We start from the raw sequence: 72,089 nt of genomic DNA, 5'->3' as shown, positions 1-72,089 counted from the left end.
TCCAGAAATCACAAGTTCTTATCATTTGCGATTCTATGCATTTCATGGTTGTTTCAGAATGCCTTCTTTTGGCAGTGACCCTTTCTCTCTTATACATATTTCTAACATCTAGAAATCATTGCCTATTAATATAACAAAATGCGATACTAGTGCAGAATTTGACCCAAACTTAATCGCTCGCTAGGCTTTGCACGAAACATGACGTCATGTGCTCGAGTTTGACTGTAATTTGACGTAAGCCGACGATCTTTGCGGAAAATATTGGAAGTGAAAAAATAAATTAAGCAAATAGCACATCCTCAAACGGCTGTTTCTAACACCTTTATACAAGATGAATATCTCCGTATTGGATTAACAGTTGCTGATGCTGGACGATGTTTCATATTGCCAAACAAAACTTGCGCAGCTTTTGTTGAGATATGTACTATCGCCAAAAGAGGATACGTTAAGGATTAATATGGCTGCAGGTGTACCAGGACGATATTGCGGCAATGGACGTTGGTTAAAACTAGCACGTTTTTCCAATATTCAAAACTAAAAATCTCATCCTGGCTGTTTTAAATTAACTTAATTAAAAAAACAACGGTTAACTAGACCCACCTCACAGAAATAATCATTCATGAAAAGAAGAAAATAACAAAAAAGTTTTCTTTAAAATACAAAAAAAAAATACGTGAAAAACACAAAACGTGCCTTATTTAAACTTTTGTTTAAAAATATATGAAAAACACAAAATGTGCATTTTTTACAAGAATAAAACAGGAATTGTTACAGTTCTCTCTTTCGATATATATTTTTCTTATTTTATTATATTAAAATGTTTTCTCTGCTATTTTCCTGGAGTAGCGTTGTTACAATTTGATAATCGGCGACAGCCGGCGAGTGACGTTGTGTTCTCAGTAAGTTGAACGGCTAGTTAGTTATGTCTGGTTCAAATTCTGCGCAAGGACCCAAAATGCAAATGAAAAAAAGTGGTATATTTCGAATATAACCACTCTCCTTTGCCTCTTTGTCTGTAAGTTGTCCGAAAATCTTCTTCTAACAGTTTTGTTAGATTTCAACACTCAGACGTACACGTCGTATTCAGAAGCAGTTGCAAAAGAACAAAAAAAAAGAAATTCGACTCACATTTTTCTAGTTGAAATAAAAGACATTTATTAACTGTACTTTCGAACAGCACATGTTATTTTGTGTTTAATGTCTCTTAGTTTTCCATATATATATATATATATATATATATATATATATATATATATATATATATATATATATATGAAAATGGGATTCTGGATTTTGTAGTCATGCCTAAATGCAATTTATTTTCTTTTAATGGAATGATAGTTGCTCTTTCTTCTAAGAAGTTAAAGGTGGAATCGATTCATTGATTGATATGATAATTAAATGAATAATTTAGCATCGCGGAACAGTTGCTGTAAAGAATTGTGAATGCCAACGTATTTAAGAAATACATTGTAAGATGGTCAACATTATGAAATTTGGTATATAGATTTTGGCTGTTTTATTGTTATATATATATATATATATATATATATATATATATATATATAATTCCTTATTTTTGTTTAAATTTTATATCACATTGAAAAATTCTATAAAAAACAACTTTTCATACTTAGACATAATTTCCCTCTTATAAAAATCCTATCCAAGTATACAATCAAACTTCTCTTCTGTGAAAAAGATTTTACAAGGAAAAGAAAGGGATATCAGATACTAGGTTTCTAAGCCGGTTTTAGACTCTATCAAAGCAAGATAGGGAACGCTGAGCTACTCCTGTTCAGATGTGATAACAGTACTCCATTTTAGGACTTAATTCTCTCTTATATAGATAGAGGATGTTACATTTTAGGTCAATCCGCATTCCACGATTCAACAAAACAAATGCTTTCGGGGGCCATTTCTGTTTTGTCATGTGACATCTGCTCTAAATACATGAGAAATTGCTTACATTTAAATTTTTTACATAAAATGCGTGCATTTGGGATATTTTCAGCACTTCGGCCTGGCAAAAGCAATATCCACTGGAATTGAGAACATGGACATAAGAATCATACATTTTGCCTATCATGGTTTCCTTGTGTTCAGCCACAGCAACGCGTGGTCGGGTACAGATGATATATAAAATAAAACATGCATATCGTATATTTTGGTATGTAAGGCACACGCATATGGCAAGCTGTAGATTAGAACTATAATCTCAATCTTAACATCATTTTACACTTGGTGTATTCATTTTTGTTTTGAAGATATTAATATTGCTGGAGGTCGTTTTCTCAGAGAGTTAGGCATTTGTGTTGATCTTGTTTCGATAGCTTAAGATAACGTGTCAGATCGGTGTTAGATAGTCTGTTTGAGATTTCGAGTCGTTGTGATCTGGTTTCTAATTGTTAGCCAAATGGGGCAGCAAACAATGAGGAAACAATAATTGATGAATAACTCGTAAGATAAATTTGAACGAAGATTTTCATGTTTATTTACATGACCAGTAACTAGCTCGATTTGTTAATTGTGCACATGATAATTGCCGCCTTTACAAGCTTCTATAAACTGTAGAATATTTTAGAAAATGTTCATATCATATTATTTACAGTTTTTTATTTATGCCATGTTCTAGATGGAACGACTTATTAAACATTAGGTCTTCAATTTAAAAGCCAATATTGAGGACCCGGAGAAAGTTAATCATAAGCTGAATAAACTAAATCGTAGAGAAGCTTAATTTACACGCATCCTTGTGATTACAATCTTTCAATTGGTTTAATATCGTTTAGCGGTATTCGCAATGTTGGCTTATGATTGGGCATTTATCCTAGAATTGACTGTCTGTACCCAAAATCGGTAAACTGATATTTTAACGTCCATTTAAACACATAAAATCCGCACCAACCTTACCAGTCACAAATGCATTCAATTCGTTTATTCGTCTATGAAATAAATGATAATATTACGCACGCAGCAAGATCCGCACAAAGGAGTCTAAATTAAGTTATAATACGCACAACCGATGAAATATATAACATAAAAGCATGCGTATTATTTACCTGGTTGAATGCTCTCACACGGTTATTAACAGATTATGACTCTTACCTCTAACGGAAATACTTGATAACGTTTTTATTGAGTTTTGCTAAGCAAGTAACATTTAGCATGATAATCAATAACTTTCAAATACTGACAATCCTTTTAATCACTAAGTAGAGAAAAGTATATTTCGTTTTATGTTTTCTCTAATCATTAAGATGTTTGTTAATGTAACTTCGATATAGTCAGTTATAAAGATCAGTGTCACTAAGTTTCAGCTAACAGCTGATTCCTTTTCGTTACCAAAATGTTACAGGTGTAAATGAAGAACAGGAACACGCAACGAACTAATTAGTTAATGAGTTGGTCGTTTCACGCGAAAAGTTTACCCCCATAATTAATTCGTCCACAAAGAAGCTGGATTATTTAATTGTTTAATATATATATTTTTGCCTCAAAAGGTTTCACTGAGCTATGGAAGTTTTAAAACTGTTTAGATCTAATTATTAAGTTTTTTTTTTTTACTTTTATGAAATAATTTGTTTCATACATCTTGAACTACTTAAATTTAGGCCGGAATAATGAAAGCGTCGAGTAAGTTAACATAGCATATAACAAGATAGATTGGATTTTTGAAATACGCTGAATTTATCCTCTTAGTTTTTTTGTTCGTGCCTTAATTTAGTCCTAAATTGGCCCTTAGCATGAATCGGGAAGCAATCATCAGATAGTTTACTCGTCCTAGAATCACTAGTTTGTACTCCTCCACATCAGCTTGACATTCTTACACATGGAAACCGCGTCAGACTCATCTGTCACAAGGGCATTCTATATTGTACACGAATAAACACTTTTTTCTCATATTCAAATGGTACAGTTATTCAGCTTTGCGGCACCATATTTTAAAGAATACGTATTCCAACAATATCTTATTACTTTAATTGCAGTACAATAATTGGACTATCGACATTATCTTACGTTTCTGAATTTTTTAGATGATGATTGGTTATTCGTATTATTATGATAGTTCGGACTATTGTTCTCAACTTGATTGCCATTTACACAGCGATGAGGACACTAGTCTGAAGAATCAAAATAATATGAGTCGACATAATTTATTTTGTTATTTTGTTATTTTGTTAAGTTAAATACAACAAATCAGTATGTTTTTCACTAAGCGATGCTTTTCTTTTTACTAAAATGAACTAAAATAATGAGAAAACGAATAAAATCTAACAATGCTATAATACGAGTTGTTTGTTTAAAGAAATATACTTATTAGTTACCCTTTTTGAAGTCACTAGTAGATTGATGACTTAGTATGTAATGAAGTCGTTTTCATTTTTAAAATAGAAAGTGGGATTTTAATATCAAAGTCATTGCTACAAATATCTAAACATTACATATGTATAAATAGATTGATGTATGCATAATAAAGAGTAAAATCTCCCTTTCACTGTAAATTATTTGTATAAATAAAACAACGTATGCATGTGTATAAATATTTGAACGATAAACTCTTAATCTACTGGTCATATCACACTGAAATTAACGGAAGATAGTAGTTACACCACGGATGGTTTACAATTTTACTATTTGAACTGATAAATATTGTGTACAGAAATATGTCAGCGAATTGAAATGCAAATATTTATTTGGATGATGTTTTTTTTTTCTAAAAAAAATCGAAATTCATGCTCCTATATATTTGCTTTTTTTTAATAGTATTGATATTTATATTTCGAATACTTTCTTGCTATTTATCTAAAAAGAAAATACACTTTTATTATATATGGGTCGTGGAGTTACATTCATCTGCAAAGGTCTAGCTAATTTACGTATTTTTTAACATTCATTTGAATTAATTCGCTTTTAGTTTTTTTTCGGTTTTCTTATGGGATGATCAACTTTACTTAACTATTACGTGTAACTATATTCATACAGATATTCTACAATGATTATACTTGCGTACAAAAATTATAGTAAACACAAATGTATTTCTTTATATATTTATGTATGCGAATATGCATGTAATTAAGAAAAGTTGCCTAAACACACGAAACTCAACATATAAGGTATTCGAACCCATGCGAAACTTTATATTTGAGCTTTAGTCGGGTAGATCGGTGCAAAAGTGTGAAATTTGCAAAAAGTGCCAACTGAAGGTCGAACAACGTCATTACCAATATGCATGCGTAATGTAATAGCCATTGGTTCATGTTTTAATTTTTAGCCATGCCGCAAACATGTCTTCATAGGTCAGGCATTAACGTCAAATGATAAAATAAATCATAAGCTAAACGTTTTATTTTCGATTCTCGGTGGCACGAGCCATTTTTTTTTCTTTTTACATTATTATTATATATTGGGTCCAATATAATAAATGATAAATACGAAATCTGCAATAATCAAAATATCGTATTTAACCGTATTTTACGACAGGACAATGACTGGCAGCCTGCTAGTATTGTATAAATTTAATTAAAAACATACAGAAAGTCACGTAAGGATGTATGCGAACCTTGTGTGTAAAATGGTTGAAGACATTCCGACGAGAGAGAGATTACAGAATAAGGCAGTAAACCTTAGAAGTAAACAAGATTTCTCGCGATTCTTTTGTTGGTTTCGGTTTCGTGAACCTGAATGAATAGATCCAAATATATTGATTTTAAATTGAAATCAGAAAAGCGATTCGTAAAATCGTATGTGTTTATTTAAATGTATGCTGGATTGTAGTATTTCGTATAAAAGGCCAAGTATACAAAAAGAGTAAAAAGATGCGGTGTTTTAAAGGAGCCTAATCAGTATGTGGTAAAATAGAGCTTAAAGAAAGATTGGAATAGTATAAAGGTAAGATTGAAAAGCTGTGGCAAATATATCAAAAAAGGAGAATGACAGATCGTAAAAAAGAGAGTAAAGTGTGTGGGGTCAGATGAAGTAAAGGTACAACTATTGGAATGCGGGTCGAAGACAAAGAAAGAATGGAGAAAGAGTTGAGAGGACGTGTAAAGAGAAAGAGATTGCCAAGAAGGAAGATAATGAAAGAGAATGACTACTTAAAAGAGAATGTAATGAAAGAGAGTGGAAAGTGGAAAAGGAAATGTAAAACGCTTTAATGGATGAGCGTGTAAAGACAGCGGCGATGAGGGATTTGAAGATGATAGGATTGTAGTAAAAACGGTGAAATAGGAGGAAACATAAAGAATGCTGTAAAGGAGTACAAAGTTGGTATTTACTCCTGTACTACTAGCGGAAGATGTGACACAATGCCAGGAATATAGGAAAAGTCATGTCAGCACTCTTAACGGAGAAGCACGCTGGTCCAGCAAAAATTGTCTGGATATCCTTGTCGGCATTCTCTTGTAAGGGCGTCTTAGACAGTAAACAATAGACTTACTATCTCCATAATCTCGGAGGTAAAACCTTGGAGGGTTCAGCTCACTAGGACTACACAGGATGTTGCTGCATTGATCCGTCAACAAGCAAAATGTCATTTAAAAATGGCCTATACTCTGTTGACTTTCGAAGCTAGCGAATCGCAGCCTTGGTAAAAAGGAGTATGAAGTTAGAATGAGAAAGGAGTCAATAGTAAGAAGTTTAAGAAAGAAAATATGGAATCTAAACGAGAAATTTTACTGTAATTAAATAAGCTTATCTCCCGATTTCAGACTTATATGGACAATAAACATAGTTACATTTTACGGTTGCAGTAGTTATTGAACAGTTATGGCCCCATAATGATGGCATGTACTTCTTATTGAGGTTAATACACGAATATTGCTTATATAACACGTGTGCAACTTCACATCCACATCGAAGTCGACTTTAAAGAGTATTCTTTACTAATAATATTGTTTATTTGAATAGTAATCTACTATATACACTTCATCTGTTTAAATGTATGTATGTATGTACGTATGTATGTGTTACTTAAACTTTCGATAGAGGCTACGGATTTTAACAAGATTGGTATTGTTTTGAAGCTCGACCCTTCGGGCGGTAAATATCGGCCAAAAACATTTATTCTTTCACCCTTAACTGGGCATATTTCTACATGGAGAGATCACTTTTTTCGATGACATTTTCGAAAATCATCCCTCTTTTCCATTGACTAGCCTTAATTAAAGCCTTCGCCACTTCCCGCTTGGCGATAGACACAACGGTAAAGATGCCAGGTTTTTTCCTTGATTTTTTTCAAGTTCTTTTCCTTCGTCGCAGTACGGGTTGGAACCTGCCTGCCTACTACCACATTTTTTTTTTTTTTTTGCTCAACACACACCTCAAAATACCCGCGCAACACCGGGCAACGAGGCTAGTCTAATATATAAAAGGCAAAATGGTCGCACGCGTTTGTGTATGTCCACGAAAGGCTTTTTGTGTCAGAGTTCTCGCATTGGTTAGATTCCAAAAGAAGTTCTCTTATACTTCCTAGATCGTAGTATCTCAGATTCATAAACTGATCTTTTTTTTAATCAAGTTTTAAGAAATCCCATCGTCCCGTCGTTTGGACTGTTTGTTTGTATTTTTCATATAAATTAAGCGAAACTATTCGAATGCAAACGCAACCGCGTGGCCTTCCGGTCGGGTAGTATCTATTCTGTAATTTGTCCTTGGTCACTGTAAGGATTACCCTACATACTGAGACAGATTGCCCTCTTTTGGGGCGAAGCTACTTTTCCCCAACATAAAAAAACGATCTACGTGGGAGGTTTAACAGCAACACCATTTCTGCAAGTATTTTGATTGACTACGTTTAATTTGAACTCTTTAACTTCCAGTCGCGTTATGGCGTAGCTGTAAAACGTCAGGTTTTCTTTCACTTTCTTTTCCGTCTTCGCATCACGAGTTCGAGCTTGCCTGCCTACTGCACTTTTTTTGCACCTCCTAACATCCGGGCAACGCCGGGCAGCCAGGTTAGTGTCTTAAAAAAAAAGGGAATTATTATTCCTCCTTGCCAAAATATTCAATTATTCTTACAAAGCTCCAGGGGAAAGAAAACGAAACAAATTTAAACTTCAATTAAAAATCCATGTTTCCCATGGAATTGTGTTCGAGTCGGAGAAAACGGAATAAATTGTTTTAAACTCTAATTTTTAGATAATGGGAAAAAGATGACGTATCAACTTAAACGAGAATTTCCAGCATCATCGAAAAATACAGGCGTAGAAAAAGCATCCTTTTTTGTTGTTACATTAGTTATGACTTTCATAATGATGAAGAACAACAAAACAGGTATGTATGATCCACGCCCTGTGTTTTTATTATAAAATTATTCACCTCTTTTTTTATTGATAATGACATTTTTTTTCGTGTTGTTTCCTTCGTTAATCCGTTAAACTTTCCTCTTCTTTTACAGACTATTTTCTTCATTAGCATAAATATTTTTCTCCTACCAAGGCAGTGCGCCTACTGCTTTATGTCTAATATCCGTTTACAGAGATATTCTACTTATCATTTACTAACTCTTTTTCTTTCTTTCTCTCTCTCTCTCTCTCTCTCTCTCTCTCTCTCTCTCTCAAACTCTTAAACTCTTATCGGGATTGTCTGGGAAATTATGCTCATCATACATTTGCGATCATAATTCGTCAATAATATTTGTATTTTGTATTTAAAGCTATTTTATTCTACATGTGTATTCACAGAATCGAAGTGTGATCACATTTGTACGTTTCTCTTGCGTTAGAGAGCCTACATAAAATCTAAAAGTTTATTCTCATGTAAAAATCATCCGGAATGTCCATGAAACTGGTCTTAAATCTTTAACTGCACACATTCTAAATAAATCCAATTTTTATAAAATTAAATTCATATATATAGAATTTTCTGGGAAAGACAACTGAAGTCGTCTCGAATCTCTATACCTTCTTACCTTAAAGAACTAAGGGGGCCAAACGGGTTTTGTCCGGTATGGCTGGGCCATCAATGGCTGATTTTCGTGCATCTATATAACCCTGCTTAAATAACGTTGTTATTAAGAAAGAAATTCTTAACATCGGGAGTAAAGGGTGCTTTGTAATTATATTATACGTTCACCTAACAATTTAATTAAACAAAAATATAAAAATCCAATGTTACTGGAAAATGCTATTTAATAAAAACAAGACACTAATTTGATCAGGTTTCCAAGCGTTTTTAACTGCGCTCGACATATCTCGGTGGTGAAGTCATTTGCCGGTCGATCCCGAGCGGACATTTACGAGGAATTCGGTTCGTAATATTCACAATTACCTACTTCCGGTGCGTAGAAAGCACTAGCACTATTTGTTTTGAATAGTAAAACGCACAGTGTGGCGCTTTTTAATCTGTCACTTTTATCATGTTTATCTAAATAGACATTAATGAATAATCGATCTTAATCATAAATCTATAATCAATTATGAAGATAAAAATATATTTAAAAAAAAACGAAAAATTAAATCGATTAACCTCAATTAAAACCATCATATTTAAAATTGGACCTGATGAAATAAACGTGTTAAGAAAAACTCAATGTAGAATATAAACTCGACTTCACAATCTAATTGCGGGTGATCTAATTTGGTTTCCACAGTGTATTATCTTATTGAATAGACGTAACTAGTATTTCTCTACTCTTTCATTATTTTGGTGTAAGATGTTTTGCTTCCTCCTAATAAGACATCTGTTCTTTAAGATATGCAAGGGGCATTTACTTTCTTCCACCTTTTGCTTAACATCAAATGCAACTTTTTATAAACAAAGCTTCTTTGCAAGAACTTTCCAATCTCTGGGAAACGTTATCGCGGGTTTGGTTATCTATGAGCTATAACATTGTCGTGTTTATATCTAATGTCAACCAGTACTTGTCATAAACTATCTCGTTAATAATCAAATTTTTCTCATTATATTTATAGTTTCCAGTCTTCTCATAATCCGTCATATTTGTTTGTTTTTAGCAGTACTGTTTTGAGCTGAATGTTATTTTCACAGCGTTTTTGAAACCCCTTATTAAGGTTCAAACGGGTTTCAAAAAATGTCACTGATTTTAAGAATTTTTCTATTTACATATCAAGAAGAAATCCAAGGTAATATAAAACTGAATATCATTACAAAAATCCTACAGAGTTGGCACCACAAAACTACATTTACTCTAGGAGTTTTCTCAGCAACTACTATCCGATCTGACTGAAATGTTGTACGGGTCTTTGTTATGATAAGCCGCAACGAACTAAGCATTATGGTATCTGTTGGATGCACATTTAGACATAACTAAGGATTTTCATGCATTAGTATGTAATGCAAAATGTAAGCTCAACTTAAATAATATTTCACCATTAATTTGACATAAAGCAAAATGTAAGCTCAATTTTGGTATAATTTTAGGCAATTGCCAAATTTTAAGCTCAACTTAAATCATATTTCACTATTAATTTGGCATAAAGCAAAATGTAAGCTCAATTTTGGTATAATTTTAGGCAATTGCCAAATTTTAAGCTCAACTTAAATCATATTTCACTATTAATTTGGCATAAAGCAAAATGTAAGCTCAATTTTGGTATAATTTTTGGTAATTGGCAAAATGTTAGCTCAACTTAAATCATATTTCACATTTAATTTGACATAAAGCAAAATGTAAGCTCAATTTTGGTTTAATTTTTGGCAATTGGCAAAATGTAAGCTCAATTTTGGTATAATTTTTGGCAATTGGCAAAATGTAAGCTCAACTGAAATCACATTTCACCATTAATTTTGAATAAAGCAAAGTTTAAGCTCAACTTAAATCATATTTCACTATTAATTTGGCATAAAGCAAAATGTAAGTTCAATTTTGGTATAATTTTTGGCAATTGTTAGCTCAACTTAAATCATATTTCACCATTAATTTGGCATAAAGCAGCATTTGTAAGTACACAGGTTTTTAGTTTTTTGCCTGATCTCACCTGGCGCGAAGTTTACTTTGTTAAAGAAGATTTTGAACTTTATTAGATTCTTTATTTTTAATGATATCTTACTATAATTTTAACACAATTGTACTAAGACATTGGGTATTTTAAAATTCTAAATTCAAACAATCTTTATTTATGAAAAATAATGTCTTGTAAATCCTGTCAATTTTTAGCGTCGCATATTGGTCCTCTTTCCCAAACATTATTCACAACAGATTGCAGAATCTCTGGATTTCGATTTAACTTCCTTATTTCGTTCCTGCTGTTTTCCTTCAATTCTTGCAGGGTGGTCAAATGTCTCGAATTGTATTGTGATTTGGGCTATCTTTCAGATGAAAATGTCGTCGATCAGCTCTTGGAGTCAAAACTAATAAAAATAGCCCTTGATTTTGGTGAAACAATTTCACAATTTGTAGACATGTTTTAATGCTATACTTATCAAAAATAAATTTATCATAACATTATCTGTAAAATATCTGAAAAAAATATTAATGGTAAAATGACAAAGATTTAAAATCCTTCAGTAACTTTTTGGACACTTTGTATTACTTGTATCAAGACGAACCTTCCTCTAGGTTCACTTATACAAGCTAGTTATTTTATCTACCTATCTTACAGTATTTACGTGTCCGTCTTAAAAGACTTCACATTGAATTAACAGTATTTGTCGTCAGAAAAAGTCTGTAGAATGAAGGAAATGTCTAAATACAGCATAAACATATACTATAATGGTGTCTGCTAGACATTGCACAGTCTTTTTGTATATTCTTCAGTCTATTTATTTATTCACCTCTTGCTTCGTTTCACTCGCTTATTGTCACTGTCTCGATATATGTAAAAAATTATATTCAAATAATAAAAAAAAAAACGTAAAGATAGTTTATACGGAGTATTCCTTACTTTAGTGTTTTTTCTGCTACAGAACATATAATTATATTTTGATTTTTTTTGTTTCTTAGATGAACGTTGGTAATTAGTATTCTTTCCATTGTTTATTGTGTCACGGGTCACAACGTATAAAAGTGTTTAGTTAGATCAATTCTCTGTGAATGTTTTGTGGATATTGGAGATTCAGTCCTAAGTACAGATGATACTACGATTATTATAATAATTACTTAAAACATGTGTCTGGAACTGGAACAATATACTTTTAAATGAAGGGTTCAATTCGAAATCCCGTACATAATTTCGGGGGTCGATATAAAGATTCGGGAGATGTGTGTAAAGAAGGTTTCGGCCTATATCGGTCGAAACGTTGTGAGAATAACGTTCAGAATAAAAGTTGTAGTTCGAACAGTTCAAATAACACATGAATATATATTTTTTATGTTTAATAGAACAACAATGAACATTCCTGTTTGTTTTCCTACCAATTTACCTTTTATAATCTGGCTGGTTAATAATTTAACATTCTGCTCCACTGTAAACAGAAATTCACTATATAACTGAAACTGTTTTCGACTCTAATTAGTCTTCGTCGGGAACTTTATGAGTCACGATATTGCAACTAGTGAATTTATTGAAAAAGTCGATTATTATCGTTTAAAAGCATTTAAGCATACCATCTCCTCCATCATATCGAGCCTGTAACTTTCCTACTTCACATTGTAACCTATCTCTCCGCAACATCGAAGTCTTACGATTTCGAATAAATAACCCGATCATTGAATATGCTGTTTGTTTTACAAAATAAATTGCTAAACGATTTGAAATGCAGCCTATAATTAGCAAACTTAATAAACACTAAGAAATGCACAAACCATGAATAAATGGAAAGGGTTTTCGGCTATAAGTGGCAAACATTATTTAAGACAGTCAGAATGTCTTATGATCACAATATATATATATATGATATTTGTTTGTTTACAATTATATTAGGGAATTCTTACGTAGAATACGGATCGTGCTGAAATAATACATTTATTATTTAGAAACCCATTCTAAACATGTTCTGCACGTTCCGCATACAATTTAATAAATAAAATATACCGAAAAAAAGTCCCTTTTACTACAAACTCATATCTAAACAATATCATGTTTCGTATTCATTTGGTGAAAATGTTGTTCTAAAGTAAAAACGTAAAAGCAAAAAAAAACATGTTTCAGCAGGTATATTTTACGTTTGTGCTAAAGTATCATTACAATATCTCGCTAATCGTTTTCGCCATTTTTTTTACACAACGATAAAAATAATTGCAGAAGGAGAAAATATGAATTTTATATTTTCCTCCATAATTCATACAATTAATGACCGTGCAATTTAATTACTAATTTTGACATGCTTTACGCTCAAACAGATTACGACTAACAAACCATTGAATGAATGCAGATCACTATTTGTCTGATAGCAGGGGTGTGTATGTAATTATACTTTTCCTAAGAGTTCCCCGTCACTTTTAAAGTCCCAAACTTCCTCAGAGAGTTAAGGGTGACATTATCTAAAGCCAGAACTAATTAGGCTCAGATGAAAAGTAAAATTTGTTCAAGATCTAGGTACACCGTTCTCGGATTGTCTGTCTCTGTGTGTGGCGAGGAAGTATGAGTCAAAAGCTGAACCGCAAATCTTTCCAGTAATGATAACAGTGTTGTTTTTTGCACCTGTAAAACATATCTTTCTTTGTATATTAAGGATCAAACCTGTTCTGACTTCGTATGCAAAACGTAGTGCTTGATTCTCTGTGTCGGGTTAAATGGCTAGTAATCTTGCAGGTTTTATTAAAAGCGACAGCCAGATACTAGACAATACTCCGACTCGATCTTTGTAGCTTGTATACAAAAATCCGGTTCTTTCAAGAACAACATGAACAGCATCTTTACTTAATTTAAAATGCTTAAATAAAAATTGTAGCAAGACTCTCTTTTGTTCCTAGGATTAATCTTACCCGTCTAGGACGAGTATATTTTTTTTTACTTTTTAATAAAGAAGGGTAAAATAAACAAAATATTTAATTGTCAAAGAAAGCGAAATCGCAGTCTGCACGCTGATCGATGCATTCCTTTCAACTGTTGAAAGATATTGATCGCAATATGGATGAGTGGGGGATTTTTCATGGAGAGAAGTGTGCGTTTTTTCACGCCTCATATATCATGTCAATGCATTGTTTGCCGGCATGATTCTTCATCCCGTCATATCTGGGACCGCTCAGATGTGTCACATCACCAATGAATGATCATTAGAATTCTATTCTATTTTTAGTTTTTTTTATTTAGACTGCTGATGAATGACATTCGACTTTCATTTTTATCAAGTCTGGCAGCAAATGTTGAACACTTTGCGACGAACAAGCGTGAACGCGTGCTTTTGCCTCCGTTTTTTTTTGTTGTTTTTTGTAGGAGGCCTAAATTTACGTTTAAAATAATTTAACATCACATGTTTGTTTTTTAATATTAATTGCCAATTAGTTATTCATTCATTAAAGTAGTGTCCTGCTAAGCTATGACTCTCCCGCTATCTATCTCCCTCAAGGCATTCATTGTTGCACATCACGTTTGATTTTGACTCAATATTCAGACTGTACACGTATGTTTCTCGCTGTTGAACCCTACTTTTCTACCGTACGCTTTTTCTGTAGACCTGGCCCATGAATCACATCGGTCTTTTATCATACTGCTCTCATGAGATATATTTCTGTGTTTTTCATTTCGAGCACCTCTTTATTTATTTACTTTTCTTTCTAAGATATCTTGAAAATTTTCTTCGTGATCCAAATTTAGTTCACTAGTTACCAAAGCCAAAAGTCTCTCAGGATAAGAATTAGTAGGATTTTTAATTAGATATTGGAGTAGTACAATGAAAGGACTGATTACGCCACAAGAAGACTGACCAGATATTTGTTGACATTGGAATTGGAAATGGCGATGCTATATTCTGTAGTATAACATCCCCGTTGTAATGTGTTCTGGAGATAAGAGGTTCTCGAACAATATTCTGTTCGTGGAGATTGAATCTAATTATACGTATCAAAAAAAGAAAAGAAAATTCTTGGTACTGTTTTATATTGATTTACTTTTTCACCCAAACAAAGAATATTGCTATAACAAAACAAGAGCTACTATTATGAGGGGATTTTGGGAAGTTGAGCAGCGACATTTTTGTTCACCGTACATCCAATCTTCACCAGTGTCGGCAGAGATCAGTTTTTCAGAAATCTTACGAGGCAGTAGTTAATACCGATAGATTAAGTAAATTATGTGAGAAAAAGGCCACAGAAAATATGGGTTATGTATATCTAAATCTTGATGTCGATTTTGTTCTCTCAAGACAATTAATACTGGGCTGAACGAAGTTTACCCAGATATAACAGCAGTATTCAATCCGGGGACGAATCTGACATCTATACAGACAGAGAATTGTATCAAGAGTCAGGTGCATTGTAGAGCAACAGAATAATCCAACGAATTTTTCAGTGAGCTTAACAACGGGGTCGATGTATTTTTTCTTTTACATGAGAGTCAGTCCTAGTAGCTTTTTATCAAGAAGAGAATTTCATCAAGGATGGAGTCAGTGTATTATTCTAAATTTATTGGCTTAATATAGACACCTTTTTTGGAGAAACAAGAATGAAAGACGTTTTTTCCATAACGAGAAATTAGATATATGACGTGACCCTAAAAACTGAGTAAGACCGGGTAAATATGCTGAGATTATCTGTTAAACGTTAATTGAATCCCGGACAGCGGCAGGTGACCTATAAAAATGGACGAGTTCATTGTGTTTGATAATAAAACAGAGAGATAATTTTTTATTGTTTAAAACATGGCCTAGGGGACTCCTGCTCAGACGTTATAAGGGGGTCACATTTATAGCGTGGGAGAAAAATTTAATTTTTGGTCTCATATTCATAAACTACGGACTATCGATCAGGCGCACACACACAAAATGGACCTGGGGATTTCCCAGAAGCGTGTTAAATTCTGATTGGTTTAGCAGATCAACCGACCCAACCCGTTATCCCACTACAAGAGCGAATACGCGGGCCGAATTGAGCAGATTAATCCATACCTCCGTGAGAGAACTAACTAAGAGATACCACCCCTACCCCGGCCGTCGCTACCACCGCAATCGTGAGAGCGAAGAATAATATTTTGGGGAAACCTTGATAGTTCCTGGTGTAATCGAACTGAACGTTGTATATATGTAAAAACTTGAACTTTCATGAAATTAACTTTTTTTCGTAGTTAGAAACCCTGAGTTTGTCTTTCTTTTCTGGTATGCATGCGAAGCTTTTTGCTTTTAAGCAGAAATCAACACAGAGCTGAGACGATGAGAAACCATGGGAGGACCTTCCCGGCAAAATAGACGATCACGACCAAGGCTATAGGTCAATTCCTGACATTAGCGGGAGATCCTTTCAAAGATACGCATATTGGATTCGCATTACGTGTGTGCAAATAAATATGGATAAGGTTATGTGCATTATTACTATTTTTGTTGCTGAGAGAGTATATGTTGGTTTATTTCAATTGGCACTGTGTGGGTTTGTGTGTGTATGTATATGTACTGCATACATGTACTCGTTTAGTATCAAATATGTATATGCTTGTGTTGTGTTTAGCAATAAGTGGAAGTTTTCAGCAAGGGGCGGAGATAACTTTTAGGGACGTACACACCGGTGTAAGATAAGGAGAAAACCCACTAGAGCTGAATAAGGACAAGTATACTGGAGTTTGAATATCTATGCATACACAAATAAAGTTGAGTATTTTGTCACATTAACCCTATTTTTCTAGTTAAACATTAATAAAACGAACAATTTAAAATCATGAATATGGGGGCAAGTTCCTAAAGTTGAACGAATTTGCATATTCATTTGAAAATTGTAGTTTACCAAATTATTATGTTGGTGCAAATATAATGTTGTTTTTTGAAGTTCAACTTCATGTCAAGATTATATTTGCACCGAATTGATAGCTTTTTATGTTTATTAAATGATTGATTTAATTTACATATTACGTTTATTTTTTTGTGTGTGATTATTTTCTACATTGTGGATAATTGCGTGGTATTTAGGATAAAAAAACTTCTAGAAAGCGCACGTGCTTATGCATACGTATAAATATATGCATATATATACATATATATATATATATATGAAATGACGAGGGCATGCAATAAGTAATGTCCCTGGCTCACTTTCCATAGCCATAGAGCAACGAAACTTGGCACAGTTAGTAGTCTTTCTCTACATAGAAACCACCCAGAGTTATGCATTTTCCCCATCGTTTTATGCAGCTCTGGAAACCGTTTTTGTAGAACACTCCAGGTTGGTCCTCCAACCACGACGTGACTTCAGAAATCAAGGCTGCATCATCTGTGAAACGCTTTCCTTTCAAAAACAACTTCATGGCTGGGAAGAGGTTAAAGTCAGAGAGTGCAAGGTCAGGAGAGTAGGGAAGATGGGGGAGGATTCTATAACCACACGCCCGTGCTTCTGATCTGGCGACATGCGAGTTGTGGACCGGAGCGTTGTCCTGCAGGAGGAGGGTACCTTTGCTGATCTTGCCCCGCCTCTTGATTTTGATAACTTCCTTTAATTTCCTCAAAAGTGAAGCATAATAGGCTCCTGTCATTGTGGTACCCTTTGCCAGGAAATCTGTAATCACTACTCCGTCCTGGTCCCAGAAGACTGTGAGCATGACCTTTCAAGCAGAGGGCTGCACCCTTGCCTTCTTTGCAGGTGGTGAGTCCAAGTGCTTCCACTGCATTGACTGGGCTTTGGTCTCTGGATCATAGTGATGGCCACAAGTTTCTGCCTGAGTAATCAGTCTTTTGAATAATCTATATACAAATTAAAAGTAGTTCAGATATAAATATGCATTTAGACAATAACAAGATCCACTTACTGAAGTTGATCGAAACTTGGTAGCACATTCAGGGAACTAACAGTATTCAGATCGCATGTCTATAGTACTTAAGTGATTATAATGAGGCTGCTGCTGGAAAATCTTGTAGTCTACAAAGTTATCGTTTGTAGTAAATTCTCTCACACACACGCACACACACACACACACACACACACACATATATATATACATATATATGTGTGTGTGTATATAAGTAACATTATCCTTGTCTGTATTGAACAATATCTACCCAACTCCTCTCTTAATTTTGATCTACAGACTTGAAACTTGATATATTTGGTTTTGCTCTGTAGAACAAATCCGAGTTAACCAATAAATAACTGCTAAGGAATCAGCGTTATATATACAAAATTAAATTGGCAGGAGAGTTGACTAACTTTAACGTTACATACGCTTATACACGCGTTAACATGCCGACAACCAGGACCCAACACGTGGTAGCAGAGTACGTCGCAAGAAACATAAGAACAGCAATGACTCGGCATCCTTTTTTGTAACAACGACATTACTTCAGGCAACTTTCCCGAAAAAAAAAACGTGATTGCTTCCATTCTCTCATAACTCTGCACTCTTATATGTCGTTTCGAACGTGTTCTCAAACGTGTTCTATTTCTTTTTGTAGTGTTTTACTTTATCCTTACCATGACGTCATTTTTAAGACGACTCACGAACTTCGTCCGCGTCTGTTACATAATCCGTTATGTCTACGAAAGTGCAAATATACATTTCTACGCTAAACGTATTGGTTTCGACTATAGCAGATGATAACCAAGTCATTTCTTTTCTAATTTTGATATCTCATCCCAGCTGTGCTATTACAAAAGTGCTCAGCCGAAGTAGCTCCAGTTCTCTCGAAACTCTACAACAAATACCTTAATGAATCATGCTTTCCGGGCTGTTGGAAAACTGCTTCTGTGGTACCAGTATTCAAGAATTCTGGCGAAAGAACTGACCCATCAAATTATCACCCCATTAGCCTCCTCCCACTTTTCGCCAAAATATTTGAGACCATAATTAACCATGCTCTAGTCCGTCACCTTACAGATGTTAAACTTCTGACTGATAAACAATATGAATTTAGACAAGCCCGTTCCACAGCAGACATCCTAACTGTAATCTCTGAACGTATATACCATTCACTGGACAAATGGGGGGGCAGAGCGGTAGCTCTAGATATATCTAAGGCTTTTGACAGGGTATGGCATGATGGTCTCCTCAGGAAAATTAGCTCATACGGTATCACTGGTAGAATACTTAACATAATTAAATCCTTCTTTGATAAGAGAAAAATCCAGGTTGTCCTCGACGGTCGTACATCCAAACAATATGATATAAATGAGGGAGTGCCTCAGACGTCTATCCTTGGACCTCTATTTTTCCTAATATTTATTAATGACCTCCCCGACAAAACTGCCTCTGAGATGGGTATATATGCTGATGACACTACACTCTATAATAGGCATGACAGGAAAACAAATGAACACATATCTAAAGAAATGGCAAAAATGGATGGTCACATTCAATGCTGCCAAGACTAAACTGGTTTCCTTCAATAATTACAAGAAACCTTCTCTGCCACCAATAGCAATGGCCAGTCACTCCCTATCTGAGAGTACATCTTTCAAACTGCTTGGCCTAACGTTCACAGGAAACATGAGTTGGAACAATTATATTGAAAACATTACCAGGGCTGCTGCAAAGAAGATATGCTCTCTCTACCATGCTAGCAAACTACTGACACCTGAAAGTATCCTGTACCTCTATAAGGCCACCATTCGCCCATGTATGGAGTATTGCTGTCATATTTAGGCTGGTGCATCTGCTGCTAGTCTCTCGCTCCTAGAAAAGGTTCCAAAGAGAGTCGCCAATCTGATAGGCTCTGAACTGGCATCTAAGCTTCAGCCTCTGTCCCATCGACGAAATGTTGCATCCCTCTGCCTATTCTACAAGTATTTTAATGGTGAATGCTCTGACGAGCCGCAGACACTTGTGCCCCCACAATATAGACACCATCGACAAACCCGACATGCAGCTAAATCCCACCCCCACGCAGTAGAGATCCCTAGATGTGAAAGATCTTTGTACTTCAGTAGTTTCTTCCCCCGAACCGCTAGACTCTGGAATTCCATTCCAGGTCCGTGCTTCCCCAACTATACTGACATGCAGAAGTTCAAGTGTAACGTGAACCGACATCTTTCTGCCCAAATTCCAACAGAGTGCCCCAGTAGTTGCTGCCCCTGATAGTAGCCCCCTACACCAAAGTAGCAATGTGCCTTGTTTGGGGTGAAAATGTAATAAAAAAAAATAATAATAATAAATAGATTATAATTACAAATACGAAATATGCATTAATTAAAATATCATATTCAAACATATGTTACGATGAAACAACTCCGGGCGGTCTTCTAGTAAGTGTATAAGTGTATATTTCTTGTATTGTTGAAAGGCAATGATTATTTGCAGTTTTTGTCAAATGTCTTTTCGTATAAACATAAATCAATGTTGTTTCGTGTATAATACTTCTCCTTTTTTATTTTATTTTGCAATAAATAAACTTCTCTTGTATTGTTTTCATCTTTTGAACTTCTAGGCTTCTTTGGAATTTTATACTAATGGTGTTTATGTCTGATGTAATATCCGACGTTCTGCGAATGAAACTTTTCGAAATTGCAAATCCATATAAAATTTCTTACCAAACCCTTTAATATATTGTTCTTGCTCAATCAGCCACGCCTCAATCATAAATATATACAAAAAACCTCTGGAGGAAGAAATGTAGGTAAATCTTTCATCGCATGATTTTCCTGAAAAGGGGAATTGATTTCATATTGTTCATTAAAAAAAGTGTTTTGTTTCAACGTTTGAACAGAAGCCGTCCTTGTGAATATTTTAAAACGATATAGGGTTTGAAATTGTCCGAATTATCGTGACACACACACACATGTGTATATATGTATATATATATGTGTGTGTGTGTGTGTGTGTGTGTGTGTGTGTGTGTAGAGTGTCCAAAAATAAGTAAAGGATTTGGACCTAACATAGATTCTTTATTTTGGATATCTTTCAGTAATTTGAACACAATTTGACTAAGAAATGTTTAACAATTTTAATAAAAATACAAATTCCAAATAATCTTTCTTTATTAAAAATACTTTCTTAAAGGTATTTCCCATTTTCAGTTTCGAAAACAGTATTCATGGCATATTAAGAATCTCTCGATTGCGATTTAACTGCCTTATTTCGTTCTGCGAGCTGGCAGATCTCGAAATGTCAAACTCCAAAGCCTGCAAGAATTGGAGGAAAAGATCAAGAACGAAATAAGGAAGTTAAATCACATCCAGAGATTCTGAATGGGCAACGTTTAAAAGACATTAGTTTTCATAAAAAAAGTGTTTAAATTTTACATTTTTAAAATAACAATCCTTAATGTCTTAGTCAGATTGTGTTAAAATTACAGAAAGATTTTATCAAAAATAAAGAATCTATTTAAGTTCAAAACTCTTAAGTTTCTGTTGGACACCTATATATATATATATATATATATATATATATATATATATATATATATACATATATATGTATATATATATATATATATATATATATAGTAATTTATAAAATATATATGGCGATTAAGCTACACTGAATATTCGGCGTTTCATCCACTCTAGGATTCGTCAGGCTTATGCTAACTAGCTCTACCTACGTATTGAGCACTTTTGAAGTAAATACTTAAAGTTTACGCATAAATCTATACTTTCGTATATTAATTTTATGTGAGTAAATGAAGTAGTTATATATATATATATATATATATATATATATATATATATATATATATATATATGTGTGTGTGTGTGTGTGTGTGTGTGTGTGTGTGTGTGTGTGGGTGTGTAATTTGAGAGAGAGATTGAAAAGGAAGAAAGAGATTAATAGATAGATAGAGAAATAGGTAGAGGCGTCATCAGCAAGAAAACCAAAGAAAAATAGAACGCTGAAATGGATCCAAACAACATTACTTTAAGGGAAAAAAACAGTATCTGTTTATATTAGGTTTATAGATTTATATTGGGTTTATAGCTTTAGATCCATGCAGAGAGATAAAATAAAAATCCAATGAACCAAGAATGGGTGTCCCTTATATCTACATCAATTTTCTAAAACTATCAATAAAAACAATAGAAAAAGGAACAGATCATGCTGTGCTTTCAGATTTAGGTAATTTATAGTGTTTTCGTTTGTTTTTGTTTTTATTTTCTCTATTTTCAATTTGCTAATATATCATCTGTATGTAATTTGCATATATAAGTTTTATATATATATATATATTATGTATATAGATAGATATTATGTATATAGATGGATAGATAGATAGATAGATAGTAAGATAGAGAGACAAATAGATAGATATAGATATATAAATATATATACATGTGCTATATTTGCCGCTGTGGAAATATGCTCCAAAATGAATATAATTACAAATGAAAAAAATGTATACTCCAAAAAGCCCGATATTTGTTTTTGTACGGATCTTTCCATCCGATTTATATCCTCACGTGTATCAGATAGAAAAACTAAAACTAAAACTATATTGGATAGAATTATAATCAAAACCAAATCACTCGAATTATGAATTTCATCTGATGAAGTTATCGCCTGGTTTGCAAGCCTAAAGGTTATATATATATATATATATATATATATATATATGTGTGTGTGTGTGTGTGTGTGTGTGTGTGTGTGTGTGTGTGTGTGTGTGTATAATTTATATATATATATGTGTATAATTTATATATATGTGTATAATTTATATATATATGTATAATTTATATATATATATATATGTATAATTTATATATATATGTATATAATTTATATATATATGTATAATTTATTTATATATATATATATATGTATAATTTATATATATATATATATATATATATATATATATTGTGTTCATTAACGGTTCGTCTTTATTGCGAGACTTTCTCTGGATGAATGTCATTCATCCAGAGGAAGTCTTGCAATAAAGACGAAACATTTATGAACACCTAAGTTGGTTTGTTCCTTTTTTATCTTTCTATATAATCAAAATACTGTTTCCATTATCATAATCATATATATATATACATATATATATATATATATATATATATATATATATATAAAGAGAGAGCGCGCGCGAGGGAGTGCGGGAGAGAGAGTGAGAGATAAATAGAAAGGGAGTAACCGTATGGTAGGAAGAAAGAATTAGAGAGAGGGAGGGATGAAAAAAAGATATGAAAGTGTGAATAAAAACGCAGATTTTATAGATTATATCTTTCTTTTCCCTTAAAGAGATTCAGTTTTCATTATCGATTCAGGTGCTCCAGCATATCATGAATTTTCTCCAACAACAATTTGCCAGGAAAAAAAAAACATGATTCTCTAGATCAAACAATAAACACTGATGAAAAATCAATCGCTTTACTGGAAAATAAAGTTGTGGTCACTGCGGAAATACATTCTCTGGAAGTATATATATTCCTATAATATCTATTGAGCTAAAACTCTAGTATATATATATATATATATATATATATATTAAGTTTATTTATACAAACATTAACAGCTACATATAATCACCCGTGCTACATGTAATCACCCGTTCTAAGTGAGATTACAGAAACATGTATGCACATGGTGTTGAACCCGTTCGAGACGCTAAACGTCCTTCAGTTAATAGAGAGATGTGATCGGAATACTGTATTCGAGAATCGGGTGCACCAGGGAAGTGTGGAGGGAAGGAATATGGATGTAGTGAGACGACCAAATAAGCGGCGCATGAGGAACAGGATATTCCCGGCCTAGTTAGCCGCGGTGATTCAGTATTCATAGGTTGAGTATGTGAAATGCACAATCACTCCAATATCTTTGGTTTGACTGACGAACACCAGCAGTCAGTCACCTGGTTGGAAGTCAAGTGAGAATAAGGCTGAACTTGGCGACGTTTAAACTCAGGTTCTAGTCCAGTGACCATCTCCAGACTTCATAGAGGCAACGCCGGAGGCTACATAGTCGCTGCGGGCGGTAAGAATTTTTATGCTTTCGGCAAACAGGAGGAAAGCTGAGAAATCACTTCGGTCGAGCCATTGACGAAGATGAGAAACAACATGAGCCCAACGACTGAATCCTGTACGCTCTGAACACTACTTGTTGCTCTGCATACATTGGAAAGGCACCTGTTCACTTGAACCAGAAAGATGCGGTCAGCGAGGACGACGCCGACTAACTGCACGACCTTCAGATTGAACTCGTAAGCCCGGAGCTTGATGAGAAGTAGACAATAATTTACAGCGTTCAAAGCTTATGCAAAGTCCAAATATACATTGTCCGCAGTGTCTCCCTTGTCCATGATTTTTGTCGGCGACTTCTCAAGGGCTAGAAGGTTAGTTAGGCAAGACTACTTTGGCACGAAGCCGTGTTAGGATTGAGAGATTTGCTTGGTCCGTAGATTTTGGATCATCATCGCTCTATCCAGTAACACTTCTATGACTTTGAAGACAATAGAGATTAGCGAAACAAGCCGGTCGTTTACAGGGTTTTCTCTCCTACGATTTTTGAAGATGGGCAGATCATAGCAGCACGCCAGTCATTGAAAACAGTGCCGGTTGTCAGAAACAGGTTAAAAGGCACGGGAGGGGGTAGAAATGAAAACGCCGAGCCTTTTGAGGATTCGAGGGTGGACAATGTTACATCAAGTGATCTGAGGATCTGCTCAACATCTTCTCTATCAAGCTCGATTTGAGAAAGTTTTGGAGCGTAACAGTCAAACGATGGCTGTTATCTATCATCATCTGTTTTGAAGATAGTTAAGAAGGTCGTGCAAAAACGGCAGAAATCTCAGTAGAGTCTTCAACAGTCGCTTGGTCTGTCTTCAACTTGACAATCTGATTGTTTAGGCGGGGATTTCGTTGCTTTTTTATTTTACGTAGGCAGTATCCGGTTTGTGGTCACTAAGATTGCTTTCTGTTTTCACCTGTTTTTTTTATCTCACGCTTACTTTTAACTCGTCTCGTATTCTTCAAGGGTATAGTGAGTTCTGTGATCCAGGCAATTGCATGCTTAAACGCTGTCTAGAAGTCTTTGACAGAGGACAATGAGCTCATGGCATGCCAATCAATAGTGTTTGAAGGATCAAGTAGAGCTGATATATTGGTAGCTAAGAACAGGCGCCACGGCAAATTAGATAGCTGAGGAGAAAAAGAGGTGAGTAAGCTGAAACTCAGGGTAGTGACGTTTAAGATAGATCGGGGGTATAACGTAAAAACTAGATCAAAAGTCGATGGTCGATTTCCGCTACGAAAGCGGGTGGGGGAGTTTACATGCTGGAACAGGTAGCAATCTTACGACACCCACAAATGATTTTGGTAAAAGGAAAATGCTTGGTAAATACATGATGCGGCAAACCAGTCAATATTGGGCACATTGATGTCACCGATGATAAGACAGTCTTGGTGCGTTCGGGAAGTAAAATCTATGGCAGCTAAAAGATATTGATCATCAGTAAGTTCAGATTTGGGAGATCGATAGACGACCAGTATGGGAAGCGTAACTCCAGCGACGGAAATGTGACACAGGTCGGCATCGTAGTTCATCGATCGGCAGACATCTGTGAGGAAGAAGAACTTCGGTCGGTTTGAGGGATGATTTCACGTAGACGATAACACTTCCACCCGTTATATTAACTCTATCGCATCTGTAAGCGGGGAATCATCGTAGATGAATTCAGCATCCAAGACAGCAGCGTGTAACCACGATTCTGTGATGATGACTACATCAGGAACGGTTAGGAAAACTCAGTCTTCAAGATCGGCGAATTTTGTATAGAAAGGAACATGTATTTGCGTAGAGTACGGTTATTGAGTTCTCTGAGGTAGTGGTGGGGGTACGAATTGGCGGTTCAATAAAGGTGGTGGCTGTGTAGACCTACCCTGGGCCACATTGTAGACTTCCAGTTTGTTACCTTACCGGCTGAATTTTTCGACCCTTTGCCGTCTTGAATTGAGCTACTCTACAAGATTGCGGTGTCGAATTATTTATAGTCTCTTCGAAAATGTAGAGATGTGTTTGATGACTCTGCTGCCTTGAGAAAGGTACTCACTTAAGCAGAGGTGGAAAAATTATCTTCAGCGACCTGGATCGGAGAAGGCGATCAGGTGATGCGTCTGCTTTTTCTACCCGCACAACCTTGCGGATTTCGAGATCATAGCTCGTGCCTGACAGGATAGATTGAGTGATATCGAGGGTGAATTTTATGTTAAAGGCAGCGCATGAACTGGCGATTTTGTGGTAGTATCCGGTCTCCATAAACTATACCATTGTATTGGCGAGTGGGAGAATCTTCCTCATCGGTCTCGTTCATGCGATGGCCATTTTAGTGGGGGTTATCATGGGTCTTCCTGGGCAGAGGCAATCACAGCAGAATATTCACATGTAGCGGAGGAGGCAACACTAGAATAGGAGTGCGGTGGGGAAGGGGTGATGACAGGGTTGGCTTTGATCGGTTCTGCACTTGGTGCATTTCCTATATCAAACTTTGAAGTCTCTTAACAAGGAACATCACTTTGGATCTTTGGGATTTATGGCCCACTGGCATTGACAGTTCATTTCTTTTTAGTATTGAGAAAGTGTTTATAGCTGCTTCTTGGATTGAGCTAGGTTACTTATTGCCCTTTGCAGCTGATGAGTTAAAAGCAAGTATGGTATAAAGTTAAGCAGTATTTTTAAGATAAAGCTTTGTAAGCTATTTCTCGAGTTCTGATATGTTTTCTTGCAATTTCCTGAATTTCATCATCAATTCTGTGCAATCACTACACGGTTTTTGAAGCAAATGGAGTTTGACTAGCATGACGATGATGGCGAAGTTGAAGGAAAAAGTGCGTCTTATTTTGGGCCAAAAATTTAAAAAAAAAATAAATATTTACGAGTTCAGACGAGAAGTGGAGGTATAAATTTGGGTTTGAAGCAAGGCGGATATCTTCAGCTGATTAAAAAAGGTAATCCAAAATTGAAAACTGTGTTAGGACACGAAGGATACAGCTTGTGAAAAGAAATAATATTAAACTAAAGCAACGTATAAAAATATGAAAACTGCTGGTTATTCTGTAATGGACGGAATTGCACATTCTTAATTGTTACGCACTGCAACCCAATAGTCAAAATATATTTTGTCTAGCTGTGGTTCCAACCAAAACAAGAAAAAACTATTTTTACAGTAAGTGTAAATTTTTCTAGTAAAGTGAGTGTATATATATATATATATATATATATATATATATATATATGTATATACATATATATATATCAGAGAAATCACATGATGAAATTGGTTTTACATTAAAACCCTGACTAAATCTTCGTTCATATTTTATGAATCAATTTATTCTGTTCTGCGTATTGATTTCCTTATTATCATTCTTTCCAGGATTATCCATGGAAAGATATCATCTACAGAATGAACCACGTGTATGTTGTCAACATTGTTAAGTGAAAGCATTTTTTTAAAACAAGTCGGATTTAAACTTAGTATTCCCAGGTCGCCAGTTTGTGTTGTTAACCCACGTCACCCTATATTGTGAATACGGTTAATGTAGTGTATACTTATTATTTGTTATCGATTTATATGAGGGACGATAACATATTTCTTATCTTGGAAATATAATACAGAAAACGTTATAAAATTGCATTTGTATCATTGAATATATTCTAGTTAATTAAAAAAAATCAATGTAACATCGTGATATATAGGAGCGCTTATACCACATATACTGCATAAAGAAATGGCTAAGAAGAAATTTCTACTGCAGGAGCTAGATATCCATCATTATAAATTTAATATAATAAATTAGCATTGCTCGTACTATGTCCTCAGTTAATTAAAAGAAAACAAGTTACTGAATCACATTTTGCTTCAGCAACATAACCTATGAATGGAATTTACTTAATTTGTACACTTGTCCGTAGATTTTTCATCCTTTTTCGAAATGATTATCTGTATGATACGATCAAGTTTTAGGGTTGCTTTTCTTTGATCTGTCGTGATTTAGTTAGGAAGAGCGATTTGGTTGGTTTGTCAATATTTTTATCTGTCTGTCATAATTGTTTTAGTTAATTTTCACCCCAAACAAGGTACAGTGCACTTTGAAGTAGGGGGCTACTATTGGGAACATAAGTTACAGGGATATTATGAAGGGAGATGGATAGCAAGATATCTGTTCACATTACACTTGAACTTCTGCATGTCAGTGCAGTCAGGAAAGAATGATCCCGGAAGAAAATTTCAAAATCAAGTAGTTCTGACGAAGAAATCGTTGAAATAGAAAGCTTCTTACACCTCGGGATCTCTGTTGCGTAGAGGTGGGATTTAGCTACTTGTCGGGTTGGTAATTAGTTCGAAATAGCGTATTCGTAGGTTTGCATGTTTTATATTTGAAATAGAAATTTCGTTGGTTGGTGAGGCTTAAATGTAAAATAATTCAAAATTTAAATCGGTGTGTTATTTATTTATTTTTTTTTTTGAAATAGCTATTTATTGTGTCGTGGAAAACAGTGAAAAAAAGAACAATCAAGTACAGGTTTGGTTAAGGGACAAGTGTATTTACATTAATGTACAAAGACAGGAAAGCGTGTATATCTGCTGGGCACTCGGCTAGCAGTTGAAGTGCAATCACATCTCTCTCACCGGCGTTGGAATTACTAGCGCTACTTATAGCGCTAATCGGTGTAACTTCCTCTGTTCAAGGAAGGCCAGTATAACACATCCTTTGAAAATATCCTGTCTGAGATTAACATCGTTTTTGTTTTGGGTTTACCCTAATCAATTCTGTTGATTTCCGTTTTCTGTTTGATCTTCTGTTCTCTGGAGCTTTTCTGGTATCAGCACCTGAAAAGTATCAAACACTTTGTCCATGATGTTCTCCTCGGGCGATCTGGTCACCTCACTGTTCGAGTATCTTTTCCGAATTTGGTTAGTGTGACGTTTGTGAATGAAGTTTCGTCCTTTAATCATGTAGACTCTGTTGCCTATTTGTTTCTCAACAATGACGGACTCACAGAGAGTCTTATTATTTTTGTGAATCTTGTAGAATACTCTTTCGCCAACTTTATACCGTTTTTTTAATCGGTTTTTGAAGTTTGGCCTATCCTGGTTTGGTAACAACTTGTGAAAAATCGATCTAACTTTGCGTCCGAATATAACATCAGCAGGTGTCTTCGACATTTCGAATTTTGCATTCGAAGTGACTCTGTAGATTTGTAAAAACTGTTGGATTGACTTATCCGTCGGCAATCAACTAACTTTTTTCAGACATTTCTTGAATGTTTCAACGAATTTCTCTGCTTGTCCATTACCTCTTGGGTGGTATGGCGGAATGGTTATATGCTCGATTAGAGTATCCTCGCAAATATGTTTAATTTCGGTAGGCGTAAATTGCATTCCATTGTCTGTAACAATGCAGTCTACTACTTCAAACCTAGCGAATAGTTCATACAGGAAGTTGATAGTTACCTCGGATGTAAGATTCTTACATTTTAATACTTCCGACCATTTACATAGGCTGTCTAAAACAATGAGATAGTAGGACACATCTTGCAGTACTGCAAAATCTTAATGAATCCTAGACCATGGTCGGTCCGGTTTTGCCCACGATCCGAATTGAGTTGGAGGAGCTTTCATAGCTAATGCGCATCCTCTACACTCCCTGATTTTTCCTTCTATATCCTTATCCATGTTTGGCCAATAAACGAAAGAGCGCATAAGGTTTTTCATTCTTGATATACCTGAATGTCCTACATGGAATTCCTTGAGCATTCTTTTCTGAAATGTCGCAGGAATTACGACCCTGTCGCTATATAACAGGACGTTATCGCAAATTGAATAAATATCTGTGCGTGAGGTCGCCAAACTAATCAAGAACGAGCCTGTCTTTGTTTTATCGTTATTTTCATGGCAAGTGCTCGTCCGAGATCCAATCTCTGGTCGCCCCTCGCCAATCTTTCACGATAAACGCCCGTCTAGCTAAAACTACTGTCAGTAATTCCGCCCACTCTTTTTCTGTGCCTAAATCAAAACGTAGATTCCATGAACAAAGCTTCTTTCTGAGAAGTGCACGCCTGAAGAATTCTCTTCATTTTGCCTGTATCCCACCTGACTAGAACTTGGATGTCTTCAAGTCCAACATAAACAAATTCCTGATGAACGGTCCCCTTAAGTAAGACACTTTATCAAATCTCCAATATCAACTATTATTACGATATTATCCCATTGATTATTGTACACACAATAACACGTATCCCCGAGTGGCCTCCGGGCCTTGATAAGGTGTGATATCTCATTAATATATATATATATATATATATATACTCCCCTATAAATTTGGGGTTTTATGTATTAATATTCATACCTTTTTTCCTATTTATCAAAAAAAAAAATACAACTTTGTTATAAATAGAAAGTGGAATTGCATTCCTCTGCAAAAGGTCTAGCTAATTGCAATTTTTGTTTTAAATTCATTTTAATTAATTACCTATTAGTTCTTTTTTTCGATTATCCTATAGGATGATCATCTTTAGTTATTACTGATATTCATGGAGATATTCTACATGCTTTACCTTGCGTAATATTTGGATAAACAGTTGATAGTAAACAAACACGTATTTATCTGTATATTTATGTATGCATACATATATTTCTTTAAAACGTTTCCCTTCCAAACTCCTCTGTCAGTTGTCGAAACCAAACATATAGGGTATTCGAAGCTATGCGAAACTTTATATTTGTGTTTTACCCTGGGGAAATCGCTGCAGAAGTGTAAAAAAAAGGGAATTAAATTTGCCAGATGAGGGTCGAACAGCGACATTACGAATATGCATTCGTAACGCAATACCTAGTGTTAATTTTTAGCTTGCAGCAAACATGTTTTTAGAGCTCAGGTAGTAACGTCAGAGGAAAAAGTAAATCGTAAGCTAAACCCTTTAGGTTTCTATTCTCGGTGGTGGCGCCGAGTCTTTTGAGGTATGTGTTAGCTTTTTAAATCATTAATATATAGTGGGTCCAATATAATAGAATATAAATACAAAATCTGCATTAATCGAAATATAATATTTAAGCGTATTTTACGACCGGACAATGGCAGGAGGTCTGCTAGTATATTATAACAGATTAGTATCGGTTGAGGAGTACTTGATATGGGGACCTAAAACAGTTCCTTATTGTTATGTTTTAAACCGACACTACTGATGACTTATTCTATGTAAACTTTCTAAAAATAAAATAATAATATGTTCTTATTTTATTTCGAATTTATCCTTGTGATAGAGCACTCTGCTTGAACCCTTTTATCAAAATATAACCAAGTATATATGAACGTATACTTGTGTATATATATACATATAGTATATTTATACATATATATACATATATATACATATATGTACACACACATATATATATACATTCATATATATACAATATATGTACATATATTTACATATTTATAGTGTGCAAATGCAAACATTCATATATATATATATATATATATATATATATATATATATATATATATATATATATTCCGAATTTTATTATATTCAGATAAGTGAGAATTCGGTATATTCATATACAACTAAAGTTTAAATCAATAGAAAGTGCCTTAATTTGTAAGCTTCGAAAATTACCAGTTTTTGTAATCGAGCATTCATATATTGTTTTCACAAAATTAAGACAACAAAGATCGGATTGATAGGAAGAAGTTGTGCATTTTTATTATACTTACAATCGTTTCGTGACAATTTTAACCCTTATATCGTTTGATAATATTCACAAAAAAGCCTCTCCTCAAACGTTGAAAAAACACTATTTAATGAACAATATGAAATCCATTATTTTAATTTTAGAGAACAACATGTACTGAAATAAAAATTTACTTACATTTCTTTCTTCTGGTTTTCTTTACTGTTTTTCGTTTTCATGGGATTTTTATATATATTTAACTGTTTTCGTATATCTTTTTTAAAAATATTTCAATCAATTATTCATTTACCCTTGCAACTAATTTCCTGTGTTCTCTTAATTTAGATTATTATTATTTTTTTCTCTAAATTATTTATTTGAAAGAATATTTTTATTCATTTTCTAAAATACTTTACTAATCTTTTCAACTCTGGCCCTAATATTCTGCGTTTCTACTGTATTATACTGATTCTATGTTCGTTTCGTATCCAATGTTTATATTGGCGATTTTCAATTATATCATCATACTTATTTGTGTAAATTCATTAAGTGGGTTTTGGTTTAACTGCATTTTAGAAAGAAAACAAATTGAGTTAGTTCTATATTTCATTCATTACTATGGAAGTCTGTATTTTAAATTTTGGATTTATAATTTTTATTTTGTTTTTTTTTTCTTCGTTCCCATCTGTTTTTAATCACCGTAAGTCGTAAATTTCGAGTTGTAATGGAGGTTACCTGTTAAATTTTATCATTTCTGTTATCTTAATTAATTCATATTATTAGTTATGGTGTTATGATTAAGTTAATAATTAATCATCACCGTTTAATTTAGACAAATATGTACAAACTTTAAGTTTATTATGTAAATCTCTGTTGGGTTTCTGATTTATTGCGAAAAAGTTTAAACCTAAGTGCGTTCCAAGGCCTACGTTTCTGAGGTTGCTTTGATTTTCATACATAAAGTAAATTTCACAGTGCATAAGGCCTATTTGCTACTGGGGATATTCATAATCGTAACCTTTTTCCAAAAGAAGAGAGATGTAACATATGAGAAACATTTGGAATCAAGTCTCCCCTTTCTGTTATTTCAGATCATTTTAAACTAAAGCTGCAAGCTCTTGTATCGCTTCCATATAGGTCAGAGAATTTGGGGAAATATATATATATATAATTTATTTATTTAGCTCTACTAACGTATTGAGCAGTTTTATCCCCGTTTTTTACCAAATATACCTCCTAATATATATATATATATATATATATATATATATATATATATATATATATATATTTAAAGCCTTTGAAACTTTACACGACCTGTCGCCACAGTCGATTGAAAATTGCTTGGGGCGACTAAAAGTCGTAAATCACTCGCCCGCCAGTCAATAAAATTTCTTTAAATAAAGAAACGGGAAAACTTTATTTTACGACTCTGAAATATGCAGTGACTTAGATTGAACTATGTCTCATCATTTGCGAATTCTTTCATCTCTAGCAGTGAGACCGTTGGAATATCGTATTGGAAAAAGAGTGGTCACGCTAAAAATCAACAAGAGGTCAAATTTACACATTTGGCGTGTAGTCAAAATCTCGCCTTCATTTAGCTCTCTGATTTTGAAATTCATTTGGAAAAAAATTATTCGACGCTTTTGGTCAAGATCAAAGTGTAGTATCTGTTCTTCAGATGCTGCACTTCCATTTCTTGTTCTCTTTTGGTGAAGGAGCAATCCTTCACGACTGAGACAATTTCTTTATTTTTGTACCTTTTCTCCACGTTAAAAAACGACCCTGGTGTCTAACTCTGTCTCCGGGGGAGGCATTGTAAATAGGTACAATTACATATACTTCATACTTACAAAAGTAAAGGAACATTTATAAGGAAAAAAGAATTCATTGTTCCGTCAAGCACGCACCGAAAATAACATTATACAACAAGTAAGTAATCATATTTTCTCAATTATATAAATTCAGATGGTTGCATGCTCTTTTTTGCGCAACTTTCAAAAAATCATCGCTACCCAATTTTAATAATAATATTCTAAATTTTAGAATGTTGTTCCGATGTGAATTATTTGTTTTAATACAAACAAAGGAGACCAATTTCTGTTCTATATCAATTTTTTTTTTTTTTTTCATAAATTACAAAGAAAAATTGACCGTTTCAATTTTGAAAAGATATTAAACCATGCCGATTTTCTAAGAAATCTAGTTCATTTCAGCTAAATGGTATATTTTTGAATATCGGAGATTTCGGGCCACGGAGATCTCGTACCAGCAGATTTCAGTTCACAATCGTGAATACCCGGAGATTTCGCAACACTTTTTTCAACACCCACGGTTTAGGCTAGATATTTTAATTTTTGTATGAAATTTTACGACATAATTTGAATAGTTTGTTGATATTTTTATTAAGAATAAAGAAGAAAAATATAATTGAATTGTTGTAAAATTATTTACTATTATTGACTGAAACAAAAACAAAGTCGGACGAGTAAAAATATTTTGAGGCGAGTAAATTTTCCCTCACAATCGACCGGCGGTCGAGTGATTTATTTGTTTCAAATCTCAAAGGCTGTATATATATATATTATATATATATATATATATATATATATATATATGTGTGTGTGTGTGTGTGTGTGTGTGTGTGTGTGTGTGTGTGTGTTTATTTGTTTTTGTAAGCGATACTCTTTGAACGAATTCAATTATTTATATGAAATATACCTAAATGCAAGTTGGGAATAATTTTCCCTTTGACCAATTTGGTACCCCCTAGATGGGGAGCGGCATATATATTATTTTTTAACATGTAATTATTGACTGACACGTGTTTCGTCATCTACGACTGATCAGAGTAGCTGAATCTAGCGAGATTCGATATATATATATATATATACATATATATATATCATTCGCTCTCTTATACCCGTTAAAGGTCATTTTATCTACAAATGGGTACTTTACTGAAAAACTGGCAATTCCGACCATTAACATTAATTCTGTTACAGAATGGCGAGCAGTTTGCATATGATCTTAAGCACTTGGATAATTGTTTTGACGTTAGAATATAGCATTATGAGCGTATTTATGGCGATAACATATTGTATCCGAAGAACATCCACTGATCCTATTGTAAATGGTACCGGATTACCTGCCATAAAGTTTAATAAGAGATCATCTACTAAATTGCTTGGAAGGAATTGTGTACAATATGGTATTATTTGATCTTGAATATACTGAAAACTACATTCTTCTCCCCCTGCCTTTTTTCTCAGTCGCACTTCTCAATTTCCAAAAAATAGGTTTACATACGAGCAAACAAGTTTATGAGTTTCAACTTTGTATTATATTAATTGGTCATAGATACATGGGTCGTTCCAAAAGTAAAGCCTTCAATTTATTGACTCCAAAGCTAAAAGTGTAAAAAGCCTACGAAAAAGGGAGTCGTACAATTTTAAACGAGTGACCTTTTGTGCTTCACATTTCATTTTCCGACATAGTCACCACTATTACGAGTACACCACCACACTATCATTAATACATTCTTGCCAACTTCGATACCTCAGTTGTAAAAATTGTAATCGCACTTTGTGCCTTACATCCCTTTTACAACTATTAAATCCCAGATTCTATCTCTTTAATATATTGACGCAGTGTATACTTAATATTTACTTTCGATTAATGTGAGAGAAGATACCATATTTCTTGCATTGGAAATGTAATATAAAAAACGTTTGAAAATTGCATTCGCGTCATTTAATATATTCTAGTTAATTAAAAAAAAAAAAAGTCCTGATATATAGGGGCGCTTATATCACTCGTACTTCATAAGAAAATTATGCGAAAACAATTTTTACTTAAAGAGACCGATATACGAAATCTTGCATCCCTCTTTCTGTTCTAGAAGTATTTTAATGGCGGATGCTCTGCCGAACTACAGGACCTTGTACCCTTCAACGTAAATAACTGCGACAAACCCGAGAATCAGCAAAATCCCACCCGTACACAATAGAGATCCCTGGATGTAAGAAATACTTCTACCTTAATAGTTTATTCCCCACTGCTGGGCTTTGGAACTCCTTTCTGGGTTCCTGTTTTCCCAACTGTACTGACATGCGGAAGTTCCAGTGTAATGTGAACAGACATCTAGCTGCTCAACTTCATAAATAGTATCCCTGCAACTTATATCCCCGAGAGTAGTCCCTTTCATCAAAGTGGCACTGTGCCTTGTTTGGGGTTAAAGTGAAACAGAACTATGTATAAAAATTTTACATAATAAAGTAGCAATGCTCGTAATATGTCATCAGTTAATTAAAGAAAATATATCATTATATTACATTTTGCTTCATCAATAAAACTTATAAATGAGATCTACTTAATTTGGGGGCTTGTCTTTTGATTTGCCATTCTTGTTTGTAAATAACAATTATCTGTATAGCACGATCACGTTTAAGGTTTCATTTTCTTCCATCTGTCACGATTTAGTTAGGAAGAGCGTTTGGGTTGGTCTGTCATAATACTATCTTTATCTGCTGTCAGAATTAGTGCGAAATAGTGTTTTCGTCGGTCTGCAGACATTCTACCAAAGCCATTCTATCAAAGTTGAAAGAGTTGACCTTTGCAGACTCTATTAAACTCCTCTGCTAATTTCGTTGGTTGGTTGTTTTTGTTTTACGGCATATAACCCTTTTCAGGTTATGTAATGCTGAATACAAAGATTTTGAAGAAAAAAATTTTAATAGAATATATTTGTTGTTTTCAGGTCGGTTTCTATTTAACCCATAGTTGGAACCCTAACAGGTACTACCACTCCGGGTCAAAGTGGGCCTGGGAGCAATGGCAATTAAAGGGTGGCTCCACACTTCCCAGATCCCGCAAGCTGGGGCCTCACCACTGGATATAGTTTAAGGTCATATCCAGGACCATCTCCTTATTTTGGATCTAAACACTTGAAATTTAAAGGAGGTTTACCTGGTCTAGAGTCAAACAGTTTAATATATATGTACATATGCACATAAAGTTATGAACATTTCAATTAATCTACCAGGCTTTATTTGGGAAATAGCAATCTAATTAGTCTGTCACAGTTTAATAAAAGTAAAAATGTATTCAGTCGCTTTGTGATTAATTTTGCAATAACATTTTCGTTTATGTTAAAAGAAAAATAGCACTTTCGTCGGTACAGTCGCGCCTTGATTTGAAATAGTAATTTCTTTACAGTAAAGTTAAAAATAGTACTTAGTTTTAAATAATATTGTTTTCGATCTGACCAGCTTATATTTGAAATAGATTTTTGGTCAATCTGGCATGATTAAGTTGGAAATAGCAATAATAATATCAGTCCTTATTTCTCTGTGTGTCTCTATCCCCTTTCCTCTTTCTACATAACTAGCATGACGCCCGGCATTGCCCGGTCGTAAAATACGTTTAAATATGATATTTTGATTAATGCAGAATATATAGTAATTATTTAACAAGTTTAAAAACACTGACTCCTTCGCCACCACCGAGAATTGAAACTAAAACGTTAAGCTTACGATTTACTATTTCCTTTAACGTTATTGCCTGACCTAGGAAGAAATGTTTGCTGCAAGGCTTAAAATTGAAAATATAAACAAATAGCTATTACGTTACGCATGCATATTCTTAATGCAGTCGTTCGACATTCACTTCGCAAACTCCATTTCTGTGATTTTCATACTTTTGCAGAAATTCACCGGACGAAAACCCAAATATAAAGTTTCGCATTGGTTTGAATATCCTATATCTTGAGTTTCATGTCTGTAGACCAAAAATATTTGTGTTTACTATAAACGTTTTACGCAAACATAAAAATCATGTAGAATATCTGTATGAATAATAATATAATAGTTAACTAAAGATGATAATCCTATAAGTTAACCGAAAAACCTAATAGAAAATTAATTAAAATGAATGTTCAAAAGAATATGCAAATTAGCTAGATCTTTTGCAGATGAATGCAATTTCACGCCCTTTGTATAAAGCATAGTTGTGTCTTAATTTTAAACTAGCAGAACCTGTAATTTGGTGTTGCCCAGGGTAAGCATGGCCCGTCTCTCGTAAAAAATTAAATTACGATTGTTGTTGATGGCCTATCCCCAACGTCCTAATATATTTATATATATATATATATATATATATATATATATATAGAGAGAGAGAGAGAGGGAGAGAGAGAGATTCAGCAGCCTCGTCAGACCTTACAGAAATGGCTATCATTAGGTCTGACGACGCTGCTGGATCGTAAATATGGTCCGGCAACCGAAACATGTGACTGAACAGATAAAACGGTAATAAAAAATAAAACACATATTTGCTCTGCAATCGTATTGAGCACTCTTTTCAGTTTTCACTAATTACCATTTTTGGCATATATATATATATATATATATATATATATATATATATATATATATATATATTCGCTTTTCATACCTGTGAAAGCTATTCAATCTGCAATTGGATACCTTACTGGAAAACTGACAATTCCGTCCATTAGCATGATCTGTTACAGAATGGCCAAAAGTTTGCATATGGTGTTGGGCACTTGGATAATTATTTTGACGTCAAAAGGTAGCATTATAGAGTGTGTTTAATGGCGATAACATATTTTGTCAGAAGTACATGCATTGATACATTTTTAAAATGGCGCAAAATTTCCGGCCATAAAGTTACTAGATTATTAAGAGATCATCTACAAAATTGCTTGGAATGAATTGTGTACAATATGGTATATTCATTTGATGTAGAATGAACTAAAAATTACATTTTCTTCTTCTCGCCTTGTTGTCAGTCGCCCTCTTTGTCAACTTCTAAAACAGTAAGTTGGGAAATAAGCGAGCAAGATTATGAGTTTTAAATTATGTTATACTTACTTGTTAGTGGGTTTCTATATATACGAGCGTTGTTCCAAAAGTAAAGTCTTCTGTTTAATAACTTCAAACAGATTATTTTTAAATGCTACGAAGACGGGACTTGTATTATTAACACAAGCGACATTTTGTGCTACAGAATGTATAGTCACCACCATAATAAATGCGCTCTTGCCAATTTCTTTCGATGCATTAGTCGTAAAAGTTTGAACCGCCTTTTGTTACTCACATTTTAGCGCTACTCTTAAATAGACGAATCTATCTCCCAACTATGTTGATGCACATGTATGACAGGTTTTGCTGTGTTGGAGCCACACCCCCCAATATCTGTAAGAGAGATAATACTTTCAGTTTATTAATGCATAGTTTCAATTATCATAGCAATGCAATTTGCAATCCCCATTTGATTCATCAGCGCGGGACAAAATATAGAAGACATTATTTTTGGAACGTCCGTCGTATATTGGGTCCTTGATATGACCTTAAACTATATCCTATGGTGAGGCCGCAGCTTGCGGGGCTTTGAGATGTGTAGAGCCACCCTTTAATTTCCATTGTTTCTAGGTCCAGTCTGACCCGGAGTGTTAGTACCTGTTAGGATCCCAACTATGGGTTAAATAGAAACCGACTTGAAACTATATATATATATATATATTCTATTAAATAATTTTTCTTCCAAACTTGATTCGGAATTAAATAACCTTAAAAGGCTTGATATGCCGTAAACAAGAACAATCAAACCGTCGTATATTGTTAAATATTTGTAGGTTTTATTGTCTTCCTAAATATTTCAATGTTACAAATTACGACTTTAGTTGGTATTATACAAATATACACTTCTAGACTGCGAGTTTTATACACACCAACAACATCATTTAGTGCTGATGATGATCTCAAACATTAAACTCCAAGAACATTCAACATTAAGCAAGATTGATTCACGTCAAACATACAGTTTTATTAAACATTCTTTCTTACATTATATAAAGTGCAGTATCTCGTCTTACACAATAATTCATCTGTATTGTCCTCGGTAAGTTTATAAAAGAGGCAAAACCGTAGTTTTGAGGAGTGATATAAAGTAATAGAAATTGCGTACAGGATATATATTGTTTTATCATAGTAATTTTATTAATATATATTTATCATAAATACGGAACAATTTCAGGTTAAAATCTTTTAATATCGTTTAATCGTAATTGCACGCTATAAGTATGTACATGTGTTTAAATAATCGCTAAAAACAAATAATGTATTCTTTATACAAACAGGAATCAGCGGTTATTTTAGCATATGTACACATTTAAAGCGTATTATATATCAGATGACAAGCATAATCTATGTAAATAAAACACTAGATATATGTATGTGTTAGTGTGTCTGCCTGTGGGTTAATATTAACCGATAAACCCATAAAGTACTTGGAAATAGAAATCATATTCCATGGGTGTTTTATCACAAGTACAATCATTGTTTAGATAGGCAAATGACGTATACAGTCATATATCGGTGAGAGTTGAAATTCAACCTGTTAATTTTAACTTGCCGACATATTTTTTCTTCATTCTGCGCATGCACAAATTTAATTGATTTCTTCACGTCGTTTAATATCATATCACTTTACTTCTTTTCCAATAGCCACATTTGTAGGAGACGCGGTTGGAGCACTAAATGTTTTGGCTTCGATTCTACCCAATGGTACCCAAATAATTTTCATAAATTTATAAACTATTATATATTAAGTACGATATAATCTTCAATAAAGAACTGGCTCTGTAATAATAGATTCAAAATCTACCTGAATTAAAATATATTTAAACGTATTCTGCGATCCAGCAAGGCCGGTCGCTCCAACCACCGCTATTAATTAATATATTTTCACAGGAAATGGTTCTTTCATTGCTAGTTCACATTTTTCATCTATCTTCAAGAAAATAAACTTTGTTCTGTTCTTTTACCATGAAGATGTATTTTAAGACATAGACAATGATTTTATTATTGTGTTAATACAGAGCTCCCTTTTCTGTAGAAATAAATTCACCCCACTTCAAAAACTAACCTTTTGTATAACTCAGCCCTCATACAAAAAGAGGGCAATTAATAGGGAGCGTCTTTCTCCTTTTCAGTCTCACTCTTTCCTTTGTCTCTTTCTGTCCTTTTTTCTCTCGTCACAATATCCTTTACACTTCCCTCTCCCCACGCTCCACCCTTTTTATCGGACATCTAAACCTCATTCAGTCTCAATTTCCAGGCTACGAAGACGGGACTTGTACTATTAACGCAAGCAACATTTTGTGCTACAGAATTTATAGTCACCACCTTAATACATGCGCTCTTGCCAACTTTCTTTCGATGTATTAGTCGTAAATGTTTGAAAATTCGAAACTTTGGAACAAAACCAACAACATTTGAATTGCTTTTTTAATAAATAGATATGTTTATTAACATTAATTTTTGCACTTATCTGGTTTTTGCAACAGTTAAATTTTAAATTTAATATTCTATTTTACTGAAGTTCTCAGAAGTCAAGAGGATGCTGCTTTGGGGCTAAAACGGGTTCTCTATAAAAGATACATTCAAGCGTTTAGATTAAACTTTTTTATATCTGAAAAGTTGAGTTGCTTGCTGCAAAAATATTGTAAAAGAGTCGGTGATGCTTATTTAACAGCAGCAGCAGTCGTATGACACGTATGAAATTGACTAATCCGATGCGGGAGCTGACGTCGCAGTAGAAGAAGAGAAAAGTAAGAAAAGCATGGAGAAAAAAATGACACACGTGGGAGAATAGGACGGAAAAGCACATGTGCGGCAACAGCGGGAAACCACGTCGACGACCAGAAATTTGGAACGCACGAGTCAGTGCGAGAGAGAACATTTAAAACAAGATGTTATGCATTATTTGGAAAGTACCGTTAATAAATGACTTTTATTTCAATTAGAAAAAAGTGAGTGGAATTTCTTTTAACTTTTTTTTTGTTGTTCCGTTGTCACTGTCTTTGTATGCAACGTTTTAAAATGAGGATTTTGTTGGTCTCATTTGGATTTTTCGAACCAACCGTCTCATCTTTAGTGTCGTTTTCCCGAGTTCGACAGAAAGAATCCCAACTTTTACAAGATACACTTAAAGAAGGTCGGAGATTAAATCACCCAAAACGTTGTGAAAATGACTATAAATATTAAAAAGGAGCATAAAAAGTCCAAATAATGCCAACTATAACATTCATTTTCATTTCACTAATAGCTTAATTAACTCCGTTATATCATATAGATTCAAAATCAGGATTTATCTAGTCTGATGGACTATCCAGCTTGGTACTCTTACAATATCACTCGTTTAAGGTACACCATTCTTCGATTAAGCCATTCTAGAGTAACGATACCGAAGCTATCTTAGGCTTAAAATAATGTTATTTTTTTACTATTATTATAAGGTATACTTTAAGATGGAATTGTCCTCATACCAGGTTGTCCTGATAAACCATTGCACATTGATAATGATGTCTAGTGGTCATTCAAGTTGTACACAGATTGATTTAATAATTAAATATAGTCATATTAAATGTATTATGTCAAGTATGATCACAATTAGATACGCGAGTGATAAATCTAGTTCGTAGAGAGAAGAGGACAAAGAGAATTCTAGCTGGTTCAGGTTAGATCTCTTTCATTCTGTTGCAATTTCTATCATCTAATCATTCAGTCTAAGTAATTTCGTTCGTACATCACATATGAGATAATCATTAGAACTAGGCAGAAGAAAATCAAATAAGATTTAAGGCAAACGGCCCTTTTATTCAATTTAGAATTCCTTAAATATCAAACAAAGGTAATCAGTAAGAATTATTCACTCGCCAGAATATTTGCTAATCTACTTTCTGCAACCTCTTACATTTTACAAATATTTCTCTCATATCACTGTTTCTCTTTATCTATCGTTCCCGCTCTTTCTCGAATAGTATATATATATATATATATATATATATATATATATATATATATATATATATATATACATACATGTATATATACATATATATATATATATATATAATATGAAGCTGAATGTTTGTGTGTGTCTGTGTGTGTGTATGTGTGTGTCTGTTTTTTTTTTTCATTTTTCTTAAACTTTTTCTTCTAGGGGGTGGGACATCCAACCAGATGTCTGACATTTACCCCTATTTTAGTGAATCCAACCAAGAGATCTTTTCAGGATTCTAGCCGTCCCTTTCAGTGCAATCATTTGTACTGATCACGAATAGGCTCCTATATGGTTGACTATTTAAAAAAAAACTGATGGCATATAATGATAGATGTATCGAGACACAGGAATGGGTATGTTTGATCTGGCATAATGATGATTCATTAAAATTGTGGGGTCAGCGTTCGCGCCTGGTCCACAAAGTATGGCAATAAAAAATTTAAAAATAAAAAAAAAACGTTTACAAATGTTTTTGATATAGATGTACATAAGAATACTTTAATAAGAAATACTTGAATAGAAAGAAAAAAGGTGGGGATGAATCCCTAACGGGAAAAGCATGCGAGAAACATTTACCTTGGTTGTGGTTACGTAAAAGCCATTTAAATATTAATGTATCGCATAATTTTCGTATCCTTATTTAAGAACAGAGTTATGTGAAATTTTTACGAGGAGCTCTAAGCCATTTAAAAAAAAGAAAAAGTGTTTTTAAATATATCGCATTCGTTGCGTTCCTAAATTTCTTTATTTCCCAATGATTGATTTTTTGTAAAAAGAATTTTTAAAAGTTTGGTATCTATATTTATATTATGGCCGTACTAACCTTGTATAGATGTTACGGTTAGTTTTAGTTTCGTATTAGTGGCAAGTAATGTTTATATATTATCCTTCTGTTGGTAAATGGATATAATACCATTTCCGGTTTAGAATTTGATTGAATATGAGAATAAAGTAAAATGGGCGCATTAAATATATTGTAAGACATTTCGGGGGAAGTGTTCTAATCTATTTACTGTCTGAAGATTCATAGTTATTTTACTTGAGAAATGTTTTTATGTCGTTGCTTAGGAAGATTTGAAGGGAGATAGTCCAATTAAGTTGTTAAGTACTGCTGGTTAATTCTGTTTGAAACTGGATCGAGTTTGTTTTTTATAATGTTTAAAGTGAGGTAATTCAGGCCGTTTGTGTTTTCGGTTCATTGATTACTTGAAGGCGACTATAATTTAATAATTAATTTAATCAGATAGGTTCAGAATGTGCTACAATAGCTTATTTAACAAATTAAGTATATAAGTTATGTTTTTGATCTAAAGTAATGGGGTGTGTTTAACCCGCATCTGTTATTTATCACTTATGCTGCTCCTGTCATATAATTCATGTGTTGTGTTTTTGGGTTGTCTAAATAAATAAATTATTGGATTATTATTCTGACAACAAAACCACCCATGGCTCCAAGTGTGTTTTACTCCGGTGCGAAGATGTCTACTCCTGCATTTATGAGTGAAAAACACTTAGATCATGGAGTGAAGTAGGAGATTAAGTAAGTCAGCATGGATTCTACCAACCAAGGGTGTCAGATGACAAAATCAATTGAATTAATATCGTGTAATTCAGTAAATTTTCATATACCAATAGGTTTTAAGCCAGAAATGGTATATGAAAATTTACTGAATTACACGAACTCAGTATATTACATATAAGTCTCTCTCTCTCTCTCTCTCTATATGTATATATATATATATATATATATATATATATATATATATATATATATATATATATATATATATATAGCAAAGAAACGAAATTAAAACTGAAAAATCAAATTCTAAAGTTTTTTTAAGGATTTTAAAATTCGCTTTTCGGAGTATTTAGTCGAACAGTAATATTTTAATTGTAAATTTTAATTAACAGTTTTAATTTCTTTTCTCTTATAATAAGCTCTAATCTCTATTTGTTTGTTTGGGGATTTTTGTTTGGTTGATATTAAAATATCTATATATAAATACAAGTATTTATATTTGCTTGAAGTTTACCTTTTCTTATGTCAGGTGAACACTGCATTAGCTTTGATTACATTATTTATACGTGTCTGAAACGATCATTCACAACACTAAGTTGTTGTTGTTTAAAGTTCTTGGAATATGTGTAAATGATCTTGTAATGATTTAATATTTTTTTTACGTTAGCTCGAATAGACCTAACTCCTTATGCATTGAGCTGATTATAGATCTTCAGAATTTCGAACAAGTTATAATTCACATAAATTCTACACACTATAAAAAGGTTAGCTATGTAGTTATATATCCATTGTAATTCCAGTGTTCTGGCTTCATCTCTATGCATATTACTCTCTCTCCCTTCATATATATATATATATATATATATATATATATATATATATATATATATATATATATATATATATATATATATATATATATATGACGAAATCACATCTGATTGGTGCCCTCCTATTTACGGAACGGCTGTAAGGAAGATCTCCAAGATGAAATAAAAAAGAAAAAATATAAGTTTTTAAATTTCAACAAAAGTTTTGTACTTTATATGTATATATATATATATATATATATATATATATATATATATACTTATATATCACACACAAACACACACATGCATATATATATGTATATATGTATGCATATATGTATGTGTATATATATATATATATATATATATGTATATGTATATACATACAACTTCACGCCTGTCACTCGTTCGAACACTATGGATTGTCTAATGTCTTCGACCGAATTTTTCTGTTTATTTGTTGTTAATTCCCTTTCATTTTCGTTGCAGTTGTTTTGTAACCCGGCAGTAAAAGCTTAGCCATTTGAAGTAAATGTGGCTTGACGGTTGGGTTCGAATTTCTCGACTAGCATGAATGGTCACTTCCGACACTGATGATTATGTAAGCATGAAGCACTAGTGTATGTAAGTAGTATAAGAGTAAATATTATTTTAACTAGAATTATCAAGCTCTTTTATGATTACTTAAGTGTTGGGACTGTCTAGGAAATATATAGTAAAAGGCAATCAACTGACATTTGTGCAACGTACACGACTTCTTTTCGTTCGAACAATCTGGATTTCCTTATGTCTGCTCCCGATTTGTGCGTCTATTAATTGTTAATTCCGTTTATTTACCTGGCAATTGTTTAGTGCCTCAAAAATAAAGTCTTAACAACTGGAGCTAATGGTGGCTTTGTGGCTGGATTAGAATGACCTAACATGTAGTCATTGTCAGCACCTGCACTGGTGATCACGTGAGCATGAATCACTAGTGACTGTAAATAATAAAGGAGTACTTATTATTTCTCAAACTATTTATTTATCTCTCTCCTCTCTTTAACTCCATCGCTATATATATAAAGCAAGAGTAGATTGCTTAAGATTGTATGTTCAGCAGTGAGTATTCTGGGGCTTCAACTAATTTTAAGTTGAAAGACAATTATGAAGTGACAATATCAACTAAGTATGCTAAAAAACACCTAGAAGCTTTTAGTGCGGGGATTGTTCTCACAGATGCTTATTTATTAATGCTATTAGTCTTTAACAGCTGATGCTGCCGCTCCTTCTCTGCGCCGTGAATATAAAGTTAAAATAAATTTGCATGATTCATATCGATTAAATAAACAGACAAAAACACTTGATACGAATCAGTAAAAATAAAACCTTTATATATAACATGAATACAGCATGATCACGTTCACTCACTGGTACTGGCTAAATAATCGAAGTTAAGCAACGATGAGCCTGGCCAATATCAGATAGGTGCCCATTTGGGAATGATACGAGGGGCGTGCAATAAGTAATGCCTCTGCCCACTTCCAGTTGTCTAATCTAGCTGAAATTTTGCATGTGCAATGATTTATATATTAACGGGTTATGTGCCAGAACTAATTCTGAACTAATTGTGGTTTCTGTTTTACAGGTGTTTGAATTGAGTCAGGTGTGAAATGGAGACTGTTGAATGTCGAGCAGTGATCCGGTTTTTGTATTTGAAAGGACGCACACCACAGGACACTTTTGATGAAATGAAAGAAACTTATGGTGATAATGCCCCATCATATGACCTTGTAAAACGCTGGCATCGTAAATTAAAACATGGCCAGAAGTCTGTGGAAACAGCTCCCAGACCTGGCCGCCTCCTTCTGCCATGGATGAGGCATCTGTCCGTCAAGTTGAGGCTGCCATTTTGGAAGATCGGCGCATTACTATTCGCCAAATAGCCCAAGATGTCAACATTAGTACAGGGTATGTGGAAACTATCATTCATGACCATTTGCATATGTATAAGGTGTCTGTCAGATTGATTCCCAGGTTGCTCACACCATTCCAGAAGCAAGAACGCGTTGAGTGCTCGAGGATAAATTTGGAGATGTGCCAAGAAGATGAGTCAAAGTTTTTCAAAAGACTGATTACACAGGATAAACCTGGGCCCATCACTATGATCCAGAGACCAAAGCCCAGTCAAAGCACTTGGAATCACCACCTCCAAAGAAGGCAAGGGTGCAGCCCTCTGCTTGCAAGGTCATGCGCACAGTCTTCTGTGACCAGGCCGGAGTAGTGATGACAGATTTCCTGGCAAAGACTACCACAATTACAGGAGCCTATTATGCTTCACTTTTGACGAGATTAAGGGAAGCTATCAAAATCAAGAGGCGGGGCAAGATCAGCAAAGGTACCCTCCTCATGCAGGACTACGCTCCGGTCCACAACTCGCATGTCGCCAGATCAGACGCACAGGCGCGTGGTGATGAAATACTACCTCATCGTCCCTACTCTCCTGATCTTGCACCCTCTGACTTTCACCTTTTCCCAGCCATGAAGTTGTTTTTGAAAGGAAAGCGTATCCTAGATGATGCAGCTTTGATTATTGAAGTCACGTCCTGGTTGGAGGACCAACCTGGGGTGTTCTACCAAAACGGTCTCCAGAGCTGCATCAAACGATGGGAGAAATGCATTACTCTGGGTAGTTACTATGTAGAGAAATACTAACAACTGCGCCAAGTTTCGTTGCTCTACTGCTATGGAAAGTGGGCCAGGGGCATTAATTATTGCACGCCTCTCGTATGCGCTGTATGTAATGCGCTGCGACGTAGAAATTTTCATCCTTTTTAGAATCATCAGGTTGTCACGATTAAAACCAGGCGATAGATTCGAACCCAGCGGCAGAAGCCGTCTCTATCTTCATTAGCAAGGGCCTAATCCATTCGGCTACCATTAACCGCGAGAAATTCTGTTGAAAATAAATGTTTAAAATGCTTTTTAACGTCTTATATGCGCATAAGAGCTAAATTATTAATCGACTTTTAATTCAACTAAAATGCTCGTTGATAAGAGACGAGTTTCTTGAAAGGGCTGACGTATATATATATATATATATATATATATATATATATATATATATATATATATATATATATATATATATATCCCATGAAAGCGGTGTAAGTTTCCATATGAAAGTGAAGACGAACAAGCACACGGTGCAAACATAACACATTCATAAAGGACGTCATTGATGGAAATTATTTCATGCGGAGGGTAAAAATAAAAACTCTTGCGTGACGATACGAATTTATATTTATTTAGCGACAAATAAAGATCAGTATGAATAGCTATGAGCTTCACTTAACATGTAATTATTTATACTGTTCACCATAATCCACCAAACCAAATATTGTAGTTTTACCCGTACTCAATATAAGAGATACTAATTAAGTAAAAAAAAAATAATAGTAACGCAAGACCCCTACATCTACCTGAATCAGCACAATTTACTTCCAGGAGTTAGATAGAGTTCAGTTTTAAATTTCTAATTTCTTATTTCTGATTTTAGCATTAAGTTTTACATGTTTTATTTGGATTTTGCTACATCAAAAAGATACACTTGAAACAAAGCTGTAGATTACAATATAGTGTAAAGTAAGTAACTATGGATTGATATGTGAAGCTTACTCTCGGTGCACTGTGGTGGGTTCCCAACTAGAGCAGGCACTCAATCGATTTGATTGAAAAATGGGAAATTCTACTGATTTCGATAAAAATAAAATTATTGGACGTGTGTAAGATTCGTTCATTATTAATCCCGGGGGACTGTGGGCCTCCCTGCTAGAAATAAGTAAATAAAGAACGTAGTAAAATTGGCAATGTAAGAAAACGCACAGTCTATAAATGAAAGTTGGGGAGAAATTATTTATCTGGGCAAATAAAAAGAGAAAAAGAAATTCAGGAAACTCGTCAACTTATGTCAGCTTCAATAAAAATTGCGAAACCAGTTAAAAACAGAATGAACTGCTAAAGTCTTTGTCCGCCATGACAGTTCGTCAATCTGAAAATATTGCATCTGCGTGTAATCAAAAATCGCGCGTAAGAAGGTGATATTTTTTTACTTTGTTTGATGATCGTTTCTGTAAGCGAAAGGTTGTCAAAAAATACATATTTTGCGGAAAATATCTCCAAAAAAAATTTAAGAAATGTAGTGAAAGACGAAATTAATAGATTAAAAGAAATGTAAAACTTGCAAGTAAACATTCGATTAAACGTGTCTTTGTGAACGTATTAGAATTATTACTGTTCGAAAATAACATACCCTCAATCCATTAACATGTCGTCAGCATATAGTCAGAAATCCTTTCTGTCATGATCGTTTTTGAAATTAAAGATATTTTACATCTATGTATATTTTATATCTTTACACCTATTATTTCTTTGCGTATTGATATTCATATTAAAAAATATTTTTTCTATTTATTTGGTATTTATGTGCTTTCCCATAAAAGCAAAATGTGACACAAGGTCGTTTTTAATGTGGGTGGAAAACCAAATCCCTTAAAACAAGGGCAAAAGGGGGAACTCTAGCAGTATCCAAATAAATAATAATAATCTCAGTGTGAAGGGTTTCCCCTACATTGACAAGGGAACAATTAGCTAAAGTGCAGTATGAGAATAGATGCTAGACTTTGAGATATTAAATCCTTTATTCAGGCTAAAATTACAATGTAAGTTCAAACTGAACAAAAGACTAAGGCACAAGGCCAACTCAAAAGTGGACAAAATGGGAGTCGTTGGTCATCCTTGTCACTCCAGAACAAAACAAAATATTCTTTTAGCTAGCATCTTCTTTCACCATAATACTGCATTCACCCTTTCGTACTGGGAGGAGTCCTACTTAGAATCCAAACTTGATCTTGGGCCGAAAGCCAATAAAAATAATAGGGCAAGCATCTTTTTCTATTTATTTAAAAGAAAATACAACGTTGTTATATATGGGTCGTAGAATTGCATTCACTAGCAAACGATCTAGCTCAGTTGCATATAATTTTAAACATTCAGTTTAATTAATTCCCTATTAGTTTTCTTTTTCGATTTTCTTATGAGATTATCATCTTTACTTAACTATTACGTGTAATTATATTCATACAGATATACTATATGATTTATACTTGCGTAATATCTGAGTAAAAAGTTCATAGTAAGCACAACCTTCTTTCTATATATATTTATGTATGCGTGCATCTATTTGTTTTAGAAAAAATTGCCTATAAAAGTCCTAAAGTTTTCGGTTTACAGACATTAAAATCCATATATTAAAACACATGCGACATTTAGTACTTGGGTTTTAGCCGGTGAAGATCGGTACAAAAGTGTGAAAATTTAAAAAAATTGAAATTTGCCAGGTGAAAGTCGAACGCCGGTATTACGAATATGCACGCATAACGTAATGCGTATTGGTTCATGTTTGAATTTTTTGTCTTGCAGCAAGCATGTCTTTATGACTGCATTATTATATGCAGAGGCAAAAATAAATCGGAACCTAAACGTGTTGGTTTCGACACTCGGTGGTGGCGCACGAGTCATTTTTTTTTTAACTTACTATGTATTGGGTCCAATATAATCTAATAATAAATACGAAATCTGTATTAATCAAAATGTCATACAAATATATATATATATATATATATATATATATATATATATATTATAATATGTTTACATTACGCAATTTTAAATTTAGAAATAAAAGTATTTACAGTTTCTCTTCCAATAAAAACGTACCATATTTCCTTTTGATGGATTGGTTGTTGCTATTACTTCTGATGAGTTAAGGGCAAATAGATTCACTAATTGATATAATAATTAAGTGATTTATTTTGAGCTACGAAACAGATACTGTCAAGAATTGTAAACGTCAACTGGATTTAAGGAATAAATTATATGCTGATCAACATCATGAACTTTGGAATATGGACTTTTGTCATTCGTTTACTATATATATATATATATATATATATATATATATATATATATATATATATATATATACAAGGATATGATGGTATTCCTGTGGAAGTCCTATTACATGGGTGTGATAAACTTATTCATGAAATTATTCATCTTATCACTGATTTCTGGAAAGGTGTTCCCGCCCATCGGGATTGGGTTAATGCAATTCTTATATCACTGTGTACAAGGGAAAGAGGCCCAGGACCGACTGTGGAAGTTATCGTGGGATAAGTTTGTGGGAAGCAGCTGGTAAAGTATTTTCTAGTGTTCTACTCAATAGATTGTTAAAGTATATTTGTCCATCCGTCATTCCAGAAATCCAAGGTGGCTTTCGTCTGGGCAGAGGAACCACGGACATGATCTGCTGTGCTCGGCAGTTGCAGGAGAAATGTACTGAACACCGTGTCCCGCTTTATCAGGTTTTTGTTGATTTGACTTAATCTTTTGATACGGTGAACAGAAGTGCCCTATGGATAATTCTGGGGAAGTTGGGATGTCCACCTCAATTTCTACGATTACTCAGGGAGCTTCACACTAATATGAAGGCTCGCCTGAACTTCAACGTACGCTTGTGAGAACCCATCTCGGTTAACAATGGTGTGAAGCAGGGTGATATCCTAGCACCTACACTTTTTTCAATTTATTTTGCAACTATGTTATCGTATGCTTTTAGGGAATGTTCTCTAGGTGTTTATTTGCGTTTCAGAACCACGGGTAGGGTCTTTGATCTTCGTCGTTTTCTTGCTTCACAAAGGACCTTTCAGAACCTGGTTCGTAAATTGCTTTATGCGGATGACGCCTATCTCGTGGGCCATGGTGAGAGGGAAATGCAGGGTATCATGTATCTGTTTTCGGGGGCCTCTGCGTCTTTTGGGCTTACTATTAGTCTTAAGAAGACTAAGGTCATGTTCACACCTCCATCCGAGAGTTTTATGTTTGTATGTGGAACCCAATTTTTTGTCAACAACCAGAGACTTGCCGTGGTTGACACATTTGTGTATTTGGGTAGTACTCTCACCAGAGATGGAGCTCTGGATGCTGAGGTCAAATATAGGATACATCATGCCACTAAGGCTTTTGGTGGCTTAGAGAAGCGAGTATGGTCTGACAGGGGTATAACTATTCATACAAAGATCAGTGTCAATCAATCTTGTATTTTACCATCCCTGCTTTACGCTTCTGAGGCCTGGACAACTTATGGTAGACACATAAACGTCACGGAGAGAGTGCACTAGGAATTCCTGAGATACATTTTGAGCATCAGGTGGAGCACTTTTATACCTGATATGGATGTTCTCTCGCGGGCTGACGTACCTTTTATCGAGTAGTTGATTATACGCAACCAGATGAGGTGGGCTGGACATCTGACAAGGATGGACGACGATAGATTGCCAAAGCGCCTGTTCTATGGTGAAATTACACAAGGAAAGCGTCCAGAACATAAGCCGAGGAAACGCTTTAAGGATAACATCAAAGATAATCTTAAAGCTCTTGGTATTGACGTGTTCAGTTGGGAAAGTGTTTCCAATGATCGCAAAAAGTGGCGCTCTTTAGTCTATCATGGCTGTGATAGTTTTGAGAAGAAAAAATATGAGCATGCAAAAATTAAGCATGATATCCGGAAGAAAAATCCGTCAGATATATCAGGTCTGTCGGAGGATTTCATGCAGAACCACACCTGTGATTTATGCGGTAAAATGACTTTATCCGGAGCTGGCCTAGCTAGCCACAAGCGTTCACATGGAGATCAATCTTTCTTTGATGGGAAAACATTGTAGGACACAGATGTTCTGTTTGCTCTGTGGTCTGTAAATCAAGTAGAGGCCTGAAGCGTCATATGTAGAGCAGCACCAGTTGGCATCCATCAAACTCAGCTTAAATGTGACCTTTTCAACAGACTGTGTGTAGCAGAAGTAGCAATAACTAAAATGAGGGGAAAAAGAGCTTACCTCGGGTACGTCTGTTGTGTCACCGGTTGGGGCGAAAAGAGAATTCCAAGATGGCGTCCGGGGGGTTTTATTAGCGTTTACCCCATGCAACTCTCGGAAAATCACGTTTCTTTCTCATGTGATTATGCAAATGGATAATTCCCGGCCACTATAAAAGCAGGAGGCTAGAAACGAGTCGGCAGTGTCCTGCAAATTGTGTGTGTGGGTGTTTCTGGCGATTGGAGTGTGTCTTCTTGTACCACGGTTATCACGGACAGGCATTCCTTCTCTTCTTGAGGTGGGCGATATTGACTATTTTGAAGTTGTACTGTTGCTGACAGAACATTTATTTTTTTTTTGCCTACTACATTTTTGTTTCAAGCTATCTCGGCCCGAATATGGCGAAGGTGCGGATAAGCAGTGATATTATCAAGCCGTTCTCTGGCGAGGGAGACGTTGTAGCGTGGCTGAAAAAAGTGAGACTTGCCGCACAACTTCAGTAGGTGGATGACGTAGCGAGTCTGCTACCTTTATACCTGGAAGGCGATGCGCTGGCCCTCTACATGGAAATGGAGTTTTATGTCTGTAGATCAAAAACCACAGGAGGGCTTTGGTAGGCAAAATTTGTTAAACAAAAATATATACGTATACATAAATATATATGGAAACATTTTTGTGTTTACTATAAACTTTTTACGCAAATATTACACAAGTATAAATCATGTAGAATATCTGCATGAATATAATTACACGCAATACTTAAGTAGAGATGATCATCCCATAATAAACACCGAGGAAACTAATAGGGAATTAATTAAAATGAATGTTTAAAAGAATATGCAAATTAGCTAGATCTTTTGCTAGTGAATGCAGTTCCACAACACATATATAAGAAAATTGTATTTTCTTTTTAAATAAATATAAAAGGGTTTTTAATATGGATATCAATGCACATACAAAAAAAAAGAATTTATAGGAGGATAAATAGATAATTGTGAAAAAATTTTATGAAAACAAATGAACAATAGTTGACGGTAGAATATAAAAATATAAGGTAATTAGTTTGAATGTGAAAAATGCAAGCAAATATTGGATTGAAAACTGTGTTTATGACTGTTATAGAGTTTTTCTGTTCGCAAATTGCATTCTGCTAATCCGAGGATAGAAAAGCTATGCCTTAGGAACGTAATGGGACTTTTTAGTCTGCACTACGATAGAAGAATTGACGTAGATCAATATATCCGACCTGTCCCGTGATTATTAATTTTTTAACAGAAATCGCATTGTTAGGAAAATTAAATCAGAAATCAAAAATAATAAATATTTAGAAGTATTGAAATGACTGATAATGGGAATATAAGCCATGAGATTTGTATTTTGGAATTGAAATTAATATGTATGTAATCGAATTTATTGTCAAAATACTTACAGCTTTTTGTATATATATATAAAAAAAAAACAAAAAAAACAACAATAACAAAATCTAAATTTGTAAGCGATAAAAATAAACAGTATAATTAATCAGTATAATTAAGGCACCGGACTGTGGTAAACATGGTCTGAGGTTCGATCCCTAGAAACAGTTGAACTACGCTGACGAGAGTTAATGACCTTGAAACACGCGTGTACGTATATTACTGTTTTAAAAATAATAAATAAATAAAAATATATATATGCATATATATTCATCGTTTTCTTTTCTTAAAAACTTTTAATTTTAAAAGAACCTATAAAAAAACTTGAACTTTTAAATTGAATTAAAAAGTCAGGAACGGAATAGATGAATCAGTTGTAATCAAAATATTTTAAAAGAGATGAATGAACTATTTAAACATTTGTGTTACGCTTTGATATTTTCAAATAAAGTTTACCATAATTGCTTAAAGAAAATCTATTTTTCTCGTTTGATATGAGATAATTCGATTCTAACTTTTTATTTTTATTTTTATCTCAGCTTACAGGATTTCTCAATGCAATTTTCTCCGGTGAGGAAATGAACCGTGATATTTTCTTGAATTCGGCAATTTGTGATTTGGTGTTCAATTAAATATTCTTTAAAAAAACACACACACATGGACAAAACATAACCAAGTATATACAACAAATAAAAATCTATAGTGTAAGCCTGTCAACAGAGCGTGAACACGTAAGCAAATGCTGACTCATGTGCAAAGAAAGAAACCATAAAAAGGCCATGATCGTGACATTCAGCTAGTTCGAGAGCACATTGAAAACGACGTTTAAGAGAACAGAGGACATAGAGAAGGAGCACGATCACGATTTATTCGGGAAAGTACTTGGAAATAAATCTTGTTAAAAAAAGAAAAGCCTAGTTATTTTATGCCCTACGTTCCTTGATACATAAACTGCATACAACGTGTGAGTCCAGTGCATAAACGTAGGTAAATTTATAAAAATAGAACATTTATCTACTTTTTGTACAATATATGTTCATACTTACTTATTTATATACTAAATGCATTCAGTACTAAAATATATTCACCAATTTCTTCCAGAATTAGCAGACAAGACATGGAGCATCAAAATACCGTCTTCTTTTTCGCTTTCGAATTATATCATTTTTTTTTTTTTGTATTGATTTGCTCAAATAAGCATCCATCCATTGTTCTGTTAGCAATCATGTCGATAAAAGTACACATACGTGTTTTATAATCTATCTAGATTAATCCCCTGTAATCAATATATTGAATAAAAGATTAGGATTGTGAACCTGCCGTCGACCCCGAATGAACACGATTTAAAATAACTTCTTCAACAACGCGGAACACACCACATTATTCTTGTTCTTTTCACGTCTGTCTTCACGACTTATTGCAACGTGAAGATGACGAACTAAATCTGTGACGCTGGAAACCACTATTGCCACAATTCAATATATCGATGTCGGTTTCTTTTAATCAGAGTACTCAAGCGACGTCTAAGACATTCGATTGGTTTTACAATTGATTAGCTTCCACAGTTGATCAAAACACATGTGACTGACAAGATTAGACGAGGGATTTGAACAAAATAATAAGTTCGTAACTGAATATGTTGTTCTATGGATTATGAAATGAAGAGAACTCTCATATCTTCTGACCTTATTCCAGACAGCTGCAGTTGCAAATGTTATCAATACGTAAGCCTCAACTCCCGGAGTAGACAAGAAATCGTCACATTTTCCCGACCTTTCGGCATATTTGCCTCCGACCTTCTTCGGGTGTATCTTGTCGAACACGATAAACCTGAGGAATGTCAGAGGTTACATTGGCCGAAACAATTGTGTAATGTACTGTAGTTTTTAATGTTATTAAAGTGAGATGCAGTAAAACCGATTCTAACTGTTGACCTAAGTGCTTCATCACTTTCTTCTTTGCCTAAGGTGTATGATTCGCTTGTTCGTAATGTTGAACACATATCCTCTGAAGCGTCCACGTCATTTAGTTGTGAAAAATATATTAACAATTAGCAAACCTACTCGACATCGCCGGCTGAAAAAGTGTATAATATCTTCTATTCCTCTCTCCCTCTCTCATCTCTCTCTCTCTCTCTCTCTCTCTCTATCTCTTTCTTTTACTTCCACCGTTTTACTTTCCTCCTCGTCATCACTCTTACTTCCTCGCTTACGCTATTGCTCTTTCTCAACATACAGACAATTCTCGTCGGCGTAAAGGGAAAACAACTATGTGAAAAAATTAGACGTAGTACTTTTTACATAATAACATCAAAAGGTATGTGTGCGGCTTGATAATATTAAATAGTATAAATGACAATCTGACAACTGAATAATGGATTTTTTTAAATATATCATACATTCAGGTTACGCTGATTAAGAAAATATGAACTTTGTGAGTGTTTGTTGTGTATTTTTGGAGTTTCAGCTGGGCATAAAAAAAGCATTTTCTCTTTAAATAATAGATGATAGAAATATTTGTCCGCATTGGTGTCAATTGGAGACGTGCGATTTTCAATCATTAGAAAATTTTAAGGATAGTAAATATAGCAATACTAGGAGTAAACTTTCACATCACACAATGTTAAGTTTCTTTAAAATATGATACGAAAATACGAATAGACGAGTAGACGTACGGGTATTGAACAGGTTAAATAACTCAGGTTAAATAACTCAAGTGTCCTTCTAGTATAATACATATATATATATATATATATATATATATATATATATATATATATATATATATATATATATATATATAAATAACAGAACGCGCTCTCAGCCAGTTCTGTCTTAGCTGAATCACGTAAAAAAATTAAAATTGGCAAACAATCGCATATTTAATAGAGAGTTGGCTTTGTAATAATAAATACGAATCTTTATAAATTAAAACATATTTAATCGTATTTTACGATTGGCCAATATCGCCTCCCCCGGCTACCGCTAGTATTAAATAAAACAATTACAAAGCCAAATAATAAAAGCTTTAAAAATATAAAATAATCAAACAATAATTAAAATTTATGCTTGCGTTCGTCGACTGAATTTCATATTCATTTATTCGAATACAATTCAGACAGTGTGAATTAAAAATACCAAACGTCGTTAGTTTGATATTCTATATTAGGATATTAATTTATTTATTAAAATAAAGATGTTAATTAAAAAAATAAACACAAAAAATAAGAATGTTATTCTCGCGATATTTGCATAAATAATACACTAAGAGAATGATGAATAATTGTGCTTTGTCTTTTCGTTATATTTGAGTGTTGTTGGAACCAAATAATAATTTTAAAGTTTAATAATAACATGAAAGACGAGCAACTTAAAAATCACGCGTTTTATTTGAAAACAAGAGATATATTAAATTAACACACTATTCATAGATTAAATAATAAAACAGTACACACTATTCATATATGCAGCTTATCGAAATGCTTTCCTGAACCCGCATGTCAATCAAATGTTTGCCGGGGCAAACGGTGACATCTGCAGCGTGCGTGATACGAAGTTGCACCTCGTGGATCACCTAAAAACACTTCGTAGCTGGGGCTTGCTCAAACCTAATGAGCAAAATGTATACTCATATTCGAGTTCTGCCACCTGACGAACGATCATGTTTGAACAATGACTAGAAGAATAACCGTCCCAGGACAAGTAAAACAATTAATCTAAGTTGAAGATATTTACATTATTTTAGGTCCACTTATGGAGATTTAAATCAAGATATGACGATATTAAACCTTATGTCTAGATTATTTATTGTTTATCAAAATATATTACATGATTTTGATTTTAGATGTCTAAAATTTAATTTAAAAGTTTAAGGGGTCTAGAGAACTAGAATGCAGTAAATCTCGCTTAATTTATGTATAATAAAATCGTACATATGATGCATTCCCCAGTGCTCTCCGGCCAAAAACAAACGTGAACAACTTGTAGAAAAATAAACGTCTCAATTCCTTTTTCCAATAAATGCTGCAACTACTAAAATCAGTGTTCACGTATAGTACGAGAAAACTTAGCGACGACGTGGAAGAGAAGGGGTTGGGTTGACGGTGGTCGAGACAATCGAGCGGCATTACAACAGTCGGGCGAGTGTCTGCCTGCTCTCCTTCTGCCTGACAAGCTACCCGCTTTTGTTTATATATGAGTCTCGAATTTTGCCAATGCACCTGTGATGTCAACGACTTTAACCTATGACCCCATCAACGAGTACATCCGGACTCCGCTACCATTGACAATCCACACCTGCAAGTGTTTCCGAACAATGTACTGTGCGACACATAATGCATCAGTTTTATAAAACTTCTACAAGAACACTTGTTTCAAGAAAGGTATAATCAATAAAGAACACAATTTTGCAACCACATCATGCACTTAAGGAAATGAAAATCAAGATAAAACTATACTATGTATTATGATGTCTAAAATATTTACACCAGTTTTAATGAAATCCCATTATTGTGTTTAATTCGAGAAAATGCTAAAGTTTAAGCCAAAGGTTAAAGTGGTCTTCAAAGGAAATTGAAATTCAAGACAGTTTGCTAAGTTTGTGTCCAATAACTATAAGCGTAATTCATCTGATATATTTGATTATACAAATAAGAGATTATACGTATATTATCCTCACAAAATCTTTTAAAATACCCTTAGAGTTAGATAGCGAAGGAGCTATATATGTTTATGGGTACTGAAAGCGAAAGTCGAGAAATCGTATGATTTTCGCCAGAGGGCTGTTATGTGTCTTAGCGTGTCGGCAAAGATGTGAACGAACATTGAAAAGTCAACGTCTCAGCTAGCCCTGGTAGGTGGTTGATCCGGACGATATCGGACAGTGTTGCTGAAAATATATGTTAATGCTGTCCCATTGAATTCATTCCTTCTCTCTCTCTCTCTCTCTTTCTCTCTCTCTCTTTCTCTCTCTCTCTCTGTCTCTCTCTCTTGTACACGAGAAGTTGTGGTGGGTTGTGCAATAAAGCAATTAAAACCAAACAGCCATCAATGGGGTTTCCAATCAACAGCTGAAGCGCAAGCATCGACAACAGTATCATGTAATAAGACTGCGACAGTTATCAGTATGCTACGTAAATAAACTAAAAATTGATAAATATCTAGTATTTTGTATAATATATATCCATTGTTCATAAAATCGAAGGTATCTGAATTATCACAAGGTGTTTTCACCTCTTTTTAACCCCGTCGCATATGATTAAATTTTAAATAATGTATCCCATATACTGGTCCCTTATATCCAGGAGTTCTATTCCAGAATTCATAACAGTCGGTTAATTTGTTTAAGTGTGAATTTTGTACGTACAAATATATAATTATAAACACATACGTTAATTTATCAAATAGATCTTTTTTTTTTGTTTTTAAATGCTTCGTAAGCGAACACAATATTGACCTCGATAGAAATTTAATTCTTACACATACAGTAACGCTTGAAATTACGTGAACATATGCTGAAAAGAAGTCCGACGAGTATCACGATCGAAACGTACTAAATACGACAGGAGAAAAGATTAAAGAAAACTACTTCATAATTATTCCTGTAAAATGTGTTCGACTGAGCTCCAATCTTTTTTTCTTCTTTGTAAAGAACCGGAAATCTTCCACAACGAAAAAACTTTACTTTTTTTTCGACTCGCTTAGCATCAGACGAGATGTCTATTAATACCGATTCTTTGTACGGGCTTGAAATCTGTGGGACAATTTTCCAGGGTGCTGCTCTCCTGCAGATTACAACATTTATTAATAATTTTTAATACGCCCAAATAGTTATTATAACCAGTATTTTTGCATTTATACTTTGTGATTCATTAGTAAAAGAGCACGAAACATGGGTTCGCAAAAATGATGCCTCTTTTTTATTCGACCGAGTATATGAGAGGAGAAATCGTATTGTTATGATAACTGAACTTATGCATTGATGACTTAAAATTTCACCTCTTTGTTGCAGACATTGGTGGTCTGAGATTCTAAGAAAGCAACTTCTACCATTAACATGCGTCAGAAGCAGAGACGCGTCATTAGCTTCCTGGAAAAATGCACTAAGAATGGTAGTGACTATGTAAAAACGAGGAGATGCGGTTAGGGAAACGCATCCTGGACGCATTTATTCAGGGAAACAAAAAAAGCTTATCAACCCTTGGCCACAGAATTAAATTAATAATACTTCAAATAAATGAAAAATCAGATAACATAGTTACACAAAACATAAATGACAGGCAACCATTGACATTAAATATACCAAAAGTTGACCTAACACTTAGGAAATATAAGAAAAACAATACAAATAATTTAACAAAAAGACGCACCCTCGGATGATACAGAAAACAATACAGAGAATACAAAGAAATATACACAGGTGGGTCGAAAACCATGAATGAAACAGGTGCAGTATGTACAGATGGGTATAGGCAATACTAAATACGACGAGTATACCTCAATATATACAGATGAACTACAAGCTATCAAAATGGCACTCAAAGACAACAATAGAAAAAAAGTTCATCATATATACAGATATCCTATCTTGTATCATGGCTCTTGAAGAGGGAAAATGTAAGCACTCTTTAATCACAGAAATGATACAAAACTATGAAATAACCGGCAAAGGTAAAATAGTCATGTTGGTATAATAGGAAATGAAAAACAGACAAACTGACTGGATGAGGCAGCAACTATCAAATCAAAACATCAAAACACTACAAACAGAAAATTAATGAATATCTTGAAAGCATGTGGCAAGAGGTATGTCATACGTACGCAGAAAACAAATTGCATGAGCATCGACCAAGAATCAGAAGTAAAAAGCAGAAAGAGTTGAAGGGAAGAAAAGAGAGGACCATATTGAACAAAACAAAGCGGGCACGTAAATCTAATTCATGCAAAGCAGAAGAATCACAAAACTGCACACACTGAAACTAACAAATAACAACCAAAATGTTACTTACAGTGTATAAGGCACGAAAACATCCGGAACAGATATTTTGGAATTGCAACCATTGAGAAGAAGTGGGTGTAAACCCAAAAAAAATAACATGTTTTTAGCAAAACAAGTTTTTGTGCTCATAAAACAAACTTTTGGGGAAATTTAAAAAATCTTGCTTCTGAAGACAAACTTTTCAAGATATTTAAAACATCTTTCCAAGAAATTAGAAAATTTTCTATATCAACAGACGTTTACTTAAATGACCTCTAGAAGTTGAAATGCCGTTAAGTAAACATACTCACTCACTCCAAAAACAGAAAGCTTGTAGAACTCTCTTTTCTGCTGAATATTCTCTTGTCTATAGCCCTGATACTTTTCAAGAATAGGGCACATGTACATCGCCTGGCATTGCGATAATCATCATTCATTCTTGTTAGCGTTTTATATTAAGTAGCGTCACACCATTTCTCTAATATAATAATCACTGAACGTAGAACACGTGTCTTACAAAGACAGTCTCCAGGAAGAAATAAAAAATATCATAAAGAGATAGAATGAATAACTAAGCACATAAGGCTATTAAAAAATAGCATATCCTCAGTCCTGGCTGTTTCAGACCAGTGATACATTTTACAGGACTTCGAGTGTCAAGACGATGGATACTCCTGATGTTATCAGAACCTTCTTTACGATGAAGCTTAGTGTTTTCCATAGCTTTCTATACAATCTAGTCCAATTATTTTACCTTTTCCGGTCATTTCATATAGTTGTATTATCGAATCTTTTATTTGGAAAGAAATCATACAAACGTAGAGCTGTCGAAATGTAAAACACTGGTTTCGTTTGTACTGCTCTGCGTAAAGAGAGTACACGAGGAACCTTTAGTAATTATGCCCGGATTATCTGCTAGCATCATTGGGTCACATATGTTATTTTCTTATTGTGTTCAAAAGTATTAATTCTAGATCAGATGCATAATACAACTTGGCTTATTAAGAAAGTCATATTACAGCAGACGATTGATGAGCAAGAAGTCATGTGTCAATCGATTGAACAAAGTGAGACAGTAAGCGGCTTTACAAGCTGTAGTCGATCGGACAATCTCTTGACCGCTATTTGATATTAATGACAAATAAAACGAAAATAACGGGAGAAAAACGATCAACCACTTAGGATAATATTGCAAAATTAGCTTCAATAAAAATGTGCATTTGAAGAACAGGAAATTCTATCGACGCAGAGCTTATGAAGAACACATTTGAATTGCTAAGAAGATTTCCACTTGTTGATCGATTAGCATATATATATATATATATATATATATATATATATATATATATATATATATATATATATATATACATATATATATAATTATGTCTTTATATATATATTATATTAGTATATATATATATAATTATTATAGTAAGTAATTATGTCAACGCCTGTAAGAGTCTCGTTACTTATCGTTTAGCCTTTTTGTTTGAAATAAAGCCAGTTAATTTAGCTGTTCTGTTCAAATCATACTAATATGATTAGATCACTCTAAAAGACGTTAAAAACATTTTTTTTAAAAAATGTTTAAATTTCAACAGTATTTCTAGCGGTTAACCGTGGCCGAGTGGATAAGGTCTTTGCTAATTGAGTCAGAAATGGCTTCTGTTGCCGGGTTCGGCTCTATCGACCGCCGTTAATCGTGACACCCTGCACTGATGATTCCCAAAATTATGAAACACTAGTGTCTGTAGCTATTTAATAATTATATATATATATATATATATATATATATATATACATATATATATATGGGGGGGGCGTGTAGTTTGTAGACCCCTCAATATTAGACTTATCATAATATATAACTTAGGGTTCTTGGAAAAATGGAACAGTCTTAACTACATAATATTAAAAAGAAACGAAAACAATATAATGGCATTGCGATAACAGTGGGAATAGAATTCAAGTATTCAGGTTACAAACACACACGCATACACACACACGTATATATATATATATATATATATATATATATATATATATATATATATATATATATATTCTATTTCCACAGTTATTACAATGTCATTATATCACTGCTTTTGTTTGTTTTCAATATTATGTAGTCTAGACTGTTCCACGTTTTCAAGAACCCGAAGTTATATATTAGAGTGAACTTGATAATTGAGGGGTATACAAACTAAACACACACACGCACACACACACACACACACACACATATATATATATATATATATATATATATATATAGTAGTATATATATATATGTAAATATATATATATATATATATATATATATATATATATATACTACTCTGCAAGCGAACGAAAAAGCCATCATAATTTTTTTACAGAGCACACAGGGAGACAACATCATAAGTACCGAACAATGAAAATTCTTGGTGACTTCAATGCTGGTGTTAGTAAGGACTGTTAAACATGGGATGCTCTGAGGCGTCACGGAACTTGCAAGAAGGCATGACAGGAGTTCGGGTTTCTAATCACAGTGATGTTGACAAGCTAAAGAATCTGGCGCCACTGACTCGTGTGAAGAAGAGATTGGACGGTATCGATTTTGATGGATCGTGAGAAAATTACAAAGAACAAGTATATTTGGCTGATTCAGATGTACTAGCATTCAAAAAAAGAAAACTAAAGATTGGTTTGATGAAAATTATCAGGAAATCAGTAGCCTACTTCAAAAGAAACATCGTGTTTATGAGCAGGTCCTTTATCAATGAATGGATACATCTGTTATAAAGGACTACAAGAGACACAAGGCTATTTTGTAAAGAGAACAAAGGCAGATGAGAGACACATGGTGGTCTAACATAGCATCTGAAATACAGGAAAAATGTATTGAGCAACGAGTGTCCTTGTATTAGGTCTTTGTAGACCTAATAAAAGCGTTCGACATAGTTAATAGAGATGTTTTGTGGAGAGTGGTCGGCAGGCTAGGTTGTCCGGCGACATTGTTTCATACATTTAAGGAATTACATCGAGATATAAAAGCTAGAGTTATATTGCATGGTCAGCTCTCAGATAAAATACCTACTGACAATGGTATAAAGCAAAGAGATATTCTTGCCCCGATTCTTCTATTTTGCGGTTCTCTGCAGGTATACATTCTCAAGTTTTGACGTAGGTGTCCTATGAGACTTGGGGATATCTGGAACGGTTTTTAACCTTAGGAGATTGAATGCAGAATCAAAAGTGTTTCAAGATCTGATCAGGGAATTTCTTTATGCAGATGATGCAGAATTTCTCGCTCACACTGAGTATGACATGCAGGCGATTATGGACGATTTTTCGTGAACCTGTGATGCATTTGGTCTGAGAATCAGTTTGAAAAAACTGATCTGACGTTCTGCCTCCCCCTGCAGAAGAGTGCATTGAGTCAAACAGCTTGGTTAATGATACTAGGCTTGAAGTGGTGGATGTCTTTGTCTACCTTGGGAGTGTATTATCCAGGGATGGCTCCTTGTATGCCGAGATATACGCCCGCATTCAAAAGGATTCTGTTTCCTTTGGAAAACTGGAAAAGAGGGCATGAAGTGATCGTGGACTCACAATTAAGACCTAGATGGATGTGTATATGGCGGGTGTTGTCACAGTGCACTGAACCGGAAGGAAACTTACAAATGTCATCCCGCTATGACAATGCATAATAAATTATACTGATAACAACATATTGTTCATTTTATAAAATTATTTTTTTGTGATGGCTTTAATCAAAGTTTAAAATTTAAACGTCAACGATCATGGTTTTAGTTATGCCTTAAACAGAAACATTAATTTCGAATACGCTCCTGCCATATCAAAAAATTTACTGTTGATTTTATAAATTATATTTTATTAGAGTAGAAAAATGCGAGCATGAAACGTTATATGGTTAAGCTTAAACATGGAAAAGTCTTTTTTTTGCCCCCATAAACATAACATACACGTATTAATAACAATGTACGGCAATCGTTTGCTTTCAATAAAATTCCCCCAAATTATCTCAATTTCATGCTTTCATTCTCTGTTAAACTTGGTACTTCTCTTTTCGCGAGAGCGGTTAAGTGATAGAAACTGCAGTGGCTAAAGCGATGTGGTTTCTATGGAAACCATTCATAAAAAAGTCGCTCACCCCCTTACGTTTTTACGATATTGTACACCAATAAATTCATCATAACTTTTGTTTTACTGAACGATTTTTTTCACAATATAGCTGAGAAGGTGATTTATAAACTGTAATAGTGGTTTGAAATTTGGTCGAAAGTGAGTTAGTTGTGAAGCCTTAAAGCAGTTCTCGATTACTAAAACTGCCACTTAACCATATATTCAAACACGGTAGTGTTTGAATGATATGATGGCTTAAATTAATCCTTTAAATGCTAAAGTCAAGTATCACGGTTCAGTTGGTTTCTAAACAAAACATTAATTTCGTACCCGCTCCTATCTTATAAAATATTCTGCTGTTGATTTTATACGACGGGTCTATCTACTTGTGTAGTGATAAAAATTCTCAAATCCACTTGTGATGTAAGACTCTATGAAATTTTAACGTTGTTCCAAATCAGACTGTTCTTTCTTTGATCGGATATTTCAATTATCGATTAAGAATTTTCCATACTCCAAACATTCCGATATAAAATATATCTATGAAAAATCCTACACACATAAAGAATATTTGTGTGAAATTTATAACAATCGGCCCAGCCGTTTCTGAGTCCATAAGACACGAACTCTCTCTCTCTCTCTCTCTCTCTCCCACACACACACACGCAAAAAATGCCTTTTTATATATAATAGAAATCTATACAATATTATATAATACATGAACCTGATAAAGATATTATATTTTTACAAACATTACTCATCAATATATAAAATATTACTCATCAATATATTAACAAATTACTAATCGATATTGTAAAATATAATTCATTAATATTATAAAATATAATTCATTAATATTATAAAATATAATTCATTAATATTGTCAAATATAATTAATCAATAAAGTAAAAGTTTGGTTAAGAGGGGTAATTCATATATTAAATTAAAAGATCAAACATAAAAATAACATAGAACTTAATATCATAAAAATAAATAGGAAAGTATAGGTACTTGGAATCTAAATGATTCTCATCAGAATGGGGGAGAGTCAGCATTATACATACAACTATATACAAACAAAACAGAATATATGGATTAGAAATAAAGAATTCATAGAAAAAATATAAACGAATAAAAACGTAACAACATGTAAGTATGGATTTCAACAAAAATTTATGAAAATAAAAATAAAGAAATATATAAGTACTAGCATGGGGCCGGAGATTGAATGAAGATCAACAAATATTCTACACTTCCAATATTTTCATTGTCATCTAAATTGGCGAAATTCCCCATTTTCAATAAAATCGATTGAATACCTGCGCAAGTCGGGGACTCACTGTATTACCAACGCATAAAAATCTCTTGAGTACCTCGATAGCCAGGAACCTTGGATTTTATCATCAGTTCACTTTTCTAAGATAATTGTCGTTTTCTCCGAAATGCCATTCCAAGGGTATCACATTGAAAATTTATAAATTTTGGAATTTTTCTCCTTGACTTCTGATTATATATATTTTTCTCTTTTACTAATTTTATATACTGCTATATTTCTTTATTTTTATTTTCTTTTAATCTATTTTTTCTTTTACCTGGTTGCCATATACTTATATATTTCATTATATTTATTATTTATACTGTTCTGATGGATTTTTAATTTAAATGTTCTTAAGCCTGTTTTGTTTACATATCTTTATATCTATATAATGCCAGTTTTTCTGTTTTCTCATTTAGTTTTTTTTTTTCCTTTTCTGTTCTTGTTGAAACTCGACCGAACACATGAAATGAATAACTACAACACAAAAGTAAGTAGAACATATATATTGAAAGCAAGAAAGTATATACAATATTTAAATAGAGTCCATTTATATAGTCATGGGGAAATTATCCCTGGAGAAGGTGTCGGCTGGGTAATCGTCGACTCTCGATCTCGTTGTCTCTCTGATTCTCTGGCTGAGTCTCTCGTCGGGTTAGTACCATGTTGACACTCCACGTATTCCAATTAGGTAAATCCTACCACTACAATTCTCTTGTACCTTTTTATAGATCTGATCCAATACTTTCTATGTAATATCTGTTACATGCATTTTAATTTGATATACATGCAATATCATAACATTTTATAATCTTTTATCTGCATACACATGTGTTCAATCAGTTTCTAGAAATCTTCCGCCAGTCAAACTATGCGATTCTCAGATTTTAGTCAACATGTTTACATCTGTTTGATCCATTATACAATACTGTCAACAACCAAGATGACAAGAATAGAATAAGTTATATTTCTGTCTTTACAAGGTGATATATGGTGAAAGCTCTTATAAATATCGGTCAATGGCACTGTTTATATATATATATATATATATATATATATATATATATATATATGGAAATTGGGTACGATTATTATTATGTCCAGTATAAAATAATTCTTATATACCGTGAAATTTGCTTTATGTATAAAAATCAAAGAGGGGGATATATATGAGAAATGTTTGGAATCCAGTCTCCCCTTGCTATAATTTCAGATCATTAGAAACTATAGCAGCAAATTTTAGTCCCACCGCCATCAAGGCAGGATGTTTTGAGGAAATATCAGATATTTTGTTATTCATATGCAAAAGTAGGGAAAAATGACTATGATTGAAACATTTTATGGCCGTAAAAAATGCCTAAAATAGGCGCTAAATGATGGATGACCCCCTTAATGTATAAGCTTAACGAGAAATGTCATATAGCTCACTACACAATTCATCAAATTACCCTTTATCGAGCCTTTAATTGTTAAATTCTGATGAATAGTCGCTAAGATTTGGAACTTATAAAATTGCCAAAAATGTGTTATATCTATATCTATCTATCTATCTATCTATCTATCTATTTATCTATCTCTCATTATATATATATATATATATATATATATATGGTCAGGTCATGTCATGTACTACTGGTACCATGCAACCCAGTGCTACCTGCCTCATGGTCGGGTTACCGGCGACTAAACTGGTTCCCTCACCAAACAAGTCTGATGCGGAGGGCGGCTAGTCTCCCTGAATAATTAAAAACAAAACCTTCCAAAGGGCGAATAAACCCTTTTTCGGGGTCAACGGCCAACTAGCACCGTGTATATTTGTGTGTGTGTGTGTGTGTGTGTGTGTGTGTGTGTGTGTGTGTGTGTGTGTGTGTATATATGTGTTGGGGTGGAGAGGGCTCCCGTAAGCCGTGGTGAAGGCGACCTTTCTAGGAGAAGCAAATCTCTGATTTAAGACAAAAACATAAGGCGGGAGACCATTGCCCGCATAGAGCTGGTCTGCAGTTTAATTTGTTGCTAGCTATCTTGCTCTTGCTTGTTGCTGGATCTCAACATTTTTAACCGAGAGAGAGACTTAGCTGTTGTACAAAGCTAAGACTCTGTAACATCATTTTTGTATAGATACCCCCTGAGGAATTTGGGCTCATGGACTTTAAGTGTCTGGGGGAGTGGCACTCGTCTGACAAGACGTTGGAATCATCATATATATACATACATATATATATATATATATATATATATATATATATATATATACTCCTTATCAAATTGAATATTGAAATGCTCATATCTTTGGTTCTATTAGACGAAACTATATATATATATATGTGTGTGTGTGTGTGTGTGTGTGTGTGTGTGTGTGTGTGTGTGATTATTATAAATTGATAAAATCCGACGATATGAAATTAAAATGATCATCTCTTTTGAGAAAGCCCGTATAAGACATATATATATATATATATATATATATATATATATATATATATATATATATATATATATTAAATTGGTTGAGAGATTCCAACGAGAGAAAAATGTATATTTAAATAAGAAAGGTCATCAACAATTGCTATGTATTTTTTAACATTATTTTATTATTCCGTGTTTTGATTTTTCATTTAAAAAGGTATCATATTTAGATCATTGTAATAATGTTTTTAAATCATTGAAATAGTTTTACGCTTTTCAGACGTTCTTCGTAGCGTCCTCTTCAGAAAGTATTCAAAGTGTAAAATATTTAAAATATATTTAAAATGTGTTCAGAATGTATAAAAGCATTTTCGCAGTCCATTTTGGTTACATGTTTCCCGAGCGGTGGAAATGCCTGTAAATAATTTCCAATGTCTTCACGGGTGTGTTCCATTCCTCTCCTTCATATTGGGGGTCAGACCATGTTGTATTTTGCTGTTCCCTCTCTGTTCTCCTTTTATTACTATTTATTTATTTTTTTATTACTTGGGTGGAAGTGAGGACCACGTTGGTACTTTGTTAAGTGGGTGCTTAGGGGGGTGTTTTGTATTGGTTTGTAGAATGAATGTTATATGTCTAATAGTTTTTATAACATTGTAAATTTATTTGCTTTTCTAAGAAAGCAAATGTGATACAAGTTCGTTTATAATGTGTGTGTGTGTGTGTTGGGGGGCAGCTTCTCTGAAACAGGGGTAATCGGGTGGGATGTTTTCATTTAATTGTGATTTTTATTTTTATTTTTTATGTTTTTTAGATTTTTAGATTTTAGTTTCTTTCTATTGTGATTTCGTTTTAATCTTAGTCGAATAGGGCATTCATAATATTATGTTTTGAAATAAAAAGGCTTCTTTATAAATAGACATAGGGGAGATTTGTTTGTCTCCCCATGTGGATAGGGCCAGATCCAGCATCGCTTTTTAGTGTGGGGAAGATCTCGCTCCCCAGAAGGGAGGGGAAACCTGGAAAGGCACAAGTATAATAATGAGAATTATCTCAGTCATGAAGGATTTCTCTTCCACTGACTGAGGGTAGGAGGGGTGGGCGTAGTGTTGGAACAGATACTACACTGTGGTTCTAGGTATATTTTAGTGTTGTAGGTTTCAAGGTAAGTTGGTATTGTTTAATGTGTTATACTAGAGAAAGGGATGTTCTGCTTGTGTGTGGCTGAGTGTGTGTGTATGTGTGTTTTTTAATGTATGTGTGTGTGTATGTGTGTTTTTTAATGTATCGGTTCTGATTTAGGTGTGGGCGTGTACATGTGTATGAACGTGCGTGCGGGTGTGTTTTGCATTTCATTTGTTTGTGTGTTGATATTAAGCTCTGTTTAATTGGGGAGTGAATCTTGTTAGGAATTTTTTTTTCCTGTGTAAGTAAATAAAAGTAATTGTCTGTTTGGAAGATTGGCACTATTTCCACTGCATGCATGTGCATGTTTTGAAACATAGAAGTGTCTGTTATCTGCGATTTTAATGTTGCTCTTATGTAAGGCCACTCTATTGCTGAGGTTTTTGGTCGCGCCTATGTAAGATTTGTCGCATGCTGTGCATCTTAGTGCATACACTACATTTCTGGAAGTGCAGTTTAGGTCCTTTTTTTATTCTGAATGTTTGTGTTGGATTTTTGAATGTGTATGTGTTTCCTTCTATTATTATGTCACAAACTCCACATCGCTGTTTATTGCATTTTGTGACTCCTTTTGAACGAATTAGGTGGAGGTTAGGTGTGTTTTAGGTTTTGGGGTTGGTGTTTGCTTTGTATTATTGTTGTTGTTTTGAGTATGTTGTTTAGTTTATCATTCTGATTGAGAAGGATAAGGTTTTTCGTTATCTGTGTAAATAGTTCTGGGTTGTTTGTGTAGTGTATGGAGACGTATGCTAGAATTTGATCTTTGTTGTGTTTTTTTTGGGGGGGGGGTTCTTAGTTGGCCTACTGGGATTTTTTCTGTAAGTTCAATACCTTTACGTATTAGTGGTGGTGGATATCCTCTTTTCCGCAGGGTTATTTGCAGTTCAGTTAGTCGAGTCAAACGGAGGTGTCTGTCTGTGGCTATGGTGCAGACTCCACATGCAAGGGAATAGGGTATGGATTTTAGGCAGTTTTTTGGGGATGGTGGCTTTTGAAGTGGAGGTATTGTTGAGTATCTGTGGGTTTGTGGTAGATGTATGTTATTATGTTGTTTTTAATTGTTACTAGGATGTCTAGAAAAGGTAGTTCTGTGGGGCTCTGCTCTAGGATGAAGTTTATTTTTGAGTGTAGGTTTTGTAGTGTAGTGTGGAGCTCTCTGATATCCCCCATATGGTTTTTCAGAGGATAAAGCAGTCGTCCCAGTATCTTTTCCAAGATTTTATGAAGAGTGTTTTGATATTGTGTCCGTATTTCTGTTCTATCCTTTTATAAAGAATATCTTCCAGGACGGCGAGTGTAAGATTGGCATATATTGATGCCATTTTAGTACCCATTGATGTGCCTAGTGTTTGGATGTAATTGTTATTATTAAATTCGAAAGAGTTATTGTTGAGGATTATGTCAATGCTGTCAATCACGAATTGTTTGGTAAATCTGAGGTGTAAAGTCTGTGTACGTTTGTCTATCCATTATGAGATAGCTTCTTTCCACAAGTTGTGTGGGATATTGCTGTATAAGCTGCTAACATCGAATGTGGCTAGTATTGTCCCATCGTCTACTGTTTGTGGTAGGGAGCTAAGGAAGTGTATGTCATCTCATGTAACTTCTTACCAGATCAGTGAAGGGTTGTAATAATTTGCACTGAATATATATATATATAGAGAGAGAGAGAGAGAGAGTGAGTGAGAGTAAGAAAAAGATAGAGAATGGGAGGGAGAGACAGATAGATAGAGCTAGAGAGAGACAGAAAGTGAAAGGTGGATGGACAGATAGCGATGTATATATATATATATATATATATATATATATATATATATATATATATATATATAAAGAGAGAGAGAGGAGAGAAACAGAGAGATAATGGGAGGGAGGGACATGTAGAGATAGAGAGATAGAGAGAGTGGGAGAGAGAGATCAGCCGATTTACACTTTTATTTGGGTCACTTATTCATTCAC

Source organism: Euprymna scolopes, chromosome 20, assembly GCF_053919585.1.
Source record: "Euprymna scolopes isolate OS-2025 chromosome 20, ASM5391958v1, whole genome shotgun sequence".
Lineage (NCBI taxonomy): Eukaryota > Metazoa > Mollusca > Cephalopoda > Sepiida > Sepiolidae > Euprymna > Euprymna scolopes.
The sequence above is the reverse complement of the archived record's forward strand: the minus strand, read 5'-3'. Positions refer to the sequence as shown.